Below are 72,089 nucleotides of genomic sequence, written 5' to 3' on the forward strand. Positions count from 1 at the left end.
GTCCATACTACTCAAAAAATTTGGTCTCGGCCTGGAGGGGGATGTGTCACGAGAAAAATTCTTATTTCTCTGGACTATTGACACAATACCTGAAAAATACTAGACACAATATCTGAATACTTTTACTTATCATATCTAATGTTGCTCGTAGGCCAATTTGTCTATCAACCAGGCAACTCAACCAGATAGTTTGCATCGTCTTATTAAGAGGAAACAGTAGCGATCAACAGGTAGCAAAAACGCGTTCCAAGATTGCAGCTGTAATTTTGAATATTTTTCGGGATATTTGGCATACGTATTCGTAATATAATAAAGAATGGCGGTACAGAGCCCAATTTGAAAAATATATTAATATGTGGAAATTACCCTGTAATTAAATACAATATTAAAAAAACGAGCCTGTACCGCCATTAAGAACAACAAAAAAATACACTTTCCTCAAATCAATTTTTTTATCCGATGCCTAGATCTTGTGTCATTTTGGAACTAATAAATTTTTTTATTTCATTAGTAGTTCCAAAATGACACAAAATCTAGGCATCAGATAATAAAGTTTATTTAAAGAAAGTGTATTTTTTGAAGTTATACTTCTTTACCGGCGATAGAGGGTAAATTTTTATATGGGAAAACCTAGCGACCGGGCGCATGCGCATTATAACTTTGTTCTGATTGGATGTTCAAATGACATGTCAAAAATTATTCAATATGGTGGCTGTGGCACAGCTGTAGTTAGATTATTTATGGTTGTTGCGTTTTAAAATTTGTGTGAAAAGAAACAACAAACAAAAGTTAGTTAATAGTTATACTGCCTTTTTAAATAGTTTTCATATACCTATATTTTTGGACTTTTGGACTATTTTGGACAAGGAAAACTCATTCTAATTTGGTAAGTACCTAGTTTTTATTATAATCATATTGTAATTATACATTTGGATTAGGTTGAAATACATACATTTATTTTCTCAAGAATGCGGATTTTAGAGAGAAATCCCAAATTAGGTTCGATTTTTATTTTTAAATTATGATTTTTTGGCGTAGATTTATTTATCTAGTAGGTATGTAATGCTTTGATTTACATACTTAATTTGATTACCAACAAAAGTTCTACCAATCTTCATCTAATATATTGTTTTCTTACTGTTTTGTTATATTTTTATATTTTCTTCCACAAAATTTAAACTACATAATTTTCAAAACAATTGTCAAACAGTAAAACGTTCAGTTACCGTATTTTTCCACATGATAAATAATGTGCGATTGGACGAGTGAGTCTACGCTTCGATTACGAGTCAAAGCGGCACGAAATTCAAGGGTTCAATTCCCGATGCAAGTTTTATTTTTTATTTTTTTATGCATATTATGATTGTAAGTATATTTGTTATATAATTTTTTTTTTCAGCAAATGCGTATTTAAAATTTTTGCCAACAATTATTATCGTCCAGAAATCATTTTTTCTTTGTGGCATTTTTCAATGTGTTTGTGTGCGTTTTATTCTTTTATTTTTTTAAATTTTTGGTATAGTCTTAAAAATCACATAATATGTAGTAGAAGTATAACTTCTTACGTGCGTACAAAGTACACACACATTCTTGTTTGTTCTTCTTAATGGCGGTACAGGCTCGTTTTTTTTTAATATTGTATATAATTACAGAGTAATTTCCACATATTAATATATTTTTCAAATTGGGCTCTGTATCGCCATTCTTTATTATATTACGAATACGTATGTCAAATATCTCGAAAAATATTCAAAATTACAGCCGCAATCTTGGAACGCGTTTTAGCTACCTGTTGATCGCTACTGTTTCCTCTTAAGTACATATATTGAAAAAATCTGTAATCAAAATAAGTAGCATGATGTCCTACTCATTAGAACATGTTAATACATCTGGAGTAGGAAAAGGTAATACAACCCTTCATAATAAAAAAAAAGGATTTAATCCATAAGAATAACTTGGAGCATTATCTCCTACCCCAGAATTCAGTGAACCACTATAAAAACCTTAAATGTTGCCACTAAAAGTCGTTGTTACATATACTGTAAGTGCTAGTAATAATTGATGAAATCTTCTTCTTGCGGTGCCGATCCGTTCCGGATGTTGGCGATCAGCATTGCTATCCGAACTTTGCTTGGTATTATTAAGAATAGTCCGGTTGTAGATGAATTAAATTACTTTCTCAGTGGCTGTAGATGTATTGAACCATTATTTTTATGAAAATCAATAGAAAAGTCCCAGTAGCTGGATGTATACCATAATTAAAAATCATACAGAACAAGTAAAAACTTCGTTTGTATAATGGTATAAAAAGTTTATTAAAAAACTATTAAAAAGTCATTCAAAAGGATTCGCAAAACGTTTTCAATCTAGATCAGATCATCTTCAGTGCGTTCTGCTTAGTACATGAAACTAGCAACCATGTAGAATAGGTGACATCGAGAAATATGATTTACATTTTTAAAAGATGATGTTAGTGGCGACTCTAAGTCGATGTTAAGCGATAAAATTTTAGGAGTGCTCAAAGGGCAACATGATTCACTGCTCGATGGTAACGTGTGGTACTTGCCAGTTAGGACTACTACTAACTGGCAAGTACCACACGTTACCATCGAGCAGTGAATCATGTTGCCCTTTGAGCACTCCTAAAATTTTATCGCTTAACATCGACTTATAACCCGGTCTATATAGACATTTCAAATAACAAAAATTGCCGGAGAGCCAAATTTTGATGGGGAGCTAGGGTATACCATAACAAATAAAGTTTAAAAAGTCCCCATCGATCCCATGTGTGCGTCAAAAGTTATTCGGGGTCAAAGGTTAAAATTTGAGATTTTTTGGATTTTTTTCGAAAACGGCAAGTTTTATCAAAAAAAAAACCTTAAACCAAAGTTGTAGATCTTAAAATTCTCTACAAAAATAGTCCTTACTATTTTTTTCCTAAGAGTTGCCATTCCTGAGATATCGCGATTCAAAGAGTCACATTACATGATATGCACACGTTTCCACACCACCTGTGAGGTAGTGTACTCGGCGCGTTTTTTTTACCGTGGTTTCCCCTGTAGGCCTACTCCACTAACTGTTTTGACAATTTTAGGATAATTTAAGGAAACAATACCGGTCAAGTTCTAGATATTACCTTATTATTGATATTGCTATTGATTATTAGGTTAACTATTGTTTTGATTTCTTTAGATATTTTAATCAGATTCATAATCTTGAAAGTCTACTTCAACAGTCAAGTCTTCTTCGATTTCATCTTCTTCCTCTTCCTCTTGCTGGATGTTCAAAAATTGTTCAAATGTGACTGAGTCATTGGTCTCTTCATTAACATCACAGGAGTCTTCCTCTGTTGTACTAAACTGGACATTTGAGCAAGACTGACCTTGGCAGTTGGTACACACTAGAGAACAACCCGACTTTTTTACATCCACATTTGGCACTACAACCTTTTTTGCAATTGCAAAAAATAGTGTTACGGAGTTTTTCTGGAGCAGGTGGGAGTAAGGATTTAATCGGTTCCAGAGTATTATCTATTAATTTCCAACCCCAGTCTTCTGGATTCAGTTCATTGCCTAGCCATGTTTGAACTTGATAATATAGTCGATACAAATGTTGAAAAGCAGATGCTGATGTTGGATGAAGACATGATAGTTGTACTTGTTTCTTGTTTCGCGTATTTTTAACAAAAGTTAAGTATCGGTATTTATCAAGACAAATAATTGTTTTTGGAGCTCCATAAACCGCAAGAAGAAAGCGAATTCCTTCCGTAATTATTGTTTGTAGTGTAGAATCAAGTTGTGTAAAAACTTTACAGCAGTCAGTCAAATCTATTTTTTTCGAATAATTTAAGTACTGACGTTTTGCCCCTTCTGTACATTGCGGACGTAGTGTCGCAGCCGGTTATCGCATGTAAAAATAAAATGTACTTTTGGCATTTGGGATAAGCCGATAAACTATTAGAAGAATATATCTCTGTTCGCTGTTGAGCCCTTCTAGGTTTCAGAAAATAAAGAACTTTATCTACTGGAGTCCTTGCAGTAATCAGTACCAACAAATCAACACCTTCACCAACTACAATTGTTGTGTTTGTTGCCTTAAATTTTTCAATTGCTGTTTCACTTCAATATTCGCAGCTGTTAATTTGTCAGTTAATATTTCAGCTTTCTTTCAGCTTTCTTCTTGCGGTTTATGGAGCTTCAAAAAAAATTATTTGTCTTGATAAATACCGATACTTAACTTTTGTAAAAAATACGCGAAACAAGAAACAAGTACAACTATCATGTCTTCCTCCAACATCAGTATCTGCTTTTTAACATTTGTATCGAGTATATTATCAAGTTCAAATATGGCTAGGCAATGAACTGAATCCAGAAGACTGGGGTTGGAAATTAATAGATAATACTCTGGAACCGATTAAAACCTTACTCCCACCTGCTCTAGAAAAACTCCTTAACACTATTTTTTGCAATTGCAAAAAAGGTGGTAGTGCCAAATGTGGATGTAAAAAAGTCGGGTTGCTGTGTTCTCTAGTGTGTACCAACTACCAAGGTCAGTCTTGCTCAAATGTCTAGTTTAGTACAACAGAGGAAGACTCCTGTGATGTTAATGAAGAGAGCAATGACTCAGTCACATTTGAACAATTTTTAAACATCCAGCAAGAGGAAGAGGAAGAAGATGAAATCGAAGAAGACTTGACTGTTGAAGTAGACTTTCAAGAATATGAATCTGATTAAAATATCTAAAGAAATCAAAACAATAGTTAACCTAATAATCAATAGCAATATCAATAATCAATATCAATAATAAGGTAATATCTAGAACTTGACCGGTATTGTTTCCTTACATTATCCTAAAATTGTCAAAACAGTTAGTGGAGTAGGCCTACAGGGGAAACCACGGTAAAAAAAACGCGCCGAGTACACTACCTCACAGGTGGTGTGGAAACGTGTGCATATCATGTAATGTGACTCTTTGAATCGCGATATCTCAGGAATGGCAACTCTTAGGAAAAAAATAGTAAGGACTATTTTTGTAGAGAATTTTAAGATCTACAACTTTGGTTTAAGGTTTTTTTTGATAAAACTTACCGTTTTCGAAAAAAATACAAAAAATCTCAAATTTTGACCTTTGACCCCGAATAACTTTTGACGCACACATGGGATCGATGGGGACTTTTTAAACTTTATTTGTTATGGTATACCCTAGCTCTCCACCAAAATTTGGCTCTCCGGCAATTTTTGTTATTTAAAATGTCTATATAAACCAGGTTATATTCTAAAAGGTTGCAAGTTTCATGTACTACGCAGAACGCACTGAAGATCATCTGATCTAGATTGAAAACGTTTTGCGAATCCTTTTGGATGACTTTTTAATAGTTTTTCAATAAACATTTTATACCATTATACAAACGAAGTTTTTACTTGTTCTGTATGATTATTTTCATTGTTATTGTCTTTCCAAATACCTTGCCCTGAGGACTTAGATGCAACAAACCATGTGTTGCACTCTTTTATTATGTTAATTATATGGCATTCCTGACCCATTCTACGAAGGACCTCAACAGTCAACATTAGTCACACAATCCACCCATGAAATTCTTAATATGCGTCTGTAACACTAAAATTCTCCTCAGTATAATAACGTATAAAATACATAGCATCTGATGATAGAGATTTTGGAACCAAGTGGTAAATCGTGACTTTAATCAAGATGAGACTTTACCGTTACGAACTCTGATTTGGCTCTTCCAATGCGTTGTTTTATTTCAGGAGAGTGGTTCAATTGGCTGTTTATGTTAATACCAACAGGGTATGTGAGTAGCCAGGGCCGCGCCAAGGCTTTCAAGCGCCCCGGGGCAAGTAATTTTAGGCGCCCCTTTCCTCCTCCCCTTGTAAATAGTTTTTTGCAACTTAGTGAATAAGTCCATTTACTCACGGTTTTTGCTCCGGATTTTAAAGCACCGCTTGTATTGAAAAGAAATTTGGCATAAGCGTAGCTAACATGTCAAAGAAAAAAAGTGATATTGTGCCGATGTGTGCTTTTGCTCTGAGAGTGTTTTACCCCTTCTCGGGGGTGAAAAACTATACGTTTAAAATAAGTACGGAAATGGATAAACTGACTAATTCTAAGCCACTTTTGTTCTATAGAGTTTTTTCACTAAGTCAATACTTTTCGATTATTTGCGAGTGAATATGTCCATTTTTCAACAAAAAAAAACACGTTTTTCTTTCGCAAATAACTCAAAAAGTATTTTATCGAAAAAACATTCTTAGCAAAAATATAGCTTATAAAAAAGTGAAAAAAAATGGTGTATGCATGAAGTCAGTAGACCCAGATGAAGCAGAATTGTAGCTAATGAAAACTAGGTTCTTATTCGTCAAATTCCCAATCAAATACCTATTTCAACGAGAAATAAACAAAAAATGAAGCACTTTTCGGGGTAAACTCGGAGAATAACTTCGGGGAACAACTAAGTTTCATCGGTTCAAAGTGCTTTAAAAAAATGGTTTTAAAGTAATTTTTTTTAATTTTGAAAAAATTAAATTTTTTTCAAAAAAACTTGAAAATCATTAATGATACCTACCAAAAATCTCAAAGAGTAAAAAAATGTACGTTTTGCTTTTTTAAATATTTTGGATTTTTTGTTTTTCTGTAAGACAAAAATTGGTAAATCAGCGGTAAAAAAATTTAAAACCGTGGAATTTTGAGAATCAACACCGATTTTAATGATTATTTCATTCATAGGAGATTCTGACCAATAGAAAGCTAGAGAAATCTGAATTAAATCGATAATTTTTGATAATCTCCCGTCGTTAAGTATATTACGTCAGATGCCCTTCGTTGCTACGAAAAAATACATTCAGTGACATTAATGACAATTAATGTTTTAAAAATTATAAAAGTGATGACTTTCAATCGTCAAATATTTATAAAAACTGTGTGTTTAATGGTACTTACATAAATAAATTACAATAAAATTTTGGTTTTGAACAGTTTTATTCATGAAATAATCGCAACAAATTGCACTCGACCTCTGAAATTAATATAGAATTTTTGCTCTCGTGACACTTTGACATAATTTCACTCGCCTTCGGCTCGTGAAATTAAAACTGTCAAAGTGTCACTCGGGAAAAATTCAATAATTTCAGAGCTCTTGTGCAATTACTACTGAAAATTTGGATTTAAGCTCGGTTGATCCTCTTCTTCAAAATCTACCCTATGCCGAACCGGGCTTCTGCCCTGGGGGTGAAAACAACCCCATCTAGGGAATGAAAATTTTTCAATCAAAATAACTATGGAAGTCGTTAGATTGACCAATTCTGAGTAAATTTTGTTCTATAAATTATTTTTGCAAATTTGATATTTTCCAAGTTATTAGTGATTGAAACTATGCATTTTTCATTGAAAAAGCTCACGTTTTATGCCCGTTTTTCATGAATAACTTATATTTATTTAATGACCTATGAAAGATGTCTCTTGTTTTCCCAAAAAAGTTTCACCACATTCGAGTTATTTGAGAATGAAGGTTCTCATAATTCGGTTCTAATAACTTTCAAAGTATCAACTTTCCAAAAAAATTTTATAGAATAAAATTTACTTAGAATTGGTCAATATATCGACTTCCATAGTTATTTTGATTAAAAATATTTTCTACCCCTAGACGGGGTTGTTTTCACCCCCAGGGGAAAAGCCCGCTTTGGCGTAGGGTAGATTTTAAGAAAGGTTAAAATCTACCCTACCCTGAAATCGACCTTGATTCTCAAAATTTCACGAGAAAATTTTAAATTTTGATTGGACAGATTGGACTATAAGATATGGCTGTTCAAAACTTGCATACACTCGTGATTAGGGACTCGTTCAAGCCGTTTCAACTACAGCCCTTTCAAAAATAAGCACTTTGAACCGACGAAACTTACAGATAATAGAAATAATACATAAGTAAAGTAACTTGTGAAGCGGTAACGGTTAATTTGATTTGGGATTGTAGTTAGAGGGTGATTTTCACGATTTTTTTTTACCAAAAAAAGGGACCAACTTTATTTTGAGTGTAACTTGCTTACTTTTAATGGTAGAAACTTTTTTAAAAAACAGAAATAAACAAGTTATGATGAGTGTTCCCCGAAAAGTGCTTTTCGTGGGTTTCTAAACGTGTTTTTGTTTGTTGAAAAATGGACATATGCACTCGCAAGTAACTCGAAAAATATTGATTGAGTGAAAAAACTCTATACAACAAAAGTTGCTTAGAATTTGTCAGTTTATTAATTTCCGGACTTGTTTTAAACGTATACTTTTTCACACCCGAGAAGGGGTGAAACTCACCCCTAGGGCAAAAGCACATATCAGCATATCACTTTTTTATTTGGCAGGTTAGCTATGTGTATGCCAAACTTGATGTCAAGCGAAGCGGTTCTTTAAAATTCGAAGTTTTGCAATATTTTATTGTGAGTGAATGGACTAGAATCGGTATTCGGTATTCGATCCGTGTGTGACCATGCTGGGGGTACCTAGAAACGATGTCAACTTGAGTAGTGGCGAAAATGACATTTTTTGAGCTATCTTTGTAATGTCATTGGCATTGTTGGTATAACAAATTTTATAAAAAATGGTAAATAAATGTTATCTATTTATCATATGCTTAACGTCAATTTGCGAGAACCAAAAAAGGTCAGAACCTCGATTTTTGACCCTTCGCTTCGTTATCGAACGTATTCGCTTCGTATCTCTTTAGTGTACAGATAGCGAATGATCGATAACGAAGCGAAGGGTCAAAAATCGAGGTCCTGGTGAAGCTAGGTGTTGCGTCAGTCATGCACGGAGCGAATACCTACAAACTATTTGTTATGTGTTTAGGAAAGTAATATACATACCGATAAATTATTATGAATACTATAAATATTTACAAAAAACAACGATTACACCATCAGAGAACAAATATGGTTCAGTTTAATAAGAGAAATAAGGGTTCGTACAATTATGGGATCAAAGTAATACTTACTGCCATTTTTATACCTACCTACGATTGGTAAGTTTTAAATTTTACAGGATAATAAAATATTACTAATATTTCTGGTAATTTCGGTATTGTAAAATTTTTTTTTTCGGCTCCTACTGGCGCCTTTTGAATACGGCGCCGGGGGGCTCCGCCCCCCTTCGCCCTTATGGACGGCGCGGGCCTGTGAGTAGCTGTCCACCCTGTCAATAGGTTCTTGGTTGACGAGATCTTAACAAGGCTCAAACTATCAAAATTTCGGGCAATACTATGTGTAAAAGGTTAATATTTGTGGAAAATTATTGTAATATATTTATACAGTATGGTACAAATGTTTGGAATAAATTCGTTATTTCGTAAGCCAGCGACTTGAAAAACCTTGAAACAGGTCGATTCTTATTTTTGAATTGCGATATTTTGACATATATATCATACAAGTGACGTTATCTATCTGGGCGTGGTAACGTAATCGATGATTTTCAACGAAAACTTTTCGTTTATAAATTCGCAAAGTCTGTATGATATTGCGACGCCACTCCTGAAATACTTAGAGCAGACGTATCGATGGATTCTTATGTAGTTTTGTCTTCTGAATCTAAATCTGAAAACGGCATTTCAATATATCTAACCGTCTTTGAGATAATCTACCTGAAAATCTAAAATGTGACGTCACAATCATTTTATTTTCTGCCGAAGCACTAAACGTCAGTGTTAGATTTTCTAACATAAAGCTAATTATCATTTCTACTTATATAAGAATCTTAATAAAATTCGTTGAATCATTGATAATTTCAAACGAACACTTCTGCCCTTTGTAGCTTCCAAAATTAACCAATTCCGAGAAAACATTTGCTTGTCCCGTGGCCTCCCATTTCAGTCGGCGATACAAGGACCCGTGCACTACGAAAACATTCTAGGTTAAGATATATCCGGTTCCCAGGGTTTGGATCGAAATTAAGAACAATTCTTTCAACTTGACAATGTGTGAAGCTGTCTTGCTGTCGGATTTATGTATCCTTAAACCAATAAAGGCCTTTGTCGTTACTGGACTAAATTAAACCTTCTGTTTATTTCTGAACGTAAATTAGACACGCATAGGACATTGATGAATGAGTTCCACTTCTTTTTGGGGACCCAAAGGAAAAAGGAATTCTTATGCCTAAGTCGTTTTTAGTCTCTCGTCTCTCAATCTCAATCACTTATTCGTCAACTACCGAGCTAATCGGTCGCGTCTCTCGCTCAACTCTGAAAGTGTTCACGTCTCGTATTTTCCTATCGCATTACACGGTTTTTCACGCGAATCTTCTCTCACTTGTTACTAATCACATGTTTCACTCTTAAATCGCGGTTCACTTTACTGTCAATTGCACATAGCAAATTTATGTATGTTTTTTTGTTGTAGTAAAAACAATAATAATTATTTTGTACGATACTTGTAAATATTAGTGTTTGTGTTAAATAAACTAATTATCTCACACGTATTTTAATCATTTCAACACCGATTTACACCTTGCTTCGACTCGACAAAGAATATCAGAGTCTAATTATATCAACCACTATAGAAGCTGGTTCCCCTCTTGTGTGAAGGACAGGAGATATTCACCAGGTCCTTTTACCACAGGTGAAGCGTCCTACACATAATTTGGTACCCCTGGTGGGACGATTCAAAGAATCGTCTGCATACCCAGAAGCAAGGCTCGCGGTGTTGAAATTGAATCGAATCGTTATCGGCTGTTCCGGTGATCGTTTTACCTCTACTTGGACCGTTGCTGTCCCGCTGACCGCCTCCACCTTGGACTGTTGCTGTCCCGCTGATCGCCTCCACCTTGGACCGTTGCTGTCCCGCTGACCGCCTCTACCTTGGACCGTTGCTGTCCCGCTGATCGACTCCACCTTGGACCGTTGCTGTCCCGCTGATCGCCTCCACCTTGGACCGTTGCTGTCCCGCTGACCGTCTCCACCTTGGACCGTTGCTGTCCCGCTGATCGCCTCCACCTTGGACCGTTGCTCTCCCGCTGACCGCCTCTACCTTGGACCGTTGCTGTCCCGCTGTTCGACTCCACCTTGGACCATTGCTGTCCCGCTGACCGTTTCCACCTTGGACCGTTGCTGTTCCGCTGATCGCCTCCACCTTGGACCGTTGCTGTCCCGCTGACCGCCTCTACCTTGGACCGTTGCTGTCCCGCTGATCGACTACACCTTGAACCATTGCTGTCCCGCTGACCGTCTCCACCTTGGACCGTTGCTGTTCCGCTGATCGCCTCCACCTTGGACCGTTGCTGTCCCGCTGACCGCCTCTACCTTGGACCGTTGCTGTCCCGCTGATCGACTCCACCTTGGACCATTGCTGTCCCGCTGACCGTTTCCACCTTGGACCGTTGCTGTCCCGCTGATCGCCTCCACCTTGGACCGTCGCTGTCCCGCTGACCGCCTCCACCTTGGACCGTTGCTGTCCCGCTGATCGCCTCCACCTTGGACCGTTGCTGTCCCGCTGGCCGCCTCCACCTTTGAACCGTTGCTGTCCCGCTGATCGCCTCCACCTTGGACCGTTGCTGTCCTGCTGACTGCCTCCACCTTGGACCGTTGCTGTCCCGCTGAACGCCTCCACCTTGGTTGGTGTCCCGCTGACCGCCTCCACCTTGGACCGTTGCTGTTCCGCTGATCGACCCCACCTTGCACCATTGCTCTCACGCTGATTGCCATCCAACTTGGACCGTCGCTGTCCCGCTGACCGCCTCCACCTTGGACCGTTTGCTGTCCCGCTGACCGCCTCCAACTTGGACCGTTGCTGTCCCGCTGATCGCCTCCACCTCGGCCTGGTGCTGCTCCCGCTGCCCGCCGCCACGCTGACACCGTCCCATTCTTCAAGAACAACGCTTTCTTGACGCATACTAAGGTAACATCGCAATAATAAAAAACTTTATGAACTTTTATTTTATTTCCTTAAATATTACTCCACATATTATCATTAACTCAATAAGTTTGTGTACGCATGTGTTTTTAAAGGACAATTTATTTGTTTACTCTTTATTTTTTATATATATCTGCTCATCTCCTTTTTAAATATTTTGCATAATTTTTATTTCTTTTTACACTACATACTCACTATATTTTCAACCACGATCTCTCTTTGTGTACCGTTAAAATCACAATATTTACAGATTGTCACTGGGCAATCAATATTTTAATTTTTTAAATTTTATATATTTTAATTATGGACGCACTGAAGAGGGAGATTGGTACATGCAAATCATCATTTGAACGAAATGTAAACTGGATAAGCAATTTTCTCGAAAGTCAAACTGATACATTTGAACTTAGTCACAGAAGAACGCACTTAATTAATGCATTTAATAATTATAATGACATTTGTAATAAGATAGACACTCACAAGAATGCTGATTTGCACACAGAAAATAGAGAAGAAGTTGAAAATAAATACTTCTCTGCTATGTCTCGAATTGACGGTAAATTGGCGCAATTTTCGAAAGTTAATTCTTCTTCTTCGGTACCTTCTCAGTATCAACACGGTAATCATGGTAATTCCAACGTACGCCTCCCCCCTGTTTCTGTTCCAATATATCATGGCGAGCCCAGTAAATGGGTCTCATTTTACCAATTGTTTTCCTCCATTATAAAGGATAATCAAACACTCACCAAAGCTCAAAAGCTAATTTATTTGAAATCTTCCCTCCGCGGAGAACCCTTAAATTTAATTGATTCGCTTGACGTAACTAACGAAAACTTTGATCTCGCTATTGACATACTCGAAAAGAAGTACGACAACAGTCTTGCTATTATCAATTCTCACATCAATCTTATCATAGATTTCCCTACACTCACAAGGAGCAATTATCGGTCACTAAGTGATTTTACAAACGATTTAAAAAGAAATATTGACTCCTTAAAGGCTCTACAAGTTCCCGTCGAATCGTGGGATTATCTCTTAATCAATTTAATAACAAGAAAGCTCGATTTTGCCACCAAACGATATTATGGGGAAAGAAGAGATAGAAATTACACTCCCACAATTATCGAACTTTTTGAGATCCTCAATGAACGCTGCAACATTCTCGCAGACCTCACAAATATCCCAGAATCAAAAAGGGACAAATCACACGCTAAATCTAACTCCACTTCTCTTCTCTCAAATACATCTCCACCTCTCTCCTCTAGTAATCATATCAAATGCAATTACTGTAATAATTCAGCGCACAAAATATATTCCTGTAGGCAATTCGCTGCCCTCTCTCACTCAGAAAAATATATTTTTTTAAAATCGCGAGACATGTGCTCTAACTGTCTTGGTACAAAACACACTCATGCTCAGTGTACTTCTCGCGGTTGTTTTATTTGTTCTAAAAACCATCACACCCTTCTGCACCAAAACTCGTATGCAGAAAACATTAAACGTACTCGTTCTTCTCACGCTTCTCACCACGAAGATAATCGCAATGCAAGCACACATGTAAATTCTGCTAGATTTACACCCTATGCAGAAACCGCTCAACAGAATAGTAACAGAAATACACGTTATAATGCTTCTCGTTTTAATAATGATGCAAATTCGCAAGCACAAGTTGCTGATGCTCGCAGTCTCTCACCCCGCACCACAAATGCCATAAATTCCACTAACTCACTCCACGCAAATATTGCTCAGCCATCTTATTTTAATGACTCTCAAGAAGATGAATGTAACCCTAACGTAGCTCTAACCGTTACAAATAAACCTTTTACACACTCTTCGACTCTTTTACCCACCGCTCAAGTAATTTTAATTGACAAATCTGGAAATGCCATATTTGCTAAGGCAATCCTTGACTCTGGTAGTCAAAATTCTTTTATAACGGAAAATCTCGCTAATAAAATTAATCCCGAAATTTCTGGCAATGAACTAAAAGTTTGTGGCATTGCCCAAAGTTCTCACACTTCGAAATCAATGGCAAAAATCATGCTTTACACACCTGGTTTCGAACGTAATGTCAATTTAAACTGTGCAATAATTCCAAAGTTTTCTTGCCAGCTACCGCAATTAGATATCAACCCTGATTTTCTTAAAATTCCAAAAGATCTCAGCCTGGCTGATAAATATTTTTATATGGAATCAAATATTGAAATTCTGATAGGAGCAGATGCTTACTACGAAATCCTCTTACCGGGTATCGTAAAATTAGGAAAAAATCTACCCACACTCTTCAATACAATATTTGGATGGGTAATCGCCGGTAATATTCCAAACGCAGCCCATTCTAAACAACAAAACATTTCTTTATTTTCTCACTCTACAAATGTGTATTTTGACAAAATCAATTTAACCCATAAAACACCATCCGAGAATTTGAATATTGACGAATCATTTCCTATCCCAAGAAAACGTCTAAAATCTCATTTTAAAAGGCATTAACAAAAATGAAAATATTTCTTCCCTTTTTAGGAAACACAGTTCAATAACCGACCTTACCCTCAAAATATTACCGCTAGCATTGCATAACTAGACAATGCCTCTATCTACTCAAGTACCCAAGTCACCCGCACTTTCACTTGTTGACAATAAATTTGAAAAATAAAAACACCACAACAGTTCACTCAGGGCAAAACGCCTATAATTTATGACACATTTACAGTTACCCGCGACAACTGATTTGTAAATTTAGGTCAAAACCCTTTTGTACAAAATAGTATATACACTAAGAAAAATGAAAAAAAAAAACAAGTTTTGTTTATTATTGTAAAGAATTATCTCTTGATTTTTCGCAATTTATTTGTAAATATAATTTTTAAATAACTCACAACTGAAGATAAAGTTTCCCATAATCTCTTCTTCTCTCAAGCAAATTTACTAAAAACCGCACTCTCTCTCTCTCCCTCTCTCGCTCTCTCTCTCTCTTTCGATCTCTCTCTCCCAATCGCTATCTCTCTCCATCGCTCTCTCTTTCTCTATCTTGCTCTTAACATTTATTTTTCCTCCTCTGGCGCGGGGGGCAATTTATGTTAGATTTTCTAACATAAAGCTAATTATCATTTCTACTTATATAAGAATCTTAATAAAATTCGTTGAATCATTGATAATTTCAAACGAACACTTCTGCCCTTTGTAGCTTCCAAAATTAACCAATTCCGAGAAAACATTTGCTTGTCCCGTGGCCTCCCATTTCAGTCGGCGATACAAGGACCCGTGCACTACGAAAACATTCTAGGTTAAGATATATCCGGTTCCCAGGGTTTGGATCGAAATTAAGAACAATTCTTTCAACTTGACAATGTGTGAAGCTGTCTTGCTGTCGGATTTATGTATCCTTAAACCAATAAAGGCCTTTGTCGTTACTGGACTAAATTAAACCTTCTGTTTATTTCTGAACGTAAATTAGACACGCATAGGACATTGATGAATGAGTTCCACTTCTTTTTGGGGACCCAAAGGAAAAAGGAATTCTTATGCCTAAGTCGTTTTTAGTCTCTCGTCTCTCAATCTCAATCACTTATTCGTCAACTACCGAGCTAATCGGTCGCGTCTCTCGCTCAACTCTGAAAGTGTTCACGTCTCGTATTTTCCTATCGCATTACACGGTTTTTCACGCGAATCTTCTCTCACTTGTTACTAATCACATGTTTCACTCTTAAATCGCGGTTCACTTTACTGTCAATTGCACATAGCAAATTTATGTATGTTTTTTTGTTGTAGTAAAAACAATAATAATTATTTTGTACGATACTTGTAAATATTAGTGTTTGTGTTAAATAAACTAATTATCTCACACGTATTTTAATCATTTCAACACCGATTTACACCTTGCTTCGACTCGACAAAGAATATCAGAGTCTAATTATATCAACCACTATAGAAGCTGGTTCCCCTCTTGTGTGAAGGACAGGAGATATTCACCAGGTCCTTTTACCACAGGTGAAGCGTCCTACACAGTCAGCTTAAATCGTTGATAGTAAGTAGGCCAGTTTTAATTTGAATTTGTTAAGAAAAGCATAGGATATTTGGTACTTACATTTAAGTTTGACACCTCGTGAATGTCAAACTAAATTTTAAATTAGCTATTAATAAAATATAAACGACATTTTGAATTGAATTATTATATGAAATAAATAAGATGTTTAACAATATGCTTCTTTTCGTGAGCATTTTTCAGTGCGTCACAAATGATAAAAAAAGGTAAGTCCGTGATAATATACATTTTAGTGACATGACATTTTAGCTAAATCTGACAGTTGTCAAATTTTATTTGCAATTTGGCAAATCAATTGTGTTTATTGCATTTATAAAATGGTATTTTCTTATAGTCTTTTAAATTGTTCAGATTATATTCGTAGATATATTATAATATAATGAGATCAAAAACATGATCTATATGCCAAAAAATCATAATTCAAAAATAAAAATGGACATCTCGCAGGATTTTTACTTAAAATAGCTATCTTACGAAATAAAAAATTTTTACAATCATTTGCACCATACTGCATGTTCAATGTAACATTGTAATTCAATGTAATAATAAACGATCGCCTTGTGTTACTAACAGTCCGTTAAGGCCATCGGTACATAATTCGCAAATATTTTATAGCTATCTTTACTTTTTCTGTCTTTACACGGCAAATTACGTGTTGTAAAATTCACACTGGTATAGATATGTAAACATTACTAGAGTTGTCATTCTACTTGAAAATGTCATCATTAACTTAAAAAGATGGCTTTTGAATGTTCTTGGATAACTGTTTTTTGTATAATTGCAAAATATTAATTCAGTTAATAAATGTGATAATTTTTTCACTAATTATGTATTCAGTGATTGCAATAATTTATATGTATAACAGAAACTAATACTCAATCGAGAAAAGAGGAAAAGTGTTTTTTTTAATAATATATTGTTACTATGGAACGCTTACAATTTTGAACATCTTTAACAACAAAATACTTGGATCGCAGAATATATTATCCTGATGAATTATCTGCTTGGATTTTCCAAAAATAATACAGAATAAATAACTTTTTATTAAGTTCACGTCTTAAATCAATTATTTATCAAATACACTTTATACCAATATATATTATTTAATCAACAACTCAAAATATGCCCGATGCCATGTCAAATATTTAAAATTGTCACTGATTGCCACTGTCTGACTGACAATATGCTGACAATATTCTGTTCGAATGAGTGCGTTGTAAGATAACGATAGATTTGGAAAATATTACCACGGACATTGTGTTCGTTTTTTTTTTCGAATCCTAAAAAAACCAATAAATATTTTGAAAAATTTAAACGCAGAATGAAAGACGAAATTATTACCGAGGGCCGAAAGTCCCTTAAAATAAATATAAAGTTTATTTTGAATGAGATATTTGAAATTAAAAATCACACCAAATTTTCTCTTAGTTTTTCACCCCTGTAACTTATTAAAATAAACATTATAGAAGTTCTCTGGGACTTTAGGCCCTCGCTAATAACGTAATATTTTAGTCTGCGTTTAAATTTTTCAAAATACTGATTAGTTTTCTTAGGATTCTAAAAAAATGAACGCCCATTTGAATAGCATTGCAGGCGAAAATACGTACCGCTTAGTAGGAAACAGAGGTTGAACCTCGCAAAATGGACACATGTCCGGTTTTATTTTGTTTCTGGAATATCAAGGGGTGCTTATTATGAGGCTACCTTTTTCTTAAAAAAATTTCGCCTCAGAACCCCCCTTTTCATGTCTTTAAAGGAGGTAATTTGTGGTTTTTGCGAACCGTTGCCCTTCCTGTACCTTTTGCAAAAAATTTACTGAATAGTGAAATTAAGAGGACTATATTCCCTACTATTTATTTCCCGATAGCATATGTCTATCACTCACCGTTTAGCGGGGTGGCGCCCCAAAGTTGACAAATTTTGAAAAAAGATATTAAAAAATAAATTATTATTCCCTAACTGTAATGAAAATTAAGAAGAAACTCTGGGAAAATTGATCACAAATAAGTGGTTGATTTTTTGGTATAGGTTTCATTTAGCAATTGCCCGTTTTTTAATTACAGGGTGCTACATTAAAATAAAAATCGTTTTTATACCATATGTACCGCCTATACTAGAGTAAAAAAACTTTTAGCAATTATCCAAGTACTGGCGTTATTTACAAATTTCTAGAATGCACCCCCTTTTTTTTCGGAACCACCCCCAAAAGAAGGAGAATTAATAAAGAAATTGATTTTCTTGGAATCCTTCACACACCACGCCCTTTATTAACATGCTTCATATATCATTTTGTGCACGTTCTTATTACCCATGCATGGACACCAAAATCGATTTCGAGATGCAACCCTTGTAGTCAAAAAAAAATAAATATAAAGGGGGTTGAAAAAAAATATTTTTTGCTTTTTGACCCATATGGACATATGCTCCATCAATGGGGTTTTTCATAAATATATATGATTATTGCAACATCTCTGCATAAACTACCCCTATCCTTGAAAATAAAATGCAGAAACTACCCCCATCCCTTGGAGAGCATGTTTTTACGATTTTCTCATTACCTATGCATTTTTTAAAACCAAACTTATACATAACTAAAGACCATTATTTTCTCTACAAATAAGGTCCTATGCATTTTTTTCGTCTAAGCCACCGTTACGGCACAGTGGCGCCGTAAACCTCAGAAATGCTTTGGAGGGCTCTAGTTTTTGTTTTTTTTTTTTCGTCACCTATTCACTTTATTGATAACGTACTTATGGAAAATAAAAGAACATACTGTCTGCTACACATTATGACCTAAGCATGTTTTAATTTCTTTGTAGCCTAAAGCCACAGTGGTGGCCCAAAATCAATTTTTGATTATTTTCTGTATTAATTCTCCATTTTTTGGGGTGGTTCCGGGGAAAAAATGGGGGTGCATTATACAAATTTGTAAATAACACCAGTACATGGATAATCGTTGAAAGTTTTTTTTACTCTAGCATAAGCGGTTCAGATGGTAGAAAAAGTGGTTTTTTAAAAATTTAACACCCTGTAATTCAAAAATTTACCTATAAACACCTATACCAAAAAATTAGCCACTTATTTGTGATTAATTGTCGCAGGGTTTCTTCTTAATTTTCGTTACAGTTAGCGAAAAATAATTTTTTTAAAACACCTTATTTAAAAATTTGTAAACTTTAGGGCGCCACCCCCGCTAAACGGTGGGTGATAGACATATGCTGTCGGGAAATAAATAGTCTTCTTCATTTTTCTATTAAGTCAATTTTGTGCAAACCGTACAGGAAGGGCTACGTTTCGCAAAAAAACACAAATTACCCCCTTTAAAGGGATGAAAAGGGGGGTTTCGGGGCGAAATTTTTTAAGAAAAAGTTAGTCTCATAATAAGAACGCCTTGATATAACAGAAAAAGAAATAAAACCAGACTTGTGTCCATTTTGCGAGGTTCAACCTCTGTTTCCTACACTAATGGTTACAGGTTACATTCTAGTTCACATTTATAAATCGGTACATTAAATGCCGATTATAGAAAATCGCATTTTCAACAGTTTCAGTTCCAACATTTTTTGTCGAAATGGCGAAGGTATTGAGCAAAAACAGTTCTCGTTTAAAATTAAGATGACGGAATGGCGAAATTAAGTCAATATTTTAAATTTACACTACTATTGACCAGTGGCGGCTGGTCCTAAGGGGCCACCGAGCCATGGCACTGGCTCTGAAAAATATACTTACAGGAAAACAGATTGAACAATAAAAATAATATTATTTTTAATATCAATGCATTATCTACATACATTATTTATCATTATGTAATTTAATACCCACGAAAAAACAAATAATTCCTGTGAGTTACTCTGCCCGAGCACCATTCCGTATGGCTCGAGATTTGACTTCAAAAGCATAGGAAAAGGTAGACTTGGTCAGCTTACAACGGACGCCGGGGCTTATGAGATTCCGAGCCAGACAAACTTTGGCTCGAGTGTGTTTTAGAATGTGACTTTTCTAGTGTTAGAATGTGTGTTAGAATGGTTTTTGCTTATCTATTATAACTTTTTAGCGTTGATTTGAAATTTCTTCTAGCTCTTCAAATTTTGAAGGCTGTGCAAAGATTTTAAATAAACATATATTCAAAAAATTGCCATATTTGTGGATGTGATAAAAAAATGCATTTTTCTGTTTCGTGTGTGTTTTGTTTGGGAGCGATTCTACATGGGCAAGACATGGTATCATTGATTTAGTGCATATTTACGATAAAATAAATATTATGCCTTGCCTTATTTTCATAATTCTTTATCCATGCGATCATCTAATTGTACATAAATATCAATTTTCAAGATACTGTGTCAAAAAACGAAAAAAAAAATCCTTTTTCATCCAGTACCCGGTAAATTTACGTATTAAGTTGTGTTGAGGGTAAATTTACCTATGGTAAATTTATCTATTTGTGCACCGCCTCTTTTAGTAATCACGAGCCGCCACTGCTATTGACCTCTTATCTCCTAAAGATTAGAAAAATAAAATTTGATGAAGCTTAGCATGCAAGGTCAAATGCTATCCCGACTGGGCTAAATCCCCATATTTTGAATATAAATATTCTCTGGCCTAACTGAACTGAAAGAAAAGTATTTAATATGGTGTTAGTTAAAGAATAAGAATTTTGAAGACTGATACAGAAGTTTTGGAGATTCGTGATAAAAGGTTTTTTTCCAAACTTCAGTAGACTTCTTAAAATTTTAATTACTATTCCTGTTACCTACAAAAATTGTTAAAAAAAAATTAAATTGTTTTGTATGAAATTGTAGGTTTGCATTTTATTAATAACGATTCAAACATCCGCCTCTAGTTATTTGTCAAAAAAGTTGACGTTGAAGTAAAAACAGCTAGAGAATTGAAAGGATTTATAAATTCGTTTATGCGTCATCATCCCTGCAATACTTGGAACCAATCTACCGATGAATTCCTATGGAGTGAATGCCGCCTGCATCCAAATCTAAAAACGACATTTCTATATCTCGAACCATCTTTGAGATAACCGACCTCAATATGGAAAAATCGAATTTTCGACTTAAGGCGTATGATATATTATATAAATATAAATTCAAGTTATACAGGTATGGAAAATATTATCTGACTATAGGACAACGCGACGAACTAAGAAAAAATATTATAGACTTGTATGCCCGAGAAAATAACATGTATTCACATGTCTGTGATAGACTCGTAAGCACTATGGTCAGTTTTATCTGTACATTGTTCCCGAAAGAAAGTTTATTTTTTAGATGGTCTGTGAAAATATTTAAACGGTGTGATTTCAAGATTAAAAGAGCAGTTTCATATCTTAGATTAAATCAACAGTTTCTTTAATCTCAATTCATAAAAAATAAAATAATAAATTCTTAACGCCATAAATTAATAGTTACCTATTTATGATATAAGTGTTAAAAGTACACCTTTAAGGCACGCATGTGAAAGTTTGCAGAATGAGCGTAGGCGAGTTCTGCAATTCACATGAGTGCCTTAAAAATGTACTTTTTAACAAGCATATCATACAATATTTTTTCTACAAACGTAATTAGAGGACAATATCTACAAAAACTTTTACTTGAACTTGACTGACATTCCAATTTTATATATTTTTGACATTACATGCAGTGCCTTAAAATTTTTTTAAAAGCACTAGAGCCTTAAAGTTACATTTTTAACGCTCGTATCTAGTGCTAAAAATTTCATTTTTAACAGGGTTGTAGAAAAAACAATTTATTCTAAAAAATAACAATTTTATAATTTTAACTAAAACATTTTACATTGAATTTTCAAAAAGTCAACCACGTTCAGTCAAGCAGTAGCCCAATCTATTGTATAATTGCCTTCGGGTGTTCGACAACATTTCGAGTGTTTGAAAGGCCCGAATGATTTTTGACGTAATTCGTCTAAATTTCTGGCACGTTCAAGCTCATGTCGGTAAATTTGTTGTTTCACATAATAACCCCATACGAAAAAGTCCAACAATATGTAATGAAAAAATAAACGTTTATTTGACGTTTCCGTTATCAAAACGGAATGTCACTTTGCGTGCAATTATGCGTGGTGTATGCAGTTTTCAGATTACCACCCCTGTATTTTATTGCATATAAAATATTTTTTTATTACTTAAGAAGTAAAAATCTTCCTATGTAGATGGTATATAATTTTATTAAATTTTTTTTTCTAAAAAAAATCCAAGTTGGAATCAAAGTACATCACAAAGTACATCACAAACGTTTTCGGCCTTAATAGACCATCATCAGGTTAAACCTAGAAATAAGTAAACCATTGTATTTTTTTTTAGTTGAAATAATTTATTATTTGACTTAATTTATAATATGACGTAATATATTACACAACGTATTTTGCAAAGTTTTCCTTATGATAATGCACATTCTCAGTTTGTTTTTTGTTTTTTTTTCTGGTTCGTCCAATATTTTGGAAGACAACTAGAATTTTCAATTATACTTAGCTATTTTATATTTTTATCAGTTTAGAAAGTTGACATTTAAGAGCAAACAGTAGCGATCAACAGGTAGCAACAAACGCGTTCCAAGATTGCGGCTCTCATTTTGAATATTTTGTCGAGATATTTGGCACACATATTCGTAATATAATAAAGAATGACGGTACAGAGCCCAATTTCAGAAATATGTTAGTACGTGGAAATTACTCTATAACTAAAGACAAAAAAATGCACTTTTTTTAATAAACTTTTTTATCCCATGCCTAGATTTTGTGACACATTGGAACTACTAAAAATCGATTTTTTTATAACAAGAAATCGAACGTCACTGACTTGGCAACATTTCGCGCCTATGTGTTTAAAAATTATTGTTTTTGATATTATAAACGTCACTGTCAGTTGTAACAAAAATGTGGGGTACTTCTGTTTGAGTAACCGTTGGGAGAAATATCTAAACTCCAACAGAAGTAGGCAAAGAAGGGGAAGCAAATGTATTGGAATGAAGGGGCTTCTACGTTGGGAAGCAAATGTAACAAATACTACCTTAGCGTACAAGTAGTACTTGTATGGGAATGTGAAATGAAAAAGTCAGATGGTAAACTATTGACAGAAACAGAAGTAGATGGATGAAACTGACTGTAGTTAAGCTAGCAGGGTATAGAAGAGAATGAGCCCTTGATACTCAAGGATAGTTCGGCCAATTTTCGCGCCGTCAAAGACAGTAAATCTACAGAATATAGATGATGGATATAAAGGGAATATCAAGATGAACAAAGACTAGAAAATATAGAAAAATAACAATAAATCGTGGGCGCCAGTAGAGCGTAGACTATGGCTCTACCAGGTATCCTATACTGCTGCACTCTTGCTAGTTAGTTGCTATGACAATAAAATTAGTAAACCTAGAAACATATGACAACAACTACGTAATAAAAGAAATATTATACAACCCAATTAATAGTGTATTTAGCTTTTACTTATATGTACAATAAATTCGTATATGTACCAACAAGGTATACCCTAAAATTAATAAAACAAAATATTTTACTAATAAAGTATGTACAATGTACAGTCTACAGAGTAGTTTAAACAAAAGAGGAACAAAGTCCACCCCTAAAAATTGGTTTGAAATGTCATCCAATTTATGGTACAAAAAAGAACCGACACACTACTCGAGGTAAAACTCTAACTTCATGTGCGGTTACAATAATAAAAAAAACAAGTTAAATGGTCAATTACCCTGAGGGGGACGAAAGCCAAGGTTCATTAATTATAATATATATAAAAAAATTACCAAATTTTCTCCGGATAGTTGAGCTCAATTACCTTTACACGTGAGAAAAGAAACAAAAGAAATTAATTTATTAGAAAAATGCAAATTTGAAGCCTTGAAGAGGAGGTATTATTTATTATTAAAAATTGAAAATATTTAAATTATTTCTTTTGTTTTTGTTTGAAAAAATTATGAATAACTTAGTGGAGTATAATGTAAACTTATTTAATTTTATATTTTTAATAGATATTGAATGTTCCAATTATTTAGAAAAAATTAATGTTCTTGAAAATAATAATAAAAAAAAAATACTTAATCACTGTCCAACACCAACTAACGTAAAGTCTTTTCCAAAGTTCCAAACAAAATAATGATAGTCCAAAAACCAACTCAAAAGACGATTCCAGCTCCTAAGCTACCCCGTGACTACTGCTAAAGTTTTTTTTTTTTTTATTTCATCCCTGATGTTAGTGGGATGAACATTCCAGTGGTTCCAAGTGGCTAAAAGATACAAACCCATTGTTAATTTGGGCAATCAATCTTATGGAATTAGGAAATAAGTTGGAAGTTAAACTTCCAATAAAAACTGGTCAGGATCCATTATAATAATAATAGTAATAATAATAATAGCTTTATTGCCCAACAGTTTCCCATTTACAGGACAATGATAAAAATATTACATAATTTATAACACCTATAGGTAAGATTTAAGCAGTAGTACCAAAAAAAATAACATTAATAATACAAGTTAGACTAAAATTAATATAAATTCAAACCGAAAAAGAAAATAAATTAATAAAAAAAATTAAATAAAATAAAATAAAATAAAAAATTAGTGCTTATTTCAGACACTCAATAGCTACTTTTATAAAGTTCCTTTGAGAACATGAAAAAATGTCACAATGCTTACCAATAACATTAAAATTTCTACACATTACATTAATAGGAGCCTTACATAGAATATTTGTACGAGCTCTTTTACACCTAAATAATACATTTGTTCTTAAATTTGACCTTGGAATATTAAAATTAATGTTTTGTAATATTGAAATACAATCAATTGCATTATTAACAAGTTTGTACAAAAAAATTAAAGATGCAACTTTTCTTCTTAATTCTAAACTACGCATACTAAAACGATCACACAAGTAATTATTATCTATACCTCTAGCCGGATAAAGACCATTTACTTTAAACATTAAAAATTTTAGAAATTTTCTCTGAACGCTTTCAATTGCAATGTTATGACAATCATAGAAAGGACTCCATACAATACTGGCATATTCAAGTTTAGAGCGGACATAAGTATAATATAGCAATGTTAATGACTTTATATTATTAAATGACTTACAATTGCGAATTAAAAACCCATAAGCCTTCAACGCTTCAGAAACTTTAACACACATATGTTCCACAAAAGTAAGTTTTGTGTCAAAAATTACACCCAAATCCTTAACCGTGTTCTGCCTTTCTAATATTTTATCGTGACAACTATAGTTAAATACAAATAAACTTGATTTCCTAGAAACATTAAAAGAAGTGTTGTTTTTTTTTCTGTACCAAAAACATAGGTTCCACTTGACCTTGAATAACTTTATGGAATTTTATATAGAAACATGTGGATTTAGAGCTAGGAATGATATTAAAAATTGTATCTATAGATAGTTAGTCGAAATATATAATAAAGACAAGAAGAAATGAAAAGAATTTATGGAAATTATAAATTTTCCGGTCATCAATATGGCTTCCTATATGAATGAAGTAATAATACAACTTACCCGATAGCAATCATCCCAAATTTTTACCAAATTAATACTTTTCTTCTTCAACAAAACAAAACTTTCTCCTCCTTCAACTTAATTACGATAGCTTCCGTATAAAAAAATAACTAAAAGGTGATTCCTTTTTTTGTTCAAAAAGCCACCGACCACTTCGAACTTATTTATTTGGAGGTTCAGTTAACAGTGAAACTTTTTAAAAATTTGACAGTTCTTCTTGATACTTGCGACAGCGGCTACTCGTGGAACTAATGTCCAGTGTTGGCGGTGTTGCAAGATGGAAAAGTAGCATTTTATAAATATTAAATTATTGATTTTTAATTAAAATATTTTCATTAAGTAACGTTCCGTTACATTCCCCTCCAACTTGATGAAAAAAAATTTAGGTACAAAATTTTTTTTTTCTAAACTTAAAATATCACTAACCATAGTGGTCTATTTCTTCATTACACATTGATTAACAAGATTAAGACAATTTTATCAAGAAAAAAGTATGGACTTCTTCAGATTCCATAAGATGACTCAAAGTCATATTAAATGTCTGTATAAACCATTAGTGAAGAAACCAAAACATTGACTCGATTATAGTAATAAATTTATAGTGACAAATAAGTGTCGAATTGGGCACTAGGTCCAAAATTGAAATATCCATGGACATCAAATTTATGATGGCATATCCAAGGACGAACAACCAGGCAAAATGTGATCCAATTCGCACAATAAGGAACTAGTAGCTATACTAAAATAAAATCATAGTAATGATTGACTGAAGGAAATGAAGAATTGAACACTTAATCCAAAATTGAACTCACAATGGACACCAGATTTATAACAGCATATCCAGAGAAGAACAACCAGGAAGATTTTTGGAACAATTCTCACTAATACCAAATAATACTAATATAACAAGGAAGTAATTAACACAAAATAAGTGAGCAATCGGACGCTATCCAAAATCGGACTAACAATGGACACCAGATTCATAAAAGCATATCCAGAGAAGAAGGATCAGGAAGATTTATGGACCAATTCTCATTAACACTATATAAAATAAATAACTTAGGTCTACCTAAACCTTATACCAAACTAATCTATTGGATATAGATATAGAATTTATGGTTTAGAACAAAAGGACAGCCATATATCGATTCCATCCTTATATCGAGTTACCATAGCATCCATGAACCCAATCTAATAAACAAAAAAAATGAACAAAGTGTGAGGTAATGTATGTCACACTTATCCATACTAACCAACAGAGATGTAATCAATTAAACCGATAATAAGATAAATACCTAAAGTATATCGACTAAAGGAATTCGGTGACTAAATAAAATTGATTCGTGCTGGTATTCGCTAGTTATAGCATGTTGCTACAGCAGATGTATGCCAATAACCAGACACAATAATAAGTAAAAATAAAGTGGTGAACTAATATTCTGTTCTGTGATACCACTATCTGGGTAACAGAAAAATGTCGAGAACAAGCAAACAATTTTAAATAAAACTGTAGATTTATGATATGTTCTCACATATGTAGGATTATCTAGGAAATATACCTGAATCTAAACAACAACTTTTGCCTAAGGAAAGAAGTAACAATGTAATGACAATAACAACTCATCTGTCTAAATACCCTAAATATGGAATCAAATGAACTTGCTAGGTATAGGGATAGTCAAAGCACAAACTCTATGAATAAGAGACATAATATAAACTAAATAAACTTCCCTATCAACCTGTAACAAGGTAACTGGAATAATTAGATAATTACACTAAAAATGGTTGTCATTATCCAACAAAAAAGGATCAATCATTTCATGATTGAACATGGTTATGACGAATAAACATCTGTGTACTCTGCCATGAAAGACATAGATTACGAAATTTAATCGAACAGCACTGGCCACGTACCGAACAACAACTTCGAACCCACGTATTCACTAAATCCTAGTACACACAGACTAATTCTTAGAGGAAATAATATGAAAGACACAAGAATCCATACCTAAATCTAAATTACAACTAATTCCAGGTTCATACTGTATATTAATAAGGGTATAAATTATTGTGAAGTATTTAGGACATCCGTGACAACATAGATAAGGTAAACCAATAGCAAATTAAACTGTAACATCTTTCCAATATGGCAAATCCACTAACAAAATATAAAACAAATAGATAATCCAATATCCAAAGGTAACACACAAGTCAAGATATAGTAGTCTACAACGTAGTCCCATTGCAGTTAAATATGAGTAGTTGTATGAGTCTACATTGCCAAATATATTATATAAACATATAAATCATCCTTCCTATGTAATGGATGTGTATCAAAAAGAACAAAAAGAAATAAGTCTGAGTCCCTATTTATTTTATATTGCTGATGACAGGACTAGTACCTAAGCTTGTTACTGATAGTAATTAAATGCACATCTTATATCACCAAAATATGATGAATTCACCCATCCGGTACTACATATATGCAATAATTACCTAATAAATTAAAGTCTCAAAAACTGCCAAAAAATAAAAATTAATCCATGTAACTAAAACCTATCTGGTGACAAAACAACATTAGATTCAAATAACAAACCGCAGTAAAAATCGAGCTAAAGACAACAGAGGAAGATATTAGCTTAAACAACTCTGTTTAGCTAATTTTCGTCTGAAGAGGAAGAACCAACCTCGTCCATGGTATTATCAGGCAGTAAATCCTTTATATGAAACTGACCAATTCGTTTGTTCGTCGAATTGTCCTTTAATTCATACACTAAAGGAGATAATACCCTCACGACCGTGCACGGGATATATTTCTGACAAAACTTTGCAGAAATGGCATCACCCTTACTGGATTTTACAAAATTACGCTTTAAGACCCGATCACCAACAAAGAATCGCATATCTCGTTTCCTTAAATTATACTGACTCTGATTCCTGAGGTAAGAAGTTTTTAACTTTTTCCTAATGTCAGCAAAAATGGGGGGTAACTGTTGGAGATCTTCCAGACGATGGAGATTCTCCGAAATCTGAGGAAGAGTAGTACGATTCTCAGAAATTAATCCAAAATAGTCACCAGACAGTGGAACATTTCTTCCAAAATTAAGATAAGCTGGAGAACATTGCGTGACTTCATGAACAGAAGTACGAATGGCCTGAGCGACTGAATGAATATATTGATCCCAAGCTCTATGATCCATATAAGTATAAGACCTTAGTGCAGTTACGATACTGCGATTAACACGCTCAGTATGGTTTGCCTGCGGATGGTAGGCAGCATTATAAAAAATCTTTTGGACCTTGTATTTACTCAAGAGATCTTTAAAAGCTTTGGACACAAATTGTGGTCCATTATCACATGATACTATTTGAGGAACCCCAAATAGTAAGAAAACTTGTTCTTCTAAATATTTTAAAATGGCTGGAGTTGTGGCCTGACGAAGAGGAAAAACTAAGGGAAACTTAGTGAAATAATCCACAACTACCAAACAACATGTATTACCCTTATAGCTACGTGGATATGGTCCAATAAGATCTAATGATATCATTTGCCAAGGAAAATTAATGTTCCTGTAGGAACCCATGAGTCCAGCTTGAGGTAGGTTACTTGGCTTGCAGGTTGCACAAACCCTACATCTAGAGATGTATTTCTTGACCGAGTTGCGCAGACCAGGCCAGTAATATAAATCAGCTATTTTACAAAAAGTTTTATAAAACCCGAAGTGACCTGATGTCACATCATCATGAAAATTTCTCAAGACTTCTTCCCTATTAGCTGTTGGAACTACTATTTTCCAGTCAGACATATTCGACAGTGACTCTATAGGACTGATAACATGTTTATATAGGACATTATTCTCTACTCTGAAATCAGGGTACTGACCAGGTTCTTGGGTAACTTTCTCCAACATATTCTGATACCATGTATCCGGAACTAAGGTGGATATGTCAAGAAGGTTGACATCAAACGTTCGAGACAATGCATCAGCTACTACAACACCATTAGCCTTGCGATGTACGATATTATAGTCAAACGCTGATAACTTACAAATCCAACGAGATAATCGTTGGGATGGATTTCGCATAGAATGCAACCACAACAACGAACTATGATCAGTTATAAGTGTGCACTTACGACCTTCCAAATAATAACGGAATGCCTCCAAGCCATGAATGATGGCAAGCAGTTCACGTTCAGTAGTGGAGTAATTTTTCTGAGCCTTGTTCAGCTTCTTGCTTGTGTAAGCTATGGGGTGTTCTGAACCATCTTTCATCTGAAAGAGTACACCACCTGATGCTGTATTCGAACAATCAGTCATGAGATAAAAATGTTCCTTGAAATCAGGAGAGGTCATGACTGGAGCACTGGTAAGGGCTTCTTTAATGCGATGGAAAGCATCATCAGCCTCAGGAGTCCAGGTAATAGTCTGGCCCTTTTTCCTATTTTTAAGAAGGTCAGTAAGAGGTGACAACAAAGTAGAGTAAGAAGGCACAAACCGGCGATAGTATCCACACATTCCCAAGATCCTACGTAACTGGGTGGTGGTTTTAGGTATGGGGAAGTCCTTAATAGCAGATACTTTATCCGGATTTGTCCTCAGACCTTGACTATCAACAACGTATCCTAGGAATTTTAAATTAGGACGACAAAAATTACATTTATCTAAATTCACCGTAAGATTAGCCTCTTTAAGGCGTGAAAATAGCTTGCCTAATATTTCAATATGTAAATCAAAATCAGGAGTAACCACTAAAATATCATCTAGATAATAGAAGACATATGGCTCAAGTTGTGGACCGATAACCAAGTCCATTAAACGACACATTGTCTGGGGAGCAGAAACAAGACCGAAAGGCATGGTAACAAATTGAAATAGCCCTTTCCCACTGACAGCAAAAGCGGTATACTTCTTACTCTCTTCACTCAAAGGAATTTGTAAGAAGGCCTTAGATAGATCAATGGAAGAGATGTATTTAGCATTCTGAAGTTTGCTTAAGATAACATCTATTCTGGGGATAGGATAAGCGTCCCTATTAGCAGTGATACTATTTAATTTCCGACCATCGAAACAAACTCTAAAGGATCCATCCTTCTTTTTTATGAGCCAAAGCGGACTGCAATAACAAGACTTGGACGGTTCGATAATATTTAAGGAGAGCATCGAATCAACCTCCTTTTCTAAATCTGCCTGCCATGCTTGAGGTATGGGATACTGATATTGTCGAAAAGGGGTTGAAGTATTCACTTCAATAGTATGAGACATTAGATGAGTACGGCCTAATTTATCTTTAGAAGAAATCGATGAAAATTTAGAAATGATATTCTCTAGTTGTTTTTGTTCCCTGACAGACAAACTAGAAAACTCACGAATAGCACTGAGGGTTGACAAATTGAATGATGATATAGAAACTGAAAAGTCAGAACAGTTCAATGTGCTGTTAAATGTATTTAAGAAATCCATGCCAAGAATTATGGAGTTTCGAACAGAAGGTATGATATAAAATGTAATTGTTTTCCGAATATTAGCAACTAAGATGTCTGTCTCAAATTTACCTGTAATTGACTGAACTGTACCATCTGCAGTAGACACTTGCAAAGAAGAAATAGGCATAATAGTAATATCAGTATTTTCTAGTAACTTTAATGAATAAGAACCTATTAAAGAAATATTTGAGCCACTATCTAATAGAGCTAAGCATGATTGTCCTAATATCTCAATTTCAAGATACGGTCGGTTATCATTGTGTTTTCTGACTAATAAAGAATTTATATCAAAATCTAAAGGATCTGCTTGGTTATCAAAATTATGGGGTAACAACACAGACATATTATCATTACTAACAAAACTAGAAACGGGTATAGACAAGGGAACTACTTCACTACTACACTTACCATTATGTTCAACACTATCAACTAAAGGAGTGTTTACGGATGACCATCTATGATCACTTGAACCATGTGGACTTAATATATCACAATTAGAGCTTACTGTTTTGATTGATTTTGATCTGTGGTGCGTGCTGATCTTTTTGATGACACCCCTTTCCCTTTCCGACTGAAAGATGGGTTTGTGTTGCTTGACGTGCTTGGACTTGCAGATTCTGTTGATGCTGGGGTTTGGTTCCCTGATAGGGAAGTGGAAGGAGAAACGCTCAGGGGACGGACCTCCAACGTTCCGTTTCCCGAACATTTGAAACAGTTCCGTTTGAGGGTATTTTCTCGACCACAACCGTGGCAGAAAATACGATTTTGAGGGATCTCACACCCAACAAACGTGTGACCCGGAAGATGACAATTCCAGCAGACAATAGAAGACCAAGATAACGTTTCCTCCAAACGTTTGCACTTTTCAGTGAGGTCTGTGATACTTTGAATGTCCATCAAAGCTAATTGCTTATGGTAAGAAGGTAACAGACATTTGAGAATGATTTTAATTTTGGCAGAGTCTGTTAGAGAAGTCTCAAGTCGACTACACATGCCCAAAATTGTGTTAATAAACATAGTCACAGGTTCATTTGGTTTCTGTTTATGGTTCTTTATTTCGTCTAAGAGGTCATCTTGAAAAGAATAAGGGAGAAAATCAGATTTTAATTTCTGAGCTAACTCAGACCAAGTGGAAAAACTATTACGATTATTCATATACCAAGTAAATGCAGGACCTGTAAATAATTCAGCAGAAGCTGCAAAAAGATCATCCTCACTCACACCTCTTGAAATACGGAGACATTCCACTCTTTCCAAAACTGTAATTACTTGATCGTAGTGACCTTGACCAGAAAATGAAATTCCCCACTTATGTATGTGAATAGGTTTGGGGTGTAAGAAAGAGTTAGCTACTTGAACAGAAGAAGTAGGAGTGGAGGTGGCTATCGGACATACTCGAGAATCAAGTTCGCCTTCTAAACCAAGAATCCTAATGGACATAGAGCGCTTGTAAGTTTGTTGTTCCTCATCAGAGCAAGATAGTAAATGAACACGACCAGAGATATGAGCAAGACGTGATATGCACCTAGAATACATGCTATCATGGACAGTCCCTCTAAAATCAGATATCTTTTTAGCAAGATCCTCAATCGTCTCGTTTATCCCCTGTTGTTGTTCAGGAAAAGGAATAGCTGCAGCAGAAATTTGTCGGAAACTCCTATTCCCTTGTTCTTGTTTAAGAGCACCCCGCAATAGACTGCGTTTTCTATCAACTTTATCAGATTCTTCGACCTCTATGTCCCTTATCCTCAACTCGTACTCTAATTCCTTAACTAACAAATGCTCTGGCTGAAAGGCACACATGATGAGAGGAAAAACAAACAATGAAACAATCAAAATCAAAAATGTGACCAGCAAAGTATATTTAAGTTTGTAAGGGTATCTATGAAGAAAATATTAGCAACACACCAACAGAATCAACAAATCTCCCCAATAATTATAATCAGGTTATCAATGTAAATGTGAGTAATGAAAATAATTTTCAGTTATGTTCAAAAATAGCTCTGAAAAAAAAATATGTACCTATATATTTGGTCAACAATTAGTTGATCCTAAAAATATACCAATATTGTCTGAATGTATTCAAATGTATAGAATAATATATGTTTTAGTTATTTATTGTTAGGTTAAATATATATTATATAAACTCCTAATAAATTATAAACTCCAATATAGACTGACAGCTGTACAACTATAACTAAAAATAGGGTATTCAAATATTAATCTAACAATACAGCAATATAAGAGTACCTGAAAAAAAAATGATAACAAAATTGGGGATAAAATAAATCAACAAGATGTGAGGGAATACCAACAGAAAATAATACACAAACTTAGATAGAAGAGAAAATATGACCTAAAGAAAATACTGTCTTTGACCTAAGATGGCACCACGTTGGGATACGTCACTGTAACAAAAATGTGGGGTACTTCTGTTTGAGTAACCGTTGGGAGAAATATCTAAACTCCAACAGAAGTAGGCAAAGAAGGGGAAGCAAATGTATTGGAATGAAGGGGCTTCTACGTTGGGAAGCAAATGTAACAAATACTACCTTAGCGTACAAGTAGTACTTGTATGGGAATGTGAAATGAAAAAGTCAGATGGTAAACTATTGACAGAAACAGAAGTAGATGGATGAAACTGACTGTAGTTAAGCTAGCAGGGTATAGAAGAGAATGAGCCCTTGATACTCAAGGATAGTTCGGCCAATTTTCGCGCCGTCAAAGACAGTAAATCTACAGAATATAGATGATGGATATAAAGGGAATATCAAGATGAACAAAGACTAGAAAATATAGAAAAATAACAATAAATCGTGGGCGCCAGTAGAGCGTAGACTATGGCTCTACCAGGTATCCTATACTGCTGCACTCTTGCTAGTTAGTTGCTATGACAATAAAATTAGTAAACCTAGAAACATATGACAACAACTACGTAATAAAAGAAATATTATACAACCCAATCAATAGTGTATTTAGCTTTTACTTATATGTACAATAAATTCGTATATGTACCAACAAGGTATACCCTAAAATTAATAAAACAAAATATTTTACTAATAAAGTATGTACAATGTACAGTCTACAGAGTAGTTTAAACAAAAGAGGAACAAAGTCCACCCCTAAAAATTGGTTTGAAATGTCAAATCCAATTTATGGTACAAAAAAGAACCGACACACTACTCGAGGTAAAACTCTAACTTCATGTGCGGTTACAATAATAAAAAAAACAAGTTAAATGGTCAATTACCCTGAGGGGAACGAAAGCCAAGGTTCATTAATTATAATATATATAAAAAAATTACCAAATTTTCTCCGGATAGTTGAGCTCAATTACCTTTACACGTGAGAAAAGAAACAAAAGAAATTAATTTATTAGAAAAATGCAAATTTGAAGCCTTGAAGAGGAGGTATTATTTATTATTAAAAATTGAAAATATTTAAATTATTTCTTTTGTTTTGGTTTGAAAAAATTATGAATAACTTAGGGGAGTATAATGTAAACTTATTTAATTTTATATTTTTAATAGATATTGAATGTTCCAATTATTTAGAAAAAAATAATGTTCTTGAAAATAATAATAAAAAAAAAATACTTAATCACTGTCCAACACCAACTAACGTAAAGTCTTTTCCAAAGTTCCAAACAAAATAATGATAGTCCAAAAACCAACTCAAAAGACGATTCCAGCTCCTAAGCTACCCCGTGACTGCTGCTAAAGTTTTTTTTTTTTATTTCATCCCTGATGTTAGTGGGATGAACATTCCAGTGGTTCCAAGTGGCTAAAAGATACAAACCCATTGTTAATTTGGGCAATCAATCTTATGGAATTAGGAAATAAGTTGGAAGTTAAACTTCCAATAAAAACTGGTCAGGATCCATTAAAAGAAGTGTTGTTTTTTTTTTCTGTACCAAAAACATAGGTTCCACTTGACCTTGAATAACTTTATGGAATTTTATATAGAAACATGTGGATTTAGAGCTAGGAATGATATTAAAAATTGTATCTATAGATAGTTAGTCGAAATATATAATAAAGACAAGAAGAAATGAAAAGAATTTATGGAAATTATAAATTTTCCGGTCATCAATATGGCTTCCTATATGAATGAAGTAATAATACAACTTACCCGATAGCAATCATCCCAAATTTTTACCAAATTAATACTTTTCTTCTTCAACAAAACAAAACTTTCTCCTCCTTCAACTTAATTACGATAGCTTCCGTATAAAAAAATAACTAAAAGGTGATTCCTTTTTTGTTCAAAAAGCCACCGACCACTTCGAACTTATTTATTTGGAGGTTCAGCTAACAGTGAAACTTTTTAAAAATTTGACAGTTCTTCTTGATACTTGCGACAGCGGCTACTCGTGGAACTAATGTCCAGTGTTGGCGGTGTTGCAAGATGGAAAAGTAGCATTTTATAAATATTAAATAATTGATTTTTAATTAAAATATTTTCATTAAGTAACGTTCCGTTACACAGTGCCGAATTACCGACGCACTGTTGCCTCACTTTTGAAAGTGCGCAGAACTTTCGCAATCTTGGACCGCGTTTGTTGCTACCTGTTAATCGCTACTGTGTGCTCTTAAAAGTTGATTTATTACTAGGCCAAGACTGTTTATTGTTTCTAGAGATATAAAAGCTAGAATTGTCTACTGCATTTCTTAAAAGACTATTAATTTATGATGCTCGTAGCGTTTCCTGTTGATACTCTAAAATCGTAGCTTTGAATTAAACTCGCCTTACAAACTTTAAAAGGTAGAGTTACAGCGAAACTTTTAACTAATCAGTACATCTAAAAAGAAAAGATTTTTCTTCGACATACTTCGATTACCCCAGGAAAGTTTTATAAGACGCCAACTTTGTTACGTGTAATCAAACTTGTATTGCATAGTTGAAAATTAGATTGAATATTTTTGATGTAATTTTGTCGACATAATGTTGAACCAAGAACTTCGATATCAGTTTATAAAGAAAATATGTCAAGCACTTATTTTAACAATGTCTGTAGGCCTTTGCGGCCTGTGTTTGGTAGTTGTACAATGTACATTGTATTTGCGATTTATAATATACCGTGGTCTGAAATTACTTATTTCTGGAAATTGACCTGCAAATGCGTAGACATTATCAGCGAAAGAGAACGTTGATCTCCTTCTACGATTTAACCCTTAACCATTGACATGCGGTATGTCATACCTTGAGGAAAATATATTTTGTTGTCAAACACGTTTTATAAAAATTTCTAGAATACCATCTATGTACTTTGAAGTGGTGTGTGATTGTACCCCAACTGCTGCATTTTAGTATGGTTTAGTCTTTGAACTACGTTGACGTAAAGATTTCTTGCGGTATTACGTACCGCATGTCAGTGTTTACGTTTCTATAGTTAAGAGCAGTTTAGGTGTGGGAGCACGCCAAATAGAATTCTATTTTAGTGGCGTCACGTTGCTTAGCAACCGTCGATTCTCCCAGGTTTCTAAGCAACGTGACGTCACTAAAATAGAATTCTATTTGGCGTGCTCCCACACCAGTGTATTCTTTCCGTATTATAGTTTATTTTTTAACCAGGAGGAGTAAACTAAAAAGACAGATTCACACCCAAGAAAGTCACTAGAATAATAACCAAATACATCTTCTTTTTTGGTTGATCTAGTCGACCCTCAACGGTAATCCATATATTATATTAAATTATATTAATACGTCGCTAAAGATTTCTAAAAACGACTGCTTTTTATATGAAAGTAGACTAGCAATCTAAAAATCAAAGGAATAACACAGAAAACACAAAAAGTAGCCGGTATAACTGAATTAACCTATGAAATGCCAATAGTGTCAATATTTGGTAAATGTCATTAGTGTCAAAATTTTATAACAGTGGAGTAAACTTGGCTGCGGTTGGACCAATTATTACAAACAAGCATTACAGCGCGGTAAATTTGAATCGCCCCTCTTGGTTTAAAAACAAACCATAGTATGGCAGTAACTTCATCCAGTTTTTCTACCTTCGAGTGAAAAGCACTATTTTGCTATTTTTGAGTTACCGATACTCATGTTTTTTGTAATTCGGTCAATAAATGATTATGTAAGAATCATTCTGTAGTTGATGTAAAAAACAAATACAGTGATATTAGACTAATTTATATTGAAAACAAAGGAGAGTAGGCAACGTTATGACCAGAGTCAGGCAAATATGCAATAGTGCATATGCATATGCATTTGCATATTTTTGTAGTTTCTTTCGAATTTTGCATATACTGGTATATTTAAAAATAAAGTGCATATAATAGGTTTTCAAAGCGAATTTATTTGTTTATTCATGGTTCAAATACCTTCGTACCCGATATTTCTGTGTGGATCAAGGCATCCAGAATTGGTCATTGATATGGGAAAATTATTATGCTCAGCAGTAGGTAAATACAAAGTAAACCTAAATATTTTAAATTGCATAAAAATAATCAAAAAACCAAAAAATATACATTTTTAATTAAACATGCTTTAAAATACACCCGATCTAAAAATTATTTAGTTTACTGTAGGAATTTGTTTGCAGATTCCATGCGAAAAAAATTCCAAATAGTCCAGCTTTGCAAAACTGCTTTACACATAGGTAAAAAAAATAAATTAGAATCGGGAGAGAAAAAGCACGATTCGATATCTACGTGCTTAAAATCAACTAATCGGAAATCAAGTGAGCAAGAGACATTTAACCATGATTTGTTCGAAGCATTGTTAAGCTAAAATATATCTTTGTCCAAATTATCAAACGAACATGTGCAATATTTCTTGGAAAATACTGCAAATGGAATATTCCAAGTGAAAGAAGCTTAAGAAGAAACGAGGTCGATTCTGTAGGTATATTCTGCGGTAGCGAGTAACATAAAATTAGAGACAATAGGAGACAATTATTATTTTTATGTATGTGTGGATGAAACAATTGATTCTTCTGGACGTTACATCGCACATTTATTAATCGGATCTCTTAAAAATGGGCAAGCTTGTAAGTCGCATTTAATTGCTTCCAAGAAGTTGAATAAAACCAACGCACTAGGTAACAGTTTTAAGGTTTTTGCAAGACAGATTATCAATTTTTTTTCTTGATTTAGCTGTTCCCAACCAAAATTTTTTATTTTTCTTTCAAATGCTGCACCTTACATGGTTAACGTAAGAAGCAATTTCAAAAAATTTTATCCTCGTTTGGTACATACAACTTGCCTAGCACATGGTTTAAATAGGGCCTCAGAAGAAATTAGAAATAAATTTCCTCTTGTTAATAATTTTATTTCAAATATGAACAAAATATTTCTTAAGGCACCTATAAGGTATCAGTTGTATAAAGAACATTTACCGAATCTTCCTCTTCCATCAAAACCTATTGTTACTGGATGAGAACTTGATTAGAGGCTGCAATGTTTTATGCAGAAATTTATGCCGAATTGAAGCCAGTAGATTCTTCCGAACCACTTTTCAAACCTACTTTTCAAACAACTTGTAAAAAATAAAATAGTACCACAGCAACTTTCATACTTAAAATATTATGAATAGAATAGAATAGAATTTATTTAATCAAATATACAAAATTTCTTTTATGTATTTGTAAATACATACATATTTGACACACATAATACATGCATATACATGCATATTTGACATAAATAAATGCATATACATTAGGGTGGCCCTTAACATATGTGAAAAAATTTAAATTTTGAAATTTCACCCTCTCACCTCCCCAAAAGTGTTCCATTATACATCAAACTTAAACGTGCAAAATTTCATGAAAATCGGTGAATATTTAGAGGTGGCCCCGGGTCTGGAAATTTCGTATATCCGTTATTCATATTAGTATATCACCATTATAAAATAATGTGATATATAAAATAATTTTAATTATTTATTAATAAAAATAAATAATTTCTATGATCTTTAACATCTATAAGAAAGATTCACTACAGTTATTACTTCTTATGTTGTTTTTTGTTTTCAAGACTTCGCTTTTTATAGAGCCCGGAAACATTTTTCGATGCTCCGCGACTACTTGCAAGAGGTATTGTAACTGTTCTCCCTTATTACTGAGTTTTTGTTAAGGTCTTGAATTAGTGCAACTCTTCTTTATGTCCTATCATTTGTCGTCACGAAATTCCTCACCATCTTTTAAGCTGCCTTGAAATTTTCAGTATCTTTCCATTGAACCGGATCTCTTTTTAAAAAGTCATCAGGAAGTCCAACCATGTTGAAGAATTGTTTGGAGTTTACAGTAAAAACTTCTCCAGACCTTTACTCTCCAAATAGCACAAGGTTTCATATCAGTAGGACATTTTAGAGGGTGTTCAGCAGCTTCATTCTCCATAGCTGCAACCATTAATCTTTTGGATTCTGGAAGTATCCTGGACTCAAAAAACTCTTCGGAAAGAGATGTTCAAATATATATCATAAGTGTTTTTGAAGTTTTTGGCTCGTTACGATGGCACTTCTTTCTTAAAGAGCTGTTTCCTAAGTCGAAATAATTGAATGGCGCTTCAATAGCTAATGGTGCTTGTATCTAGTCCCTCAAGTATAGGCTGGCTGCGAAGAGCGCTGATTTACAATTCCCTTCGGCTCCGCAGCTGTGATTAATTGGATGTGAAGCAACCACATCTTTATAGCATAGATAACTTTAGACCTCCATCTCGCCTCTGCATGGCTCCAGGAAAATAGAAACGAACCAGTTGGAAGCCAGTTCAAAAGTACTTTTGTCTATAATTGAACAGCTGTCTTGAATCTTTCGAAAATACTTATTTGGAGGCTAGATGATTTACTACTCATTACCTCATCAAACACAGATACAACTATAAGTTTCGAAATGTGGTGGCGGCAGGCTAAAAAAAGTAAGTCCTTTCTGGAGTTATGCTGAAGAATGGTACATGTTCCAGACTTCGGCCCTGAGTCGCATGCAGTAGTATCGAAACATAGAGCTGCGACTTCATGAACAATACTCCATTCCTACAAACATTCCAAAATGGCATTTGCCTGGGCAATTCCCGTTCCATTGTGTAATTTTGGAACACCCAGCAGCTGTTCATATCCACGATTGACATTTGACACAACAACAGAAAGGCGATCCACATATTTCTTGGAAGTTAAGTCCTCCATTGGCTTACCGTCCAAATGAACAATAACAGGTCCAGAAATTAAAAAGTCTTTTTTTTTAATTTTGTTGCAATCTTGAATCGAGTTATCTCTCGCTGGCGCTGAATATAGGTGCGATTGATGACTAACGAGCTTACATCGTGACCAAGACTGGATACTACATCACTAATAATAAATGTGGCTGTTTTGTACGATACCTGGGTTCTATCGAGGGAAGACGAAAGTTCAGAAGTCATGATTTTGATTCGTGCTCTTTTAGGTAAGGTTTCACCTTCAGAAGTCGCAGCCGCACCAACGTTAGCATCATCATTGTTGTCCAAGTCCATTTAACCATCACCAATTTTAATATTCTTTATTCCTGTGCTTAATTGTAGCTGATAGGCGATTAATTATTAATATCTTTTACATTATTGGCAGAAATTCGTAGTACATGACTAATTTCAATTGCATGGGGTCTCTGGGGCCCGGGGCCACCTTAAATATTTTCATATTTCAATAAAAATTTATATTTTTAAGTTTCTCCATAATTGGAACAATTTTAGGGGGTGAGAGGTAACAATCGTGAAATTTCATTTTTAAGGGCCACCTTAATATACATGTATATTTTGACACAAATAATATGCATACATATGCGCATATATCTTGCTTTTCAGCCTGCATATTTACCTGACTTTGGTTATGACATACTGCATGTCAGACTTCACGTCCTGAAACATGCATGTCTGTAGTTAAGGGTTAATGACAGAAGGGAATTCAATAAGGTTAAATTGTCTTTGATAATATCTGCCTTGTTTGCAGATAAAGTTTCAGAAAGAAATAAGTCAATACTACACTTTTATTATACGAACACATTGTACCATTACAACATATATCTTTTTAATGTTAACTAAAAACCACGATACATTAAATCAATGTAAGGCGGTTCTTTTATTCTTTTATTAGTCATGAAACATCCAAAGTTGAGCATATGCCTCTTCTTCGATGTTCTATTTTCTTTTTCGAGCCGTACGGATTCATCTCTGATAGGCGTTGTATTTTAGATCATTTTTCCCATGCCATATGTGGTTTCTTTTTCTACGTAATTATCCGTGATCTCTAATAAAATTTCATCTTTCGTTTTTTTATTAAATCATGTGGCAGAAAAATTTGTACTTCGGTTTTTGCTGCTTGTTTGATAGTATCTGTAACTTTATTTTCAGTCTCAACTTTGGCATTTGTATATGAGAGTTAGCTGCGTATATACTGAATAATTAGTCTTAGACCACGCAGCAGTGATACTGGAGGGTGTAGTGGGTAAACCTTGGGAAAGTCATCATCAATATTATGTAGCACTACAACCCTGCATGGGTTTAGGACTGTACCATTGTTTTCCAAAATACTTGGTCTTCCAGCAATCTGTTTTCCAGTGGAATATTTTTTTTGAGATCTGGATCGGTATTGTGTCACCATCGCATTCTGGAATGCGTAATTGGTCTTTTTCCTGTAGTAACCTCATAGTAATTGTTCAAAAAAAAAACTGATAAATGCAGTTCAATACAACTCTTCAGAGCAGTGGTCGATATAGTAAAGCTAATGATGATAATATCCATCCTTCGATTGGAAGACTGCCCAAAGAAGAAGAATTTCATCTCGTATAAGTTTTGCAAGTTTTTTACTACTAAGTTTATGTACGTCTACTGCACATCAAAGTTGTTTCATTTATCTGTTTGTTCTTAATCTATATTGGTTTGTGGATACATCAAAAATGTGGTTTTATTATTTAAGTTCCTCTCCCATCGGATATTGGATATCACCAAAAATATTGACTGCGTTCACCAGATGCAAACACGTTCACAACTGTTTGCGCTTTGATTCTTAAATCTGTTGACAGCGAGCTGAACGGTTGGTTGTTTAGGTTAAAATTTGAAATTTTGCTTGTTTGGTTTGAACGTAACCTACAATAAATTTTCTCAATAAATAAGTTTTGGAAATTATTTTTTTTTTTAGTTAAAAGAAAAAAGAAAATGGATTTAATAGATAATAGTCTTCAGTAGCCGTTATTTTATATATAATACCATTATAAATATATTCTATATTATATAAAATTTAAATTCTCGCCATATTTTTTCAATAGTCAACACGTTTAGAAAGTTCAGCATAAATATTCTATGCTTGCAAAAATGGCGATCGCTTTCCAAACATGTTTGCTGTCAAACGCAAACTGATTTTCAAGTTTGCATCTGGTGAACGCGCCATTATCAAGGCGATTCATACTTTCTTTATCTTCTTCTTCTTCTTATGGTGCCTATCCGTTACGGATGTTGGACACTAACATGGCTATTCTGACTTTGTTGACTGCTGCCCTGAAAAGTCCGGTAGTGGTTAAGTTAAACCATTTTCGCAGGTTATGCAGCCAGGATATTCTTCTTCGTCCTGGACCTCTTTTCCCATGCACTTTACCTTGAAGTATGGTCCGAAGTAGGTCATATCGTTGTTCATTGCGCATTACATGGCCCAGGTATTCCAGTTTGCGACGTTTTATGGTTACGACTAGTTCGCGCTCTTTACCCATTCTATGTAGAACTTCTTCGTTGGTAACTCTGTCTATCCAGGAAATCCTCAAAATGCGTCTATAGCACCACATCTCAAATGCTTCGAGTCTCTTCAGTGATGCTTCAGTTAAGGTCCATGACTCCACGCCATATAAAAGAACGGAGAATACGTAGCACTTTAATAAACGAATTTTTATTTCCAATTTTATATCGTGGCTGTTAAAGATTTTTTTCATTTTGACGAAGGCTGATCTTGCCTTCTCGATCCTTATCTTAATTTCCGTCGATTGGTCCCACTGTTCATTTAAGTTTGCACCCAAATAAAAAAAGTTGGTGATTTGTGTTATAGGTTGTTGGTTAACTAGTAATTGACCAGGTGGTATCCTATTTTTGCTTATAACCATGTATTTGGTTTCTTTCCTTTACTTTCACTTTCTTTATACCTGTTCTAAATAGTTTGTTTGTGGTGCAACTAAACTGTTAGATTTCTTATCCAAAACATTATTTTGCGGCCCGGGTTACCTGGTCATTCAATCTGTCCCTGAGTTATATTTTGTAGCAATATGTATTTTTATCCCCACATTAGGGTAAGAACATGCCGAAGATATATGGATGTGCGCGGTGTAGGTCGCGATCGCGGTCGCTAAATCGATGTCAAGACAAACCTTCATTTTCTCATGAGATCGCACATACCAAGGATGTGTCACCCGTTCTCCCTCGCGACCTATCATCGCGGTTTACAGCGTTGTCGTTGCCAAAACAAAATAGTTTGTTTTATATCGCGATCGAGCTCCTGATCGCGTGGTAAATTAAAGTTTATTGGTGGTTTTTAAACCACGTGGCATTCGCCGGAGATACGGCTGGTGTATTTATTCATTTCTTGTTGTAATCAGGTTGCGACAAGTTTTAGTTATATGGAAACCGCAAAGGAAGGTATCTTCAGTATGTTCTGCCCGTCATCGATGTAAACCTCGACCGCGATCGCGACCTACACCGCTCTCATCCATGTATCTTCAGCATGTTCGTACCCTCAGAAAGCCTAAGTATTCCAATTTTCTCTTTTTATGGTAAGTGTCACTTCAGGCCTTTGGTCCATTCGCCGTAAACTTCTCCGTTTGTTAATCGGTCAACCACTTGTTATTCTTAATATTAATCGATACCAATAAATTTCGAAACTCTCAATGCTTTCTATATTCTTCTGTTTAAGAGTCCATGCTTCGAACCCGTACAACGCTAAAATTAAATCGGTCGTATTCGTAGATAGCTAACACTATTATTAAACAGTTTCTTCATTTTTATGAAAATAAACCTAGAAATTTCATGCAAATCATGCGTGGGAAAAGATACGAGTCGAAGAACTATATAGTTAGATGTTTCAATGTTTGATTATACGAAGTGTTTCATTTACATTATCCATTAGAACCACCCTATATATTTTTTTGTTATTTGTTACACATATGTCTCATTTAAAACACAAATCACTTAACTACTAATCACACGAAAAATCCAGTTCCAGACTAAAATAAATTATAAATACATTGTGACCTTGAAACAATATTCTGCACATCGAAATTTTCAAAATCCGTTTGCATATTTGAAAAGAGCACGAAACAACTAAGTTTAGTGATTCTGTCAAATTAATGAATGATTTTGAAAGTATATTGAAATTTTTAAAAACTCTGAGATTAAAAAGCCGGTATTATTAACTATCAATAATAAATTATTAAAGGTAATGAACAAATCCTCATTTTAAAAATAATAAATACTTTTTACTAGGTTGGAACTACCAATTTAGTAATCACAAGAAAATACAGATCCGGATTAACAAAACAAAAAAGTAATTGTGACCTTGAAACAACACCCTAAAAATTAATATATAATTTGAAAAAGCACAAAAAACTGAGTTTATAAGTTAGCTTTAGTTTTATGCGCAGAAAATTTATTGACATTATTTTGAAATTAAATATATTGAAATTTCTAAGAACTCTGAAATTAAAAGGCAGGTTTTTAAAACACTTTTAATAATAAATTGATAAAGTTAATGAATAAATTATTATTTTAAAAATAATCAATAATTATTTACTACATTCTAATGACCCACTTACTAATCTCAAGAAAAATCTAGGTCCGGTTTAACAAAAAAATATAAAGCAACAATTGTGACCTTGAAACAACACCCTGTATATTGAAGTTTTCAAAATCCGTTTGCACATATGAAAAAAGCACAAAATCTAAGTTTAATGACTCAGTTTAATTATTTGCGCAGACAATTTAATGACATTATTTTTAAAATTATATCAAAAATTCTGTTAAAGCTCTCAGATTTCTTAAAAATTTCGACATAATTTTAAAAATAAAGTCATTAAATTCTCTTCGCAAAAAATGGAAGCGAACCATTAAACTAAGTTTTTGTGCTCTTTTCAAATATGCAGACGGATTTTGAAAATTTCAATATACAGAACGTTGTTTTAAGGTCACAATTACTTTATATATTTTTGTTAATCCGGACCTGGATTTTTCTTGTGATTAGTAATTGGGTGGTTTGGGTTCTAAATGAATATGTGTACCAAATATCAAAAAATATACAAGGTGGTTCTTAAGTTATGGGTCCAGAAACAAATTGGCAAAATCCATAAATATTTTTTGAATAAACGAATCTATTCACCATTCAAGTATTTCCATTTCCCAATTCAACACCCTGCGTAAGTACTCACTAAGTATAAGTTTTGTTTATGGGCCATTCCACGAACATACGCCTGTTTTGGATTACTTCGACAACGAATTGTGCAACATAAGAAGTACGAAAGTAAATGGCGCTAATAATTATTCCAATAAACAACAATGTAATTTGCAATTTACTTTCGTTCTTCTTATTTTGCACAGTAAAATATTCGTTGTCGAAGTAATCCAAAACAGGCGTATGATCGTGGAATAGGGTATAGTTAAAAATGTATGATAAGTTTTTCAATGTTTTTAATTTTTGTATTTTTAATTTAATTTTCACTAGTAATAACACTAGAGGTCAAATTATTTCCGGAAATTTTTTTGAGATCATGAATATTTTGAAAATTTCCCGAGTCGCAGACGAGGGAAATTTTCTAAAAATATTCATGATCAAAAAAAAATTTCCGGATATTAATTTGACTTCGCGTGGTATTCGGTAAGAAAATTCCACACCAAATTTGCATTTGAAAATCCAAAACTGCATGAACAGATTAATAGCGCGCCATAGCTTTGTCAGCAATTATTTAGGCTTTCAAATTCGTAATTTCTACTCATTGTAGTTGCATGGGAATACCATTTCAAGATAGAAAATAGTATATTCTTCAATTTTACATAAGTTTTGAGTAACTACAAGTGAAAGAAAATGAATCAAAACTAAATTATGTAAACAAATAAAAACCAGTCTGTCAAAAATGTTCTGTTATTGTAAACGTCAAAAAATTTCCACTATAATTCGCTGTTGGGTACCCCACGAGCAAAAAATTTCCGATAAAATACCTCCGTTGCTATGGTGATCTGTCAAAATAACGTATTTTGATTGGTTCAAAATTACAGGTGTGGAATTTTCATTATAATTTATTTAATCTGCAAGTAAAGTATACGTATAATGTAACCTACTATAATTTTTTCCATTTAAACATTATTAGGTACACAATAAATGCATCGAAAACATTTAAACCTCCATCAAAAACAGACGTATTTCACACATCCCTTCAATGGGATATCTAAGCATATTCCTTACATCAAAAAGCCATGCTGCACCTGAATATCCCACTTCTGCCAACATCATGGCTTCCTGCAGCCATTAGATCTTTCGCACTCGGAATATAAATTCAACTGATTTGACTAAAACATTTGCCGATCCGGTCATCCCCTTCAAGTCCGACGCTGGCCAAAAACAGGATCGGATCTGTTACACATTAAATATTATGATAGATATTGTGTGATTTTCTTAAATAATTTAATAAACATAGTAATAAAACACGAATGTCTTTCATTTCCGTATATGACAGGAAGCATAGCTCTCTTATTGCGGGTTACCGACGCACAGTGGTTGCAAATGCTAAAAACGTGGCCTTGAGGTAAAATAAAAAGTCCCTATTTAAGGATTTTCATGTTTACATTTGTTCTCTCATACTTTTGTTCTCATAATACGCAGGTATAAGGATCAGACCAGATCTATTCTTATTCATAGCTCCAGAAGAATTGAGCCATGTACGACCTTACTTTGGCCGGCATTGAAATTCAAAAAGAACGTGTAGTATATTAAAAACGCTGTAAAACATTTTGTAGTTTATTTATTATTGCTCTAAAGCAGATTCTTCTTTTTCAAGTATGTATTAGTATAATATAAAAGGTGACTAAATATTTGATTACAATGAATGCACAAAATTTATTGATAAATAAACAGTAAAACTTGAAATAATGAAAATTTCGCAAAAATACATTCAAAAAGTACATAATTCTGCAAATGATGTTTATTATTCTCAAAATATACAATCAGGAGATGCAGAAGCACATTGACTCAGCTGCCTCTATAACTGCCTATGCATTGGCGGCAGACGTTTAAATATAAAAGTGTGAAATGACGCATATTATATGTTTCTGGCCCATTGTTGCGTACGTATGGGCTGTTGTACCTACCTAAATAATAGATTCCGAATATTTTATTCCAAAAAGAAAATTTAGGTATTGGTAATCGGCAATTTCAAAAGTCCCTTATAATATAAAATTTCAAAACAGATGTGTTTAAAATAAAATTTTTGAATTTTTTTCGGCCATATTGGATCCGCCATTTCGTTTTCAAAAACATAGTGTTAGATTTGTAATCAACGACCTTAAACTACTAAAACTGCCAAAAAATTTTGCTTTTCTATTGATATTTTCACTTTCTTTCCACCATGTTGGATCCGCCATTTGGTTAAAAAAAAATAATGACAGATTCGTCATCAGCCATGCCAAAAACCCTTATACATTAATTCCGAAGGCTATAACAATATACTTACGCCTTTAAACTTTCATGACCACCTTTTGACCACAGTGCGACGCAGCGGTGGATTGCGCTTGTTCTTCTTCTTCTTAGCCTTCCTTCGTCCACGTTTGGACATAGACGTCTCATAACTCCTTCCATCGGTCTCTATTAGGGATGGGAAAAACCTACCAGTTTAAACCTAATATCGGTTTTTTTACTTCGCAATAACCAGTTTTACCGGTTGTTTTTTTGTCGAGGTTATAACCGGTTTTTTCTTTTTAAAGTAAAAACCGGTTATTAGGTTTTTACGTTGATTAGGATTGAGTTAGGTATTATTTTGGATCCCAATCATAATTATTATTCTCAAGTAACTATTCTCAATCTCAATCTCACATCAGCCAGAAACAATTATTAAGTTTTATTATAATATTTTCTTGAAAAGGTACTTTAAATCATAATATTCACATTGTAGCGTTTGAAAAAACTCCAACATTAATTTAATATCCCAATTCCCAAAAAGAATGTCTATTTTTTTAATTTATTTTGTGAAGTTGAATATCATTATAAGATCCCAAGCCGTCCTGCAACGAGGCTTTATATGTCTGTTCCTTCTTCATTAGCCCCATTCTGACCCCCCAGTATTTTTATAGTTAGTTCTTTCCTTGTCCCCATAATGAGCAGACATGTAAAACGCTTCAAATGTCGCCCAACGTGTGAGGCCGATTAATTTTTCTGCATCCTTCAGTATCCAGTAGTTGTCTTGTCCAGTAAAACGCTTCAACTGGCACCCAACGTGTGAGGCCGACTCATTTTTAGCCTCCTTCCGGCTCCAGTTGTACGCAAAACGCTTCAACTGGCACCCAACGTGTCGAGCCTGTACTTTTTTGGCCTCCCTCAGACCCCATTAGCATGTGCCCACTACCATGTCCTTTTAGCCTCCTTTCGGTCTCATTTGTACTACAACTGTTAGGCAGTGCCCGTCCCCTTGGGCAGCCGATCTCAGTTTGTGGTGCAAGTGTTTCCGATAACATGGAAGCTTGACTCGTGTCATGTTTTGTATGCCCATTGTTACAAGTCTAGCTTGTAGACATGTTCAACTAGTAGTTAGCCTATCTACTAGTCCCCAATGTCTTTAGCCACCCCCCACTTAGTGTTACATTTGTAACGTACACCCTGAAGTTTGACCTGAGTAAATATCGCCCCAGTCTTCCCATGTAGTTTAGCCCAGATTCCTCTTGTCTTGCCCCCAGAAACTGTTTCATGTCTGTTAGTGCCCCCGAAACTGTTTCAGTCTGTTAGTCCCCATGAAAGAGCCCATTTTTGTAGTTTTTGTTGCAGAATGTTAATAATTTTTCCAAAGAGGTGTAAGTATGTACACATTTTGTTGTGATGTTGATTTGGTCATGCTGTTGATTGCGTAGGCATGTACCATTTCATACATCATAGTGTATTTAACTTGTAACCCCATATGTATACTGGTATTGTATTGTATTGTAAGTATCGTAGAACAGAATTGTATGTTATTGTAGCGTACTAACTGTATTGTATTGATATTGTACCCATGATGAAAGCATTGATTTGAATCTTTTGAAAATATTGATGAAATATATAGACAAACAGTTGAGTAAAAAAGTAACGTAAAATTTTTTTGAAAATTTTGATTAAAAGTAACGTTAAATATTTTGAATATTGAATCCAATTATGAAGTATAACAGTATGTTGTATTTTTTGCATGTATTCCTATAGATCAACAGTTTTTTACAGAATAATCGTTTTTTGTGATTTATTGATTTGGTCATTTGAGTAGATGTGTAATGTTGTTGGTATGGTCCGTGTATGAGCTTAGTCCCGTATTGTCTGTGAAAGTTTTGTCATCCCATTGAGAAGTCATCCCCTTGAGAAGTGGCCCCGTGAAGAAGTGAAGAGGGAAACCGTGGAGAGGCCCCCCACTTATTCAGGAAGTCACCCCTTGAGAAGTGGCCCCATGAAGAAGTGAAGAGGGAAACCGTGGAGAGGCCCCCCACTTATTCATGAAGAAGTGAAGAGGGAAACCGTCGAGAGGCCCCCCACTTATTCAAGAAAAAGCCCCCCCCCCTTGTCTGTGTTGCCCCTTGTTTTTTTTGACTAATCTATCTTTGTAGGTGTCGAAAGGATGCCAGAGGTTGGTTGAAAAGAGCCCGTGAAGTGAAGTAGTAGAAGTCCCCCCGTGAATGAAGTATGTCTTTTTGTATCTGACATGTCACAAGTGTAATACTCGTGATGAAGGAAGTGTTGTTCAGCTATCTGTGAACACTTTCATTAGTAGTCGGAGCAAGAAATGTCTTATCCCGTGTGAGCTCATATAGGAACCAAATTTCAATATTGTTTGTGTTTGTAAGCCCCTGAGTATATCTAGAAGTCATTGAGTATGTTGTTGCCTGTTTGTTTGTCTATCCCTGTTTTGTCTGGAAGTTTTAGAGCCCATTGTCTGTTGTCCCGTGTTGTCTATTAGCCCGTGTTGTCTATTAGCCCGTGTTGTCTATTAGCCCGTGTTGTCTATTAGCCCGTGTTGTCTATTAGCCCGTGTTGTTTGTTAGCCCGTGTCCGCGCTGGAGTTTGATTTTTTTTGGCGAATAGTTAGTTGACCTCTCTTCTGTTTGTTGATTGAAAGTAGGCCAAGAGCAGAAGCTGTGACAAGGCTGGTGAGGTTAGGATCTGGCCGCGTTGAGTACAGGTGAAGCTTGCTTTCGGTCGATAAATGGAAGTGGTTGTTCGTCAGAACTGTCATACTTTCCAATGTCCCTTTGTTTGGTCTTCCCCTTGTGTGTTGCTTTCATCCCCTGTTTTGAAAAAGTAGCCCCCCCGTTTTGAAAAATAAAGTCCACCCCCAGTCTTGAGAAATGAAATGCCCCCAGTTTTGAAAAGTAAGTCTATCCCCAGTTTAGAAAAGTAAAGCCCAACCCCCCTGTCTTGAAAAATGAAGTCTATCCCCTGTTTCGAAAAGTGAAGTGTAGCCCTGTTTTGAAAATGAAGTCTTCCCCAGTTTGTGATTTGTAAATGAGAGAGTTGTCTAGTGAACGTTCATGAAAGGTTCTTATGTCCTAGATTGGACTGTTGAGTGAAAACGTAATGATGTAGTGTTCTCTATATCGTATGTTGCGTTCATTTCCCTTAGTCTTGTTTAAAAAGTTTGATATCCTGTTTGAACCCAGTATACTAGTCTTTTTGGTCTTTTGTCGTTGTCACACGTATCCCCCCTCCCCCCTTGTTAATATTGTCTTGATTTTAGTCCTTGTTGTTGTCATATACCCCTTTGTCTAGCCCTGTCTTGTTTGAATGAGTTGTTGAGGTAAGTTGTTGGTGAGATTTTGTCTCACTGAGGTATTTAGACTGGATTGTCTAAATCCTCATTTTGCAGAACCGTTGCCAAAATGTCCCGTGAAACTCGCTAGGTGTTAGCTGAGTTTGAGCAGATGTATATCTGTCATATTTTTTTAGTTTTTGAGAACCGCTCGCGGTTAGGCAATGAGGTGATAAGGCTGTGTCTGCCCTGGTATGTCGCTTGTGTTACTGCTGTGGATGTCAGCGAGGTCCACACAGGGCACAAGTTTAGTTTCTTTCCCAAGGCACAGAAACTCTTGTCACCTACAGTTCTTAGTAGAGTCATAAAACATTTAAGTCTACTCGACTTTAAAGAGTCTGGCGATTGATGGCACGCTAGCCCAATCCCTAACGACTTTTTTGTTTTGTTTAATCCCCACTAGCCATTATCTAAATATTTTGATATTGTTGTCCTGTCACACCTAAGATGTCCATGTTGGATTTTTTTCTGTTTGTTATCGAAAACTGGATAATCTTATCCAGGTTTCTCTTTTGCGCGGAGGCTTTGTAGCGTTTGAAAAAACTCCAACATTAATTTAATATCCCAATTCCCAAAAAGAATGTCTATTTTTTTAATTTATTTTGTGAAGTTGAATATCGTTAAAATATCCCAAGCCGTCCCTGTGTAACAGCCATGAAGTATTGCACATTTCAAATGTGTTACAATTTGTAAGAAGTGCTGACAAAAGTACAGTTCTAATGCGTAAAAGAACTTTCTAGAAGAAATGTTGAAAAACTTGCAGAGTTGCAGCATTAAGGATCAAAATCGCTCGGTACTTCCGTCTTACTTTTCCCCTGTAGTAGCTTCAGAGCGAAGCGCAAATTAGTCCAGCTTTACGTCCCGAGGTGATAGCGTCTTCTCCTCGGCTGGTACTCACTTGAAAAAGGGCGTAGCCCCTTTTGTTCCTCGCCGGTAATAAGCATAGAATGGTCGTTTTAGAAGTTAAGAAGATCTAGTGTGAGTGCACGATGATTTCTCTGCCCCATAGTGGATTTGTATGGTAGAATTTTGTGCTCTCATACTCTGGTTGAGTTGTGACGCAGTTCTATAAGCCGGCATTGTGTAGAAGTCTTTGTTTGTTCCTGTCCCTATGCAAGTTCCAGTTGATTGCCCTGAAAAGTTTCAATTTCCCAGAAGAGCCCCTTTGTGATTTGTGTATGGAATGTCTACCCCACACCCCACCCTCCAGTGATTGCCCTGAAATTGAAGAAAGAAGCCATGTCCTCCCCCTGCCCCCTGCCTCAGTTCGATGACCCTGTTTGTTGATGAACCCCTCCCCTGTAGTTTGTGACTGTGACGAAGAGTTTTTTTTGTTTTTAAGGTATGATACGTTTTTTTTTAATTTTACTAAATTTCAAGTGGATAAATTGCTGGTAAATAATTGTATAAAGAAATTTGCTTTCATAATGGTAAAAAAAGGCAGTGACTTATGACATTTGACAGCTACGTCAAATCTTGTGTTGAAATAAATAGGTCAAATTTTATTTGACATATACTGCCCAACAAGTTCAATTGTAATTGTTTTGTTTGTAATCATTGTTTTTGTAGTAAAATTTTGAATAAACCTGGTAAGAGTTTAAAGTTTTGAATAAACGTTTTGTAAGTGTATCTACCATTTTATTTCTGTAACCTTGTTTTGGAAAAATTTTAACTAAATTCTAATGCAACTGTGTGTAAGTTTTAGTACAGAAGAAAGAATATGGCATAGAAGCCAGTAAAAGAAAAGATGTTGCCCAGTCTAACCCCAAAGAGGAATCAATGATGAATGTCCCCCCATTTGGTACCCCGTAAGTGAAAAAAAAGTCCTGTAAGTACCCGTAAGTGAACCAGAGGATTTTTTAAACGGCGTCCTTTTTTAAATAGTAGAAAGATCCTCTAGTCTGAGTAAGTACCCTTTTGTATTTGGTTATGGTAGTTTAGTCATCTTAACACCCCTTCACCCTCCCTAACGAATCTACGACCTAGCTCCCGCACAACAAATGAGCTGCCGTCTTGCAATGAAGGTTTGCATGTCTGTTCCTTCTACTAGCCCCATTTAGACCCCCCAGTATCTCTATAGATAGTCTCTCCTTGTTTCCCATAATGAGCAGACATGTAAAACGCTTCAACATAAGAAGTGATCTGGTTGAATAAGACGCAAACATAATCTATTTTTCACACTTAAATCTTGACATTGAAAGTGGGTGAATGACTTTTTCTGATTACCAAAAATAATGCTCTGACTATGAATATCGAATTACTGATTACGAATACGAATCTCCAAGAATTTCGCTACGTTTTCAAAACGATACACTCATACAGGAAGTATTAAATGAGTTAAAATGTACCTATTCTACAAATATACAAACGTGTTAAAAATAATACTAGTCGAGGAAATGAAGCTGAAAAAATGACAAAACCTCGCAATTTTTTCGTCCAGCATCGATTTGTACAAAAATTTGGGACTAGGCTCATTTCGCCCTCTAGTTCATTTTCTATATTGAGCAGTTGTACGCTTTTGGTTTTTTAAGGGTGAAAACTACCCTTAATTGTAAAAAATTATAAAATAAAATTTTAAATTTTAATATTGTCAACATTTGGTTCTTATTAGTTACATAATGATTGTTTTATGCTTTAAGATATACTACCATAATATTTCAACCCTTAAAACCACCCTTGTTGGAGCTATATATAAAGAATTTACTTATCCTAAAAGAATAATTTCGGCTTGCATCGATTTACATATAAATTTAGGATTAGGATTATATCACCCTGTACTTTATATTCTATATCATGCTCAAGGGATTTGATTATTTTTAGGGGTGTAAACTACCCCTTATTGTCAAAAATTATATAATAACATTGTAAACTTTAATATGGGTAAAATTTTGTATTGATTGCTTAAATAATGATTGTTTTATGCTTTAGGATATAATATCATAATATTTAAACCCTTAAAAACGACCCTTAATAACATTACAATTTTTATAAGTAGATAATTTAATTGATCTATATAGAAAAAAAAAGTAGAATTAAAGAATTACAAAAACATTTATTTACAGAAAAATACGAATTTACAAATGTGCACAAATACAAGTACAAATAGTTTTTTAGTCATCTTCCAGTATACGAACCGGTTCTGTGGTATTACACATACATTGAAAATGCTCCATAAGTGGACTCTTCGAATTTTTTGAAAAAAAAATCGTTTTATAAACATAGCTCCTTCATTTTTGACGACGAAAAGTTGTTTCAAAAATTATTTTGTAGCATTTTTGAAGAGCTATAAGACTGTGTAAATTAAATTCCATAAGATCTCTTAGTTTTTAATTGGGGTGGGTTTAAAGGGCTCGAATAAGGGGTGTTTGCTCGTAAATAGAGGTTTTAAACAGCTATATCTCGCTAATTGTTCACTGTAATGAAAATCTATTAACAAATGAATTTTAGTTTTTAAAAAGCTACAATTTAGTGGTCTATCATTTTTTTCATAACTTCAGTATTTTCGGAGATATTTTGAAGTAAAAGGTGAAAAATACGAAATTGCAAATAATCAATTTTTTCTTAAACTTTTTAAACTTTTAAATTTTTCTAAAATTAGATCTTTTAAATAGGTCAAACTTCTTGCATATATTGCCAATACAAATATACAAGGAAACAGAAACAGATTAACAGAAAGGTTAAGATTAATTTTCAATTAGGAGGGCAGTTAGGGGATTGTTTTTACTGATTTTTTCGTAGAGAAAAGCAGGTACCGATTTTTTTTTATCATAAGTCGCTAAATTTTTATTCTAGAAACTTTTTATTATTAAATTTTGAAAGATCTAGTTGCATACTTAAAAAAATATTATTCAAATTTTCCTCAAAAATGCAAAGTTTTCCCGGTATTTGGCTTTGAATATATCAAATTATACATTTGACGAAAAAAGCTAACCTTTAACGTACCATATCTCGGTTTATGTTGCTCTTAAAGATAATATAGAAAGAGAATTTGATTTGCGTTACTAAAACATACAATTTTGATATCTACAGTTTTTTTGATTAAATGTATATTTTTCGAGGTATTCTTAGAAAACCCTCTAAAGGAGTCGATTTTTTCGTCGAAAAACTGTTACTTTCAAGCGCGAATAACTCGAAAAATATTAGTTTTATGAAGAAAATGTAAAAATTATTTTTTTCTTAGAATTACCTTTACATCGATTTACATGGTTAAAATTTAATAAAAAAAGTCCCACCCACGAGATGGGGTGGCAACCACCCCCAAGGTTTTAGCGTACAGTGGTATGATATAGAAAATGATCCTTGGACTATTCCCTCCCTTCTGTGAAGGTGTCAAGTAAATCCATGCTGGATGAAAAAATTGCGAGCCAAAATGCTTCATTTCCTCGACTATACATGTTCTTTCAAAAGTACTAATTTTGATCATATTGATGTCGAGTCGAATGGAGTATCGCAAACTAAAGTGTATTGTAAATGTAACTTTGTAACACATTGGATTAAAAAACCGAAAACCGGTTTTCCAAAAACCGGTTTTTGGCCGGTTATAACCGCCAGGTTAAACCGTAAGAAAAAAAACCGGTATAACCGAAAACTGGTGTTTTGTCAAAAACCGCCATCCCTAGTCTCTATCCTGAGCAACATATTTCCAATTAGTTCCGGCTACTCTTTTAATATCATCAACCTATCTCATCTGTGGTCTTCTTCTCGGTCATTTACTTTCGTAAGGTCTCCAATGTTGTATTGTACATTCCAACGTTGGTCTTTTTGCCTATCAGTGTGGCCTGCGAAGCTCCATTTAAGTTTGGCAATTTTTGTTGTTATGTATTCGACTTTTGGTTTTGATCTTACCCAGTCGTTCCTCTGTTTATCTCGGTGTCGGAAAGTTGGTCGAGAACACTTCGTCGACGGAAAATTGGTCGACAACATTTGGTCGACAAACAGTTGGTCGAATGCACAATTCATCGAATGGACAATTCGTCGACGAACATTTGATCGAATGGAATTTTCGTCGACAAACTGTTATTTATCTTTATGATAAAGGGATTAATGGTGACAAACGACGGGTAACTGGAATATTGTATTATACATTTTATTTTTTTTTTGGGGTTTTGTTAATTTTGTTTCTAAATCTTACTTATTTTTACAAAAGACGCCGACGGGTTGTTGGTTTTTATTTTGTTAACTGGAATATTATATTATACATTTTATTTTTTTTTTGGGTTTTGTTAATTTTTTTTTCTAAATCGTAATTATTTTTAAATGTAATGAAAAAATTGGCTGCGGTGGGAGAGTAGACAGCAAATATAAACCGATATTTTAATTAGTGATGTTGTACCGTTCTTCTTTTTGGTGTCGGCGTACTTACGAACGAAGCATTTCCGGACAAGTCAAATTTGGGGGCACTTGCGGACAAGACGAAATATGCGAGATGCTGAGGCCAATAAATTATTAGGGAATCGAGGCAATTCCGTACAATGTTTTCGACTGCAATAAACTTTCTTTCTAAACGAAGCTTTCTTTATAAACATTAGAAAATTTAAAATGCAACATTTAAACGACTGAAAGATCATTCATGATGCGCCAAAAGTGGAGGGTTTAAAAGTAAAGCGATTCTTACCATCTTGATTTTATTATCAAAAACTTAATTCACAACTGCACATTATTTATAAAAGTCGCAACACCTCCTATTCTAATCAACGGAAATTGATGTTCGTTTTGAAGTGAATACTTCTTATCGCTTGGTATGGAAATTTGTCGCCAAATACTAAATTCTTATTTGGCGTTATAAAAAAATCGTGACGCGAGTGGTAAGCGTGCGGTATACCTTAATGTACATATTTATATTACACTGTAATATACACTTATTCGAACTTTCATAGTATGATCCTGAATTTTCTACTGTTTGACTGGTTTCAGGGTGATTTATTATAAATACATGTGTGTCGTATCTACTATAATTTTTGAAAAAATTTTACAAATCACCCCTATAGTGTTGAAACCACCCCGAAGACAGCCGATCATAAAGAATTTGGAATCTATATTTAGTTTTACCATAAAACCCTGTGACGCACTTTATTTTTAAGAAAAAAAATTAATACATCACCCCTCTAGGGTTGAAACGACCTAATCCCAATTAATTATTTAAAATTCGCGATGTATAGTTGAAGTCACCCTGAAACCATTCAAACAGTAGAAAATTCAGGATCAAGTTTACTATGAAAGTTAAAATAAGTGTTATATATGTACGGTATACCGCAAGCTTACCACTCGCGTCACGACTTTTGAATGACGCCAAATACGAATTTAGTATTTGGCGTCAAATTTCCATACCAAGCGATTAGAAGTATTCACTTCAAAAAGAACATCAATTTTCGTTGGTAAGAACCGGAGGTATTGCGCCTTTTATAAATGTGTAGTTGTGAATTAAGTTTTTGATAATAAAATCAAGAGGGTAAGAATCGCTTTACTTTTAAACTCTTCACTTTTGGCGCATCATGGACGGCTCATTTTTACAAGAATCGTTTTAAATTTTTTTTTTGTAAAACATGCTCTTTTAGTCGTTTAAATGTTGCTTTTCAAATTTTCTAATATTTATAAACAAAGCCCCGGTGAATTTTTGAAAAAGAGTGGCCAACTCTTGTTTTAAGGGTTGTAGGGCATTAAATTTTTGTTTCAGTTTTTATAAGAATACCATGTCGAATAAAAAAAAATTAACTTCCTACATGTTGTTGTTCTGAAGCTATTTTCTTGTAGCATTTTTGCAATTAACTAGTTTTGATGGGAAATAACCCACAATTTTACTAAAAAAATGATTTTATTAACGTTTCGACGCTCAAATAGGGTGTCGTTGTCAAAATAAAACCATTTTTTTTAGTAAACTTATTTCCCATCAAAATTAGTTAATTCCTACATGTTAATGCGGTTGAGTTATTTTAATTGTTTTTAAGCTTAAAATAACACTACTTTTTCAAAATTATTTTATAATATTTATTATAAACTTTTTAATCAAGACTTGATTTAATTTGATAAATTGAGCCTTTCTCTTTGATTTGATGTCTTTAGAATTTATGTTGACCTTATAGTTTATGCATAATAACTAGAATAAAAGCTTTTTGGGATAAACAATTTCAATTTTGCAATAATTATTATGTAAAACTTCTTCAAATTTTAACGGCTGAATACTTCTAATATTGTTCCTTTACTTACGCGAAAATAAAGTTTTTAGTTTATTTTTAGAAAAGTTATTAATCATTTTCAAAAAATCGACTTTTGAAGCTATTTTCCCAATAACTAAGCAACAAATTAACAAAAATAACTTTTCAAACACTCATTTTAAAGAATTTTCTATGCTTCTTCAGTAAAATTGTATCAACTTTCCATACAGCATATCGGTCTTCACCTTTAATATTTAAAATCAAATAGCGATCTTTAATTGTTTATCTTTATTTTGTAATCTTTAAGTTAAAAAGTACGTTTGATCTTTTGTATAATTTTTATATTGGATATTGTTGTAACCAAATTTACCCTAAGCAGTTCTTAGATAATACCTGTATCAACAGATGTCACGAAGGAGGCCATTTATTTGCTAATTTCTCTGGTCTATCACACCCTTTCTTATCTGTGTTTACAATCCAAATCATTAAGACACATAAAGAGGTAGGGCAATAAACTCACTATAGCTATTCTATTATTACAAAATTTTAAAAGATAAGACTCTTTAGGTAATTATAACTGATCGTTTAAACACAGCGATAAATCAAACAACTTATCAAGGTCAATCGAGTTGTTGCAACTTATCATTATGTGTAAAGGGTCGTTTAAACACAGCGATAAATCAAACAACTTATCAAGGTCAATCGAGTTGTTGCAACTTATCATTGTGTGTAAACGGTGCATCGCACAACTTATCAAAGTTGGAGTTGGGTTGAAGGTGGTATCGCATTGAATCGCAGCGTCTAAACAGCGTTTCAACTTGTCATCACAACTAGTTGCTGTGACTTATCGTTGTGTTTAAACGACGCTTAAACGGTGCATCGCACAACTTATCAAAGTTGGAGTTGGGTTGAAGGTGGTATCGCATTGAATCGCAGCGTCTAAACAGCGTTTCAACTTGTCATCACAACTAGTTGCTGTGACTTGTTGTTGTGTTTAAACGACGCTTAACGCAACAAGTATACCTGCATTTTAAGACCCAGGTAGATTTTTGGGGGTGACACTATATAGATGGCTTTGCCGATGATTTCATTCAATTGAGATGGTAGTTATGAATCACCTCTAGTTATATTTTAATGGCTTTGTAACTTAACTTCATCGGGGTACGTACGAAAGAATTAGAAACTTTTAAGAATTTGAAAAAACATAGTTTTTGGGGGGTTTAGAGGTGTTTTACACAATTTTTGAATATCCCTAAATACTCACTTATTTCAAATTATACATGATCTATCAACAAAACCTTGAGCTGATCTATTGTGAAGTCTATAAAATGGAGAAAGTCCCCAAAAACCCACTAAAAAACTGTTTTCCGGATTTTTCAAGATGGCCCAGTTGACGGAAAAATCTGAAAAAATCAGATAGATAGTTTTTGATAAAATACACAAAATTAAAAAAAAATTGGACCTGCAGCCATCTTAAAAAAAGTTATAAGTTAAAAAATATAAAAAAATTGAGGTTATGTACACTCGTCCGACGAGTCCATAAAAAATGGACATGTTTTGTGAAAGCCTCAGCTATACGTGTGAATTTTTTGAAATTTTTATATCAATTTCAGCCCAACTAAAAAAAATAAAATCTAAAAATCTAACTTTTTGGCTGTGGAGGAGGGGTAAGAGAGATGGCGAGCTAAAAATCCGCGTAATCTCATTTTTTAATTGCATAGAACGTAAAAAAATGAAAAAAAATTGAATTCTGGTATTGAGGGCATTTTGCCTATCTTAACCTATCGTAATTTATTCTATCATAAAATGTCAATGGAAAAAATAATATGTATTGGAATAAACGGGACCCAAAAATGTCATTATATGGCATTCTAACAAGTTATTTTGATTTAAAACAAGTTTTTGATCAAATTTTATAGTGTAGAAAACGTTAAAATACCGTTTTTACATTTCCCTCCATTCCCAAAATAAGTCATAATCGATTTGGCTGAAAATTTGCCCACAGATAGCCAAAACATAGTACTTTAAGTAGTTAGAAGGATTTTAATTATATTACAATACTAAAAAAGTTACATGCAATAATATCAGACTCAAAAGTATATTAGTCCAGTCGGGATAGCATTTGGCCTTGCATGCCGAGCTGCCCAAAAATTTTATTTTTCTAATCTTTAAGGGGGTTAATAGTAGCCTAAATTTAAAATCGCGAATGAATTCCTCCGTTACGTTAGCCGCCATCTTGATTTTTTTTTGGAAAAGGAGAACCGTTTTTGCTCAATATTTTAACCACCATTTTTAACTTTGCGACAAAAATGGTAGGAACTGAAATTGTTCCAAATAAATCGTATTTTTATTACAATTTCTTTTTAACAATTTTTGTCGTGAGGTCGATATTTTCCGAGTTAATTGTACTTACAGTAGACGCCTATATTTTTGACTATGATATTGCATGTAACTTTTTTGGTATTGTAAAATAATTCAAATCCTTCTAACCACTCAAAGTCCTATGTTTTGGCTATCTGAGGGCAAATTTTCAGGCAAATCGATTATGATGTATTTTGGGAATGGAGTAAAATGTAAAAAACGGTATTTTAACGTTTTCTACACTATAAAATTTGATCAAAAGCTTGTTTTGAATCAAATTAACTTGTTATATTAATTTTTCCATTGATACTTTACGAGAGAAAATGCAAATTTGTTAAATAAATAACAAATCACTGTAAAATCGCTTAAAATAACACTTTGAGAAAAAAAAAGAAAAAGAAGATTTTTTGACCTTAAATCTCTTATTTTTACGTTCCGCAGAAGCTATACACCAGGTTTCAGAAAAAACGGAGATCCAAAAGTTTTTTTGATCCAAAATTGAGTGATCGTTTGTCACCATTAATCCCTTTATCCTAAAGATAAATAACAGTTTGTCGACGAAAATTACATTCGATCAAATGTTCGTCGACGAATTGTCCATTCGATGAATTGTGCATTCGACCAACTGTTTGTCGAATGTTGTCGACCAATTTTCCGTCGACGAAGTGTTCTCGACCAACTGTCCTAGACCCGTTTATCTGACAGTCGTAAACCTAACATTGCTCTTTCCATTGCTCTTTCTATTGTGGCTAGTTTATTCATACTTGCCTTGGTTAGGGTCCAGGTTTGACATCCATATGTCATGATAGGAAAGATGCGCTGGTTGAACACTTTTCTCCTCTAGTATTGGGGTATTTTGCGGATCGTAAGTATCCATCTAAGTTTGCTAAATCTGGATTTTCTGGATTCCGCAGAGGTATGATAAAAAAAAGACGAACGAGAACTTTTCATACAGGGTGTGTCATGTAACAAAGCACCTAGAACAGAAGACAGTGGACGGACATAGGGGAGGCCTATATCCAGCAGTGGATGCAAAGGACTGATTAATGATGGTGATGATGATGATAATGTGCCATGTAACAGCGGGCAATACCAACTTTAGTAGGGTTCTAAAACTGTTGACTTGTGGCATAGTTGAGTTATCAACTTTCCAACTTGAATACCAACTTTCTTATTTCACATGCAACATGTTGTTTATTATTCAACTTTCGGATTTCTCATAAGGTTGTAACCATATCTTATGTACAATGTTCTATACCTATCTTTAACTGTTTCGAAAATATTAAACGTTTTCAGATTTTTCACATAAACACCAGGCTCAATGCTTATTAACCATGTAGGCTTTGATAATGAGAATGTACGCAAAAATTATTTCTGCGTTCTTTTTTACAGATATCAAATTAAAAACAATATATTTTATACGAGTAATAGGTTTGATTGTCATTTTAGACTGGTATTGCTAGATGAGATGATGGATGAAAGATAAACTTACACAATATCCTGAAAAGGTTAATGTATGGGCAGGAATTATTGGAGATAATCTGATAGGTCCCTTGTTCGTTAATGGTAATTTGAATTTTAATAATCATTTAGCACATTTTCAAAATAATGTCGTACCAACTTTGTCAAACTTATGTCCTTATCCACCAAACCCAGTTCCAGTGAATATGATATACTGACAACATGATGGAGCACCACCCTTTTACCAATCAATGTTCGGTAGTGAACTTAACCAATTTTCTTGGTATACTAAATTCTTGCATAATTACATATATTTTATCTCTAAATATGTTATTATAGGCTTGTTGGAAATCTACAAAGATTTGGTAGACACCTATTTCATGCCCCCAGGCTTTAACTAATATTTTTGTTTTACATTGAATAGCTGGTCAATAGTAGACCGTCCTGGTCTGAATCCGGCCTGGTGTTCTCTTATGATTTAATCTGTGAAGTGACTTAATCTCCGGTTAATGATCTACGTTAGCACCTTATAACTCGCACAGAGTGAGGATATGCTGCTATAGTTTTTGTAGCTGAGTGGTCCCCCTTTTTGTGGATTGGGCATATAATTGCTTTTTTTTCAGTCTTCTGAAATATCTTCTGTATATAATACGTCTGCTATTAGTTTATGGAATCTATCTATTAGTGTGTGTCCTCCAATTTTGAGAATTTCAGCTGGCATGTTGTCAATCCTTGGAGCTTTATTATTCTTCAGTTTTTTAATGGCATCCTTTATCTCCTGTTTTGTGAGTGGGTATTTTAATTTATGATTCTGGTTCTAATTTTCTATTATCTCGATATCAGGTTTTGGCATGGACTGTGTTGAGTTGTATTTGCTCTGTTAGCAGACCGTCCAAATAGTTTTTTTATCCTACTTTTATTGCTGCGTCGTCACTGATGATTTGTCCTTCACTATTTCTAAAAAATTAGTGCGTGGTTTATATCCCCCTCTAAGTTGTTTAAGAAATTTATATGCTCCTCTAGTTTCACCCTGATTTAAATCTTCCTACATTCTTAGTATTTATTTAACACCATATATATAACAGGTATAATACCTAAAGAATGGCTTCAATCGACATTTATACTGCTACCCAAAAAAGCCAATGCAAAGGAGTGCAATGAACATCGCACCATAGCCTTAATGAGTCATGTCTTGAAATTGTTTTTGAAAGTGATTCACAATAGAATACATAAGAAATTAGACGAAGGCATAAGTGATACACAAATGGGATTTAGGAAAGGTGTGGGAACAGGGGACGCACTGTTTGCAGTAAGTGTTCTTTCGCAGAGATGCCTAGATATGAATCAGGAAGTATATACCTCTTTCATTGATTTTGAGAAGGCATTTGACAAAGTGCAGCATAATCGTCTCAGAGAAATTTTGTTAAATAAAAACATAGACAGTAGCGAGACATTAGAATTATATGTAACCTCTATTGGAATCAAACAACAAAAGTGAAAGTTGAAAATGAACTGACTGAGGATATCCAGATTCGTCGTGGGGTGCGCCAAGGGTGTATTTTATCACCATTGTTATTTAATCTATATAGTGAAGCCATCTCAGAATTAGCGTTGGCCGAAGTCAATGAGGGCCTAATAATAAACGGTGAGCCACTTAATAATATAAGATATGCTGACGATACCGTACTTCTAGCGGGAACACTGGAAGAATTGCAACACCTTGCTCTAGGGATGGGAAGAACCTACCGGTTTAAACCTAAAACCGGTTTTTTTACTTCGCAATAACCGGTTTTACCGGTTGTTTTTTTGTCCCGGTCATAACCGGTTTTTTCTTTTTAAAGTAAAAACCGGTTATTAGGTTTTTACGGTGATTAGGATTAGGTTAGGTATTATTTCGAATCCCAATCATAATTATTATCTCAAGTAATTATTCCAAACAAAACCATAATTCAAATTTTATTTTATTTTATAAAATACAGAAGCAAACTGAAAGTGCAATCTCACATCAGCCAGAAACAATTATTAAGTTTTATTATAATATTTCCTTGAAAAGGTATTTGTAATCATAATATTTACATATGAAGTGATCTGGTTGAATTAGACGCAAACATCATCTATTTTTCACACTTAACTCTTGACATTCAAAGTGGGTGAATGACTTTTTCTGATTACCAAAAATAATGATCTGACTATGAATATCGAATTACTGATTACGAATGCGAATCTCCAAGAACTTTGCTACGTTTTCAAAACGATACACTCATACAGGAAGTATTAAATGAGTTAAAATGTACCTATTCTACAAATATACAAACGTGTTAAAAGTAATACATGTTCTTTCGATAGTACTAATTTTGATCATATTGATATCGAGTCGAATGGAGTATCGCAAACTAAAGTGTATTGTAAATGTAACTTTGTAACCTATTGGATTAAAAAAACCGAAAACCGGTTTTTCCAAAAACCGGTTTTTTTGGCTGGTTATAACCGCCAGGTTAAACCGTAAGCAGAAAAAACCGGTATAACCGAAAACCGGTGTTTTGTCAAAAACCGCCATCCCTACCTTGCTCAACAACTAAATATATATGGCAACGATTATGGACTAAAAATAAATTTGAAGAAAACCAAGTTCATGGTATTTACAAAAGCACAAAACAGCAGAGTTATACTAGTACGGGATAATACAGAAATTGAGCAAATATCTTCGTACAAATACTTTGTAGCATGGATTACAGAAGATACTGATCAGACAAGAGAAATAAGATGCCGCATTGAAATTGCACGATCCATTTTTAACAGAATGAGGAAACTTTTCTGTAATTGGAATATCAATATAACGCTCCGGATAAGAATGCTTCGTTGTTATATTTTCTCCACCCTTTTGTATAGGGTTGAGGCATGGACACTAAAATAATCCAACATTAAAAACCCGGAAGCATTTGAAATGTGGTGTTATAGACGTATTCTGAAAATATCATGGACAGATCGTAAAACAAACAACAACTAGGAAAACAATGCGAAGTTTTAAATTCCATAAAAATCAGGAAGTTGAAATACTTGGGGAACATCATGTAAGGTGAAAAATACGAACTATTAAGGAATATAATGCAGGGCAAAATCAAAGGTAGAAGATGCGTAGGAAGACGTAAAATCTCGTGGCAACGCAATCTCCGTGAATGGTTTGGATGCAGCTCAATTGAACTATTCCGGCGCGTAACCAACAAAATTATAATTGCCAGAATGATTTCCAATCTCCGATAGGAGCGGAACTTTAAGAAGAAGAAAACATTCTGAGTATCTGGTCGTTTTCGTACCTTCTCCTATTTCTTCTGTATATTTTGTCTGCCTTTCTTCGTTGTTCTTTAATTTTTTTACACCTTTGTCGTGTTCTTCTTTGAATGTACTGTTGTAGTTATAGTTAATTTCTTTTGTCTATTGCTTATTTACATTCTTCATGAAACAAAGCTCTTTTAACCCGGGAACAGTCGCGCTCTTTTCTGTCACGTAATCGGTCGCGCTTTAGATTTTATCTAACAATACGAATTTAAATACGAATTTACAACAAATTTTTATTTTATAGTATTTTTATTTACTTGTTATGTTAGAAATATTATTCTAACAATTATTAAAGCTAATTGGTTCTCACCAAAGCCATAAATTCTACAAAAAGAAGAAGAAAAAAATAAACCTACGCATTACTACACACTTTACAAATTTATTCATCAAGTTTTCACGAAAAAGGATAAAATGTTAGATTTTTTCTAACGTCGCGACTGCTTCCTGGTTGATTATTGGTTTTTAATACCCGTGTTGAGCTTTAAAAAACAAATAGCCCTGATTTATGAGCTATTTATGAGCTCTCATATTCCGCAAACTAAAAATTTTGAGCTCGTTCCACTGAGCAGGAATTTAATACCCTAGTGGGGGGGGGGGGGCTGAGTCAGCCCCCCCACTACTTTAAAATAGGAATATTGAATCGGTTTTTGCGGCAGAATTACGAGCTATTTATGAGCTCTTGAAATTATATACTTTCGATTTTTGAGCTCATCCCCTTCACCCCCAAACAACCCTTTAATTGATTTAACTTAAGAGAAAGATGCTGAGAAAACTTAAAATATATCGTATTGCGGATATAATTCATATAGCTTATATACTCTAAGAATAAACTATTAAATCAAGAGTATTTCGATTATTGAGCTACAACCCCTTCGCAAGAAAACCACCCTATCTTCCCGGCTTAAGAGAAAGTTGTACTTAAAATGCATTAAACTAATTATTTGGCGACTACATATCATTTAATAATTTATAACCTTCCAAATTACGCGCATTTAGATCAGTAAATTGCAATTTATTTTGTATAGTGCAGTCACTGAAGGTAAAAATCAACGATTACCTTCAATTTCGGTGAACCTTCATCGATTTTCACGAAAATTGGTCAGTAGTTAGAGGATACGTCAAGAAACAAAGGTGACATGGTATCACCTTGCGCCTTTACCCTGAGGGTGGATACCGCCCCTTCTCGGGGGTGAAAATTATTTTATAAAAAATAAATGCACAAATCAATACAAGAACAAATTAAAAGCAAAATTTATTATATAAAGTTAATAAAATAAGTCAATACTTTTAAGTTATTAAAGATCAAAGATTTTAATTATTTGTGAAAAAAATGCATGTTTTGAAGAGGTTTTTTGTAAATCACTGAAAAATTTTAGTTTTTACAAAAAAGTTAATAGTAGTTTAAATCGTATAGCTTATATTCTAAGAATAAACTCTTAAATCACGCGTCTTTCGATTATAGAGCTACAACCCCTTCGCAAGAAAACGACCCCATATTCCCGGCTTTAGAGAGAGTTGTTCTTAAAATAATTTAAATTAATTATTTGGCGACTACATATCGTTTAATAATTTATGAGCTTGCAAAATATACGCATCTCAATTATTGAATTGCCATTTTCTTTCTATAGTGCAGTCACTGAAGGTAAAAATCAACTATTACCTTCGATTTCGGTAAATCGCCATTTATTTTCACGAATTGACAATAAGAACTTGGGGTTTTAGCCTGGGGTATATGTCACCCCTTCTCGGGGGTGAAAATTACTTTATTAAAAATAACCCCACAAATCGAGAGAGGGACAAATTGTAAGCAAAATTTGTTAGATAATGTGATTAAAATAAATCAATACTTTTTGAGTTATTAAAGATCAAATATTTTAATTTTTGGAAAGAAAATGCATGCTTTAGAGCGATTTTTCATAAATGACTAAAAAACTGTAAGTTTTTACAAAAAAGTTTTCATCACTAAAATAAAAAATATAATAAATTGCTTACTTGAGAAACCCTTTAATGTTAATTTAAAGTAAGTTATTGGTAATTAAATGTATATTTTTTCCGCGACTGTTCAAATCTAAGGGTTCAAGCTTAAATAACGGGAAAGAGATGCATTTTATAACACTTAGGTACTAAATACTTGTCAAAGTACTTAGAAATACCTATGAAAAATAAGATCCAGAAAAAGTTGATAGTATCCTCTATCCGCTCACCAATTTTCGTGAAAATGAATGGAGATTTACCGAAATCGAAGGTCATAGTTGATTTTTACCTTCAGTGACTGCACTATAGAAAGAAAATGGCAATTCAATAATTGAGATGCGTATATTTTGCGAGCTCATAAATTATTAAACAATATATAGTCGACAAATAATTAATTTAAATTATTTTAAGTACAACCCTCTCTTAAGCCGGGAATATGGGATGGTTTTCTTGCGAAGGGGTTGTAGTTCAATAATCGAAAGGCGCGTGATTTTAGAGTTTATTCTTAGAATATAAGCTATACGAATTAAACTACTATTAACTTTTTTGTAAAAACTTACAGTTTTTCAGTGATTTACAAAAAACCTCTTCAAAAGATGCATTTTTTTCACAAATAATTAAAATCTTTGATCTTAAATAACTTAAAAAGTATTTACTTATTTTATTAACTTTATATAATAAATTTTGCTTTTAATTTGTTCTTTTATTGATTTGTGCAGTTATTTTTTATAAAATAATTTTCACCTCCGAGAAGGGGCGGTATCTACCCTCAGGGTAAAGGCGCAAGGTGGTACCATGTCACCTTTGTTTCTTGACGTATCCTCTAACCACTGACCAATTTTCGTGAAAATCGATGAAGGTTCACCGAAATTGAAGGTAATCGTTGATTTTTACCTTCAGTGACTGCACTGTATAAAATAAATTGCAATTTACTGATCTAAATGCGCGTAATTTGGAAGGTTATAAATTATTAAATGATATGTAGTCGCCAAATAATTAGTTTAACGCATTTTAAGTACAACTTTCTCTTAAGCCGGGAAGATAGGGTGGTTTTCTGGCGAAGGGGTTGTAGCTCAATAATCGAAATGCTCTTGATTTAATAGTTTATTCTTAGGGTATATAAGCTATAGGAATTGTATTCGCAATACGATATATTTTAAGTTTTCTCAGCATCTTTATCTTAAGTTAAATCAATTAAAGGGTTATTTGGGGGTGAAGGGGATGAGCTCAAAAATCGAAGCTATATAATTTCAAGAGCTCATAAATAGCTCGTAATTCTGCCGCAAAAACCGATTCAATATTCCTATTTTTAAGTAGTGGGGGGGGGGGCTGACTCAGGTATTAGCCCACTAGGGTATTAAATTCCTGCTCAGTTGAACGAGCTCAAAATTTTTAGTTTGCGGAATATGAGAGCTCATAAATAGCTCATAAATCAGGGCTATTTGTTTTTTAATTTTTGCAAGTGGGGGGGGGGCAGCTCAACACGGGTGTTTTTAATTTCTATCACTCTGTTAGCCGTTTCCCATCTTTTAGTCATTCTAGTTACGTCTCACGTACAATAAAAATATATAAGCGAGTTTTGTGTCAATTACTTGTGTGCTAGATACATCTCTGCAGTGGACCAAGATCCTATCGAAAGCTTCCGAAAACCCACTTTTCACGTACAGGATTATCGGCGAGCGTGTCTCGACCGAAAGAGAATTCAATAACTGGTCGGAGGGAAAGCGCCGGATGTCTTTTGCTAAAGGAATTGTGAATAATGGAACGATTCAGGTACCGCCGGGATAGTCAGGTATATAAAAGAGAAAAAGGGATTTCCCTTTCGTTTTGTCACTTCTCTGTAATATGAGACATAGAAAAGATGTTCTCGAGTATTAAAACTTATATTAGAACAACTTCGATCTTTTCGAACCTCCTCATTTGTCTAAAGAATTTGAAGCCTAACTTTAATGTTATTTAGGATAAGAAGTTAGAAATTTCTATAAGGTTTAATGATTTTTTATGACAATACATTAAATATTTTGCATCTCTAAAGTATCTGTCGTCACCCAGAATAGTTTTTGTAAACCATTAAATTTAAAAGTAACTAGTACGGTTAACTTATACATAAGGTATTAATAATAGTAGGGGAGGAAAGTATGCTAAATTTGCAGTTTTATACTCTAGCGTTATGGGGACCGATTGGGTTGTGAAGAGTAAGTCGTAAAACCAAAAAACGTTAAGTAAACTATTTCAAAAAGTGGGGAATTTTCATTTTTTAATTTAATTTTCCATTTCCAACAACCCTTTTGTGTGACTGTAGTGGGATCTATCCATAATTCGAAAAAATATCTCGAGTAAAAGTAGCCTATTTTTACGAAAATAGTCTAAATCTGCAATAAAAATTGGGGCTCCTATTTAAGATTTTAAAGTAACCCTCAACCCCAGCTCCGTGGGGGGTCGTGTTTGGTGCCATTCGATAGATTTTTAGTAATATTAAATACGTGTATTTTTCAGTTTTTAGATCTGATGTTAATTTCGCGAAATATCGTGGAGTTCGTATTAAAAATGTTAAATTTACCCCCCACCCCTCACCGTGGAGGGTCGTGTTTGGTATTATTCGATAGATTTTAAAAAAATATGTATCATGTGTTTTTTAGTTTTTCGATCTGACATTTCGCAAAATATTCGTTTTTTTTTGTGAAACTTTTTGACTCACCCATTTCCTTACTCCCTGCTCAAATCGTCAGATTTTTGAAATATGCACTCTTTTGCATGTACTTAACCCTTAACTATAGAGATCCGGTATTTTTTACCGGCGGGCATTCCCAAAATGTGGATTTCATGGTAACCTCACCACTTACAAGTTCATGTGTCTCTGTACCTCTCGGGTAGTTTGTATAACAGTGCTAGTCAAAGCGTGTAGTGTGTATTGTCAATATTTTCTTTCCTAGCACACATCAAAAATCTTAACCGGTAAAAATTACCGGAGATCTGTTTTAAGTAAGTATTTTTATATGAGTACTATATTTGTAAATCTGAAATGTTTATATAATTTTTTTGTGTTTTTAGGAAAAAAGTAAAGAAATGGACTGTGGAAGTCATCCTGGACCTTCAATTAAGGTTAAATTTGACGATAAAAATTTTGACGCCACTTTGCAAAAATGGAATTGCCATTTAATTCTGTGATAATTTTACCCCTTGCAGATTTTTTCTCATGGATGTAAAAATTTTCGTAAAAAATGCTTTTTTATGTTTCCTTTGTCATTCTATGTTACGTTTATTTGTTAAAAAAAAGTCTAAATTCTTCTCCATAGTATTTATGGCCGTTTGTTTCTATAGACCAAAAATGTCACCAAAATTCTCGTTTATCAGATTATTCTTTAAAAATCTTGTATTATATTATTAAAATCACTCATTTTACCATTTTTCCCATATCTAGAGACTCCAGAAAAACACATAATGCATATTTTTTTGTTTTTTATTATTAACTTTATATTTTGACTCTATTTTATAATGACCGGTAAAAAATACCGGGGATCTGTAGTTACGTGGTAATACAGTGGAACCCCGATAAGTCGGCCCCCGATAACCCGGAAGTCCGGCTAACCCGGACCGATTTTCATCAGACAAAAATTTAACAAATAAACAATTTAACAATTTTATCAAATAAAAATGTATGTAGGTCAAATAATATTTGAGAGATAATGTGTATTTGTGTAATTTGAACACATATAAGTATGTACAACAGTAAAAATGATTCATGCACACGGCGGCAGGCAGAGCGACCGTCTCAGCTTATCGGAAAGAACAGGCATTCCTTTTCCGTTATTTATGTCAAACTGTCTTAGCATTGTTTAAAATAGACGTGACTATTTAAAAATTCTTTTTTAGTTCTTAAATAACAACATTCTTAGTCTGTTCTTAAATAACAACATTGTTTTAATCACTTCCGTTCTGTAATCGTGCTTCAGATTGTGTTTGCCTGATTTTTGTCTACGTAATGGTAACAAAACTGTAATGTTAACAAAACGTAAAAATGTTGTGACAATGGAAAAGAAACTAGAAACATTAGGTAGGATTGATAAAGGCGAATCTTTAAAATAAATTTATTGCAGCATCATAATATGATATTATGATACCATAGGTCTGGATCCCGCGTATGAAAAAAAAGTTGATTAATAGCAAGCTAAAAATTTGTTAATAGCTTAAGGGTGTCTAGTCGGATAAACTTTGATATATGAGAACACTGGAAAAGGGGCAGTTTTAATTGTGGAACAGGTAAAAAATCTGGAACGGTCAGAACACGAAAATGGCACATTTGTTTTGTCCGACAGAACAGACATAAACTCTCCGAACAGAGATTAAACTCTCATGCAAAAATCAGACTGCTATTTATCACCTGTCATAATTCCTGTCATTTGACATATTCTACATGTTCCACTCATTAAAACGCCAATTTGGTGATAAATAGCAGTCTGATTTTTGCATGAGAGTTTAATCTCTGTTCGGAGAGTTTAAGTCTGTTCTGTCGGACAAAATACATGTGCCGTTTTCGTGGTCTGACCGTTCCAAATTTTTAGCCTGTTCCACAGTTAAAACTTCCCCTGTTCCAGTGTTCCCATATATTAATGTTTGTCCGACTAGACACCCTTAAGCTAATAACAAATTTTCAGCTTGCTATTTATCAACTTTTTTTTCGTACGCGGGATCCAGACCTACCATATTATGGTGTCGGTACATCTCTACAGTATGACTGAGTTTTTTACCAAGAAATGAACAAAACTCTACACTCTATACAACTATACGTAATTTAGATGTGTACTGTGCATATGTGTTTCATGTTTTTGTAATTATAATGGAGGTTATTTATTAATTTTT

The 72,089-nt window shown here is 34.0% G+C and overlaps 1 protein-coding gene and 2 long non-coding RNA genes across 6 annotated transcripts; all 3 read right to left on the reverse strand.

Annotated features, from left to right (window-relative positions):
• Positions 1–9,704: 9,704 nt before the first annotated feature.
• Positions 9,705–11,908, reverse strand: LOC126887616 (uncharacterized). 4 transcript variants are annotated; one of them, XM_050655210.1, is made up of 2 exons: positions 11,257–11,908; positions 9,705–10,916 (listed from the first exon to the last, which is right to left on the reverse strand). In XM_050655210.1, exons 1-2 carry the CDS (start codon positions 11,877–11,879, stop codon positions 10,589–10,591), a joined length of 951 nt encoding a protein of 316 aa, XP_050511167.1. In that variant the 5' UTR covers positions 11,880–11,908; the 3' UTR covers positions 9,705–10,588. The 4 variants fall into 4 exon arrangements, 3 of the variants coding, with proteins under 3 accessions (XP_050511167.1, XP_050511168.1, XP_050511169.1); XM_050655211.1 differs by having other exon boundaries at positions 10,651–10,984; XR_007699115.1 differs by having other exon boundaries at positions 10,793–10,882; positions 11,053–11,908.
• Positions 11,909–24,016: 12,108 nt separating this feature from the next.
• On the reverse strand, positions 24,017–25,632 carry LOC126887618 (uncharacterized). The gene is made up of 2 exons (XR_007699117.1): positions 25,484–25,632; positions 24,017–24,206 (listed from the first exon to the last, which is right to left on the reverse strand). It is a non-coding gene; the product is annotated as an uncharacterized LOC126887618 (long non-coding RNA).
• An 8,931-nt stretch (positions 25,633–34,563) lies between these two features.
• Positions 34,564–35,400, reverse strand: LOC126887617 (uncharacterized). Its single transcript, XR_007699116.1, has 2 exons — positions 35,100–35,400; positions 34,564–34,751 (listed from the first exon to the last, which is right to left on the reverse strand). It is a non-coding gene; the product is annotated as an uncharacterized LOC126887617 (long non-coding RNA).
• Between the last annotated feature and the right edge of the window lie 36,689 nt (positions 35,401–72,089).

The sequence above is a fragment of the Diabrotica virgifera genome, chromosome 7, assembly GCF_917563875.1.
Source record: "Diabrotica virgifera virgifera chromosome 7, PGI_DIABVI_V3a".
NCBI lineage: Eukaryota > Metazoa > Arthropoda > Insecta > Coleoptera > Chrysomelidae > Diabrotica > Diabrotica virgifera.

Bases quoted from the DNA above. Each gene is read 5' to 3' on its own strand.
- LOC126887616 (XM_050655210.1), bottom strand. From the start codon at position 11,879: ATGCGTCAAGAAAGCGTTGTTCTTGAAGAATGGGACGGTGTCAGCGTG. The intron at 10,917-11,256 runs GTGGAGGCGATC...CAACGGTCCAAG, and splicing joins CGGGACAGCAACGGTCCAAG to GTGGAGGCGATCAGCGGGAC.